The sequence below is a fragment of the Tasmannia lanceolata genome, unplaced genomic scaffold (genome assembly GCF_043159265.1).
Source record: "Tasmannia lanceolata isolate RefF3 unplaced genomic scaffold, GAP_Taslan_0.1 ptg000012l, whole genome shotgun sequence".
NCBI lineage: Eukaryota > Viridiplantae > Streptophyta > Magnoliopsida > Canellales > Winteraceae > Tasmannia > Tasmannia lanceolata.
The window spans coordinates 54,452,307-54,513,258 of NW_027518689.1; the positions used below are offsets into that span (position 1 = coordinate 54,452,307).

The following is a 60,952-nucleotide window of genomic DNA, read 5'->3' on the forward strand; positions in this document are numbered from 1 at the left end:
CTTTTTAAAGCGTAGCAAAATGAGGGTGTCTACAAGGTTTCGCATAGTGGAAAACCTTAAGGACGATCTTAAGATGAGTGGAGTAGGGCTTTGCCCGAACCACTATATATCGATGTGTTCTTTCTTTTTCTTGCACTTTCATTCTTGATTTTGGTTTGGTATTTCTATTTGTTTTTTATCTCATTTGAACTAACCAAAATCTAATCAAGAGAAGAAAATTCAAATTAGGTTTAATACTTAAATTTTCAAAAGGCATAATTTAGTGTTAAAATCAATTCACCCCCCCTCTTGTTTATTTCAGAACTTTTCTATCTTAAATTTGTTGGATTCATATTCTAAATTTGGGAACCAAGGTCATTGATTGGAGATATGAAGGTTGTTTCCAATCCATGCCCCTTGTAGAGCATATGTCTCTCACTTCCTTCATTCTCTTTAGCTTTCTATCAATGTCTTGCACCTGGTATCGATTATAGCACTTCTAGACAATCCTCTTATCTTCGAAATGATTTTATTAATTCTTTGTGCTCTTTTGGAGGGTAATGCATTTCCTGATATCTCATTTTCTTGGAATCCGTAAAAATACGGTATTTCATTCTATCTGAGTCCATTTAAAAATGGCCTCTTGTTCCTCTTTGGAATCCATATAAATATGATGTATTATTTCCTTGGAATCTGTATAAATACGGCATTTCATTCTCTGTGAGTCCATTCAAAAATGATTTATCTCTCCTTTCCCTTTAGCCTGAATAATTACAGTGCCTCATTTTTGTTGAGCCTGCTTGAAAGCGGTATCTATTCGAAAATGATCTCTCATTTTCTTATTGCCCGTTTAAAAACAGCGCTGCCTCATAATTATCTTTCATTCTGAGTTGCGTAATTTTTGCAAATCAGATTTGATCCATTTCTCCATTATTCTGAACCACCAAGTCACGGTATTTAAAGTAATCTTCATTGTGTTCTCGGACTTCATCTAGGGTCTTGCATTAAGTTAGGTTGCATTGTCTAGTGAATCCTTTGTTGATTAACGCTACGCAAAATGGTTCTGTCACTTTTGCTTTGATATTCGATGACTACGTCATCTTTACCAAAGAGGGGCATCTGTAGACACCCCATTTTGCTACGCCTTAAGAAGCAAAAGATTTAGTTGGTATGTCGAGTCTTGAGTCGATATTCTGCAATAGATTAGGCATCTATGCATTCTAGGGTAGATTTCATCTCATTTTAGGTATTTTCGCAATCTTAAAGGTTTCTAGGGTGTTCCAATAGTATCTGGAAGATGAAAGTTCAAGTTTCCAAACAAGTGAAAAAACCTGCTACTTATAGAATTTTCAGGGTTTACCTCATTTTTGCCCATTTTTGCACTATAGGGGTATTTTAGTCATTCCCGATGTGTCCTGTTTGACCCCTGAGTTGTGTCTGAGAAATCTTGAGTGATTCCATGAATTTTGAAAAAAGCTGCTATTTTTAGAATCTCTTAAAGATTTTTCCCATTTTGTGTAACTTGGGGTTGTATTGGTCATTTCTAGTGTGCCTGAGACTATCTCTAAGGTATGACTGAAGAATCCTCGAAAATCTCAAGTGTTTTAAGGAACCTGCTATTTTTAGAAACTCATGGGGCTTCCACATTTTCATCATCTTATGGATATTTCAATCATTTCTCATATATCCAAAATCATCTTGAGGGTATGGCTGATAATTAGGAGTAATTTCGTAAGATTTGGGAAACCTACTAAATTTAGATCTCTCAAGGTTTTCTCTTAATCTTACACTTCGGGGGTAGTTTAGTCATTTCCAATTTGTCATATTTGATCCCTAAGTTATATCTAAGAAATCTTGAGTCTGTTCATAAATTTTCGTAAACCTATTATTTTTGAAATTTCTCTGGATTTTCCCTAGTCTCACCAAATTCTTGCACCTAAGGGTAATTTGGTCTTTTCCTGTGTTGTTTTTTTATCCCCGAAATCTGTCTGAGAGATTGTGAATGATTTCTTGAATTTTAGAAAACCTACTAAATTTAGAATTTCTAAGGGGTTTCGCTTAATTTGGAAATTCTGAGTGTTGATGGCATTTTGGGCATTTTCAAGGAATACCGAATGGTCTTGTTTGATGTCGTCCACCGAATGAAGTGATCTTCAAAATTTTCTATTTTTAAATGTTTCCTTAAGATTTTCTATGTTTAACTTTTCTTTTTCGAAGGCAATCCAATTTGAGGGTATTTTAGTCGCATTTGGATGTGTAATGGTCGAATAAGGGTATTTTGGTTCGAAAAATTATTTTTTCTAAAGGGGATGGTTCGACCATATGTCGATGGTGCATCATAAATGTCGTATGCGTTGGGTTCATCAATAAAAATTTTAAATTTAAAAGATTTTTATTGAATTTTTATTAAAAAAAACCCAAAATACATGTCATAAGGCCTATTGGGCTAAAGCCCACAAGCTGGGGGTCCATGTGGGTCGGCCACATAAGTGGGCACCCCACATGAGGAGGCCACATGCAAAAATGTCCAATAGGGGATGAGGTGGTTGGTGACATCATATTTGTTTTGAAAAAATAATAAAGAAATGAAGAGCTATAATTAGAAAGGGCTTGTATGATCAGGTTATTAAAACGGCCATAACATTTTACCTTCTCGTTCAACAAATTTGTAACTATATTTGTTTCAAACGTCTCGAAAAGATCTAAACTTTTCTAGTTTATGACTTTTCATGAATCAGCCTATAAATTAGTCAAAAATGAGCTCAAACTTCGAGCCGCCCTTTTTGGACAAAAATCATTCATAAAAGCTAGTTTCCTATGTGAGAATGCTTCTAGATTGATCTTGAAGGATCTCCATTGTGTAATTTAGCATTGCTTGGCTTGCAAGAAATCAATATTAGAAGTAAATCCAATTTAGAAGGTAAGAGAAAAGCAAGCCATAAGTGAGAATTGGAAACTAACTATAGGTAGGAGTCCTCACATTGGAAACTTCCAAATCCAATCTAACCGTAACTTTTTCTATAAAAACAAAGCAAGCACAACCTTTGGCTTTTCACTAGAAAATTCATCCCTCTCTCTCTCTCTTCCTCCGTGGAATTCATTCCTCTCTTTTGTTGCTTTCGTGTTCATCTCTGCCACTTGGTTCTTCACAAAGTACTTTCACATATTCAATACATTCAACATATTGGAAGCTAGTTCATGATTCTTTGAGGTTTCTTTTGCAATTAAAAGGGTAAGTCAAAGCGTATATCCAAGGATTACTTACCCTAAGACAAGGAGAGCTAGCAAGGTTGGTCTTCCAAAACCCTCTTTCATGTAGTTTAAACTAGAATCATGCTACGATTGAATTTGTGATTTTCTTTGAAAATCTATGAAGATGAAATTGTTTGCATGTGAAATTTTGAGGAGATGAAATCAGGTTTAGGTTATTTCATAATCTAAAATTTTTCTTGAAAAATCTTTTTTTTAATATTAAAATCCAATTTTTGAAATTAAGAGGGTTTAAATCCACTTTACAAAGCAACTTTAATAAACCTTTAACATTTCTTGAATTTTTCAATCTCTGAGTCTTTTGTTTATTAAAGAGCATAGAAATCTGGAATTTTCAGAAATTTTGACTTCATTTTGACCATGATTTGACCTTTTAAACTTTACCCTTCAAGGCGTAAAATTCCAAAGATCGAATTTAAAAAGATGTCAAAACAGATCCCAAATCAATGAAAATTTAACCATAACAGACCCTTAAGGTTTTGAAACAATAAGAATTTTTTGAAGAATTTTGGATTTAATTTAAGGGGCTTAAAATTTTATTTAATCTTAGGGGTATTTTTAGAAAAAAAACTAATTGTCGAAAAATATATAGAGTTTCCATAGATGAAATTTCGATGAGAAGTAACTAAGACTTAATCTAATCTCCTGTGAATTTTTTAAGATTTTTGGTTGCTGTTAGATACTTGTTTATGATTTTTTATGTCAAATCAAGCATGTCATATTAAATCGAAAAAAATAGTAAATAGCAACGAAAAATTCTGAAAATATTTTATGAGGAGTTACTACTGGAATTACATGTTTTCATGAAGTTTAGATTGATTTTGATCAGATTTACTATGTGTTGTTCTGTAAATTCAAAATCTGGACAGATACTTTTAAAATCCAAAATTGATAGTAAATCATCTTTAAAATTCATAAAACTTTTATAGTAATCCTCTCTAGTCCAAAAAAATCTACTGTAAACATTTCATCTTATTTTGATTAGATTTTCTATGAGTTTATGTGGAAATTTATAATCTGGACAAAAATCTTCAACATGGGAAAATTGATAGTAAATCACATTTACAATTCATGGAAATTGTACAAAAACCTTCTATGGTCAAGATCCAGTTACTGTAACTTATTTATATTAGATTTGCTATGAGTTACTGTGTAAATCTATAATCTGGACAGAACTCTTCAACATAGAAAAACTGATAGCAAAACATATTTATAATTCATGACAATTTTACAGTAATCTTCTCTCGTCAAGAGAAAGCTACTGTAAAAATATTCAGCTTAATCCGAATAGATTTGATATAAGTTTGTGTAAATCTCTAATCTGAACTGAATTTCTTTAAAATACTTCAGAAAATCAAAATAAATTCGAATTGTTATAAAAAATTCCCAAAAAAATTCTAATGCTCTATCATGTATTCAATTTTTAAACTATTGAAATAGAAACTTTAGGAGTCATTGATTTCCTTTGCTGATTTGCAATGCTATAAGATTGCGTTCATAATCGTATCTTAATTGCGATCAATCCTTAATAATTTGAGCATTTAAATTATAGTATGTTGTTGGCTCCGATTTCCGCTGTCCACAGAAATCCTGAGAAATATGCCAGGCAGTAACATACTATAACTTACGTGTCAAATTATGCAAGGGTGGAAAGCACGATTCCCTTTCATGAATGCAACTCAAGGCTGAAATTCGTCAAGCCCTAGAGCCTTTGGTATTCCTTAGATGTTAGGAATCGAAAATCTTTGAAAAATTAAAAATCATTAACTTAATAAATTAAGATCATTTGATCCATGCTTTTGGAACCGTTGGATAACAGTATCTCTTCGTAAGGACCTTTAGAACCAATTTGGAACACTTATGTCGCGTTGTGTTCTAGGTTTTAGGGTGTTTCTAGAGTTAGGGAGTTCAGCCTCATCACGACCGGTTGCTATTATTAGCAATTGAGTCACAGATCTAGTTACACTAGTTATCCCTTTTTTCCCATAGGACAAGCCTAGTTACCTAGGATATAGGTTCACATGCATTAGTCTAGGGGATGTCTTGCACTTAGATATGATCATATAGCATCTTAGATTGAGTCCTAGGATAGTAAAATCTACTCAATTTGAACTAAATAATCTCTCTTAAACTGTTGAAACAGTCCTTCCAGTCTAGATTGGTGTCTAGGCATATAACTTAGTTTAGGCATATAACTTAGTTTATGCACCAAACTACGATCGACTTTGATTCCAATGAGGCTTGGATAAGTAGGTAGCTTTGGATGCTTTGAATGGCATACCGAGCACGAGTTGGCCCACCACAAATGGTGGGGTTTTGAATATTAGTTTTTTTTCTCTAAATTCTTAACTAAATTAATTAAAATATATATGATTTCCCTCAAATTAGAATTTTAGGAGAACATTCACTTAGATTGAATCCAACCAAATCAAGATACACATTAGAGAATACATTAAAATTAAATTTTATGATGCATGTCACATAACCCGTACTTTAATATAGAGTTAAATGAGTCATTTAAAAGAAATTCAAGAGAGTTAACTTTCGAAATCGAAGACCGGATTACCGGGCAAGAATAGTGCATGTGGTGGTAATTCCCCATACCTTCCATTCTCGTAATCAGGTAATGAGTCTAGATTTCTGGTCATTTATGGGTCCTAGATCTCTCATCTAGGTGGCGACTCTGTCATTATTTTTTGTGTGAAATTCGGATTGCTTTAGTGATCCCAAGTTCACGAAAATGATGAATTAAATCAATAATAAAAAGCAAACGCCAACCATGTGGGTACGAGAGACCAAGAGAGAGGGGGCGGCTCGCGGGCCATTCCCCTCTCTCGGGATCGGGTCCCACAGAAATGGGTGAAGAGTTATCTGAGTTCTCTGCCATTAGTGGGGATGGGAAAGAAGGGGATGGGAAGAGTTATCTGAGTTCTCTGCCATCACAGAGGATGGTGGAGAAACAGAACTCCTCTCCAGCCATGAAGAAATTCGAACCCAAGAAGTGGGTTTATTTATGGTGTCAACTTCCTGAAATAGAAACAATGAACACGAGGTGTAAGCTTGACATTCAAGGAGTGATTTCTATTCATTGACTGAAAGATGATTATGGGCTAAACAAGCAATTGGGATGATAGAATGAAACCCTAATGATCGAGACAGAATAATGATGGCACAACCGCGCAGGGGAATGCTCCTAGTTTAAGGATCATGAGAATGAACTCTAAGGGGCTTAGCAAAGTAATCTTGAAAAAGGTTACCCCTAAAGTAAGAAGAGACCAAGAATTCAAGTATGATCAGATCATTAGGATCAAGTATGATCAGATCATCAGGATTACATAATCAAAGGATTGAGACTCTGTTCTTACCAATTAAGAGAAGGAAGGAAGACATGATTGAATCACAAAAGGAGAAAACGATAGACACATGATCAAAAGATTAGGCGGAATCGCATAAGATTGCTTTTGAATGATAGATCAAAAAGAGACTAACCTATGGGATCTTGGGAATGATGGGATTTATATCCTAATCCCAAAAGGAAAGCTTTTAATCTTCTTACATCTTTTCTAGTGTTACCTGAAGGCATCAAACCCTAGTCCTAATCTAGCGGAGTGGAGAGAGGATCTCGACTCATGACTTTATTTGTGTACCTAGAACCGATCGTAGCCATTGGAAGATGGACTACAGCCTAATCTAGACACAAATAGGTAAGATATCCTAATATAGGCTCACACACGTGACGCACACGTGTTCGTACTATATGCAAGTGAGGGGGTAATCTAGGGGTAAGGCCAAAAGTTCTCTTAGTGCGAATCTGTGTTCGATATACTGTACCAGTGTCCAGCGTATCAGTACGTGAACAAGCAGATCCGTTTACGCACCATAAAGGTATTAGGCTATGAGTGGAATGCTTCTCTAACACAGAGGCACCAGGTGATGAAATCCTAGTCAACCATGCTAGATAACACTCCGGGTTCCTAAATAGGATGTGTGTGTATGTGAGATGCATGGTTTGGATGTGGGTGATGTAAGTGTGTGCAATAAGTTTGTGCAATCTAAGCTGCCTTCAGGTTCTGTTAGATTAAGTTTGCAGTATAATGTGATGAGAAAATAAAGCAAAACAGACAAACAAATCTATCAAGCATATAAGATATAAGATAGAGTTTTCAAGAGCCAATTAAAATAAATTCAAATGAGTTATCCTTTGGAATTTTAATGAAGTTAGGTGGTCCTCAGCAGAGTCGTCAGTCTTTGGGACCCGATCCCGCGAGGGGGCGCGAGCTGCCTCCCCCTCTTGGTCTCTTGTACCCACGTGAATGGCGTGTGCTTTTTATTAATGATATAAATCATTGCCAACTGCGTGGGTACAAGAGACCAAGAGGGGGAGGCGGGTCACGCCCCCTCTCGTGAGATCGGGTCCCACAGACTGGCGACTAAAAATATTTTCAAATTGGATTACCCCTAAAGAGGAAAGTTAAAAATAGAAACTTTTCAAGAAAAACCTTAAAAATAGTTACTTTTAAAGATTGCTCCTTTGATGGGTGATATCAAACATGATTACTTGGGATTCCCTAAAAATGCTCAAATGCCCTCGTTTCACAAAATTTCCAATTCAAGTAAGTTTCTAAATTTAGCAACTTTTTTCAAAGTTCATGGATTCACTCAAGATTTCTCAGACACAACTTGAGCGTCAAATGGGACACATTAGAAATGACCAAAATACCCCTGAGGTGCAAAAATAGGCAAAAATGAGGGAAACCTTGAGAAACCCAAAAATAACATTTTTCTACTTGATTATAAACTTGATTTTTCATCTTCTAGAGTCCAATGGAACCCCCTAGAGACTTTACGGATTGCGAATCAACTTTAAAACTCCTTAAAATGCAAGAATACCTAATCTAATGCGGAAGACCGACTCAAGACTCGATGAAACTTTCGAATCTCTTGCTTTTCAAAGCGTAGCAAAATGGGGTGTCTACAACTGAAAATTGCAGAAAGTAAAAGAAAGGCAGAGGGGTTTATATCATAATTTGCTCAGTCGAGCCACTAAGATTTTATGACGTCACCACCTCGTACTTTATTTGTAAAGGAAATTACAGAAAGCTGTAAGTTGCAGAAAGTAAAAGAAAGGCGGAGGGGTTTATATCATAATTTGCTCAGCCGAGCGACCAAGATTTTATGACGTCACCACCTCGTACAATACTTGTAAAGTAAATTACATTAAGCTTGTATAGAATGTAATTTTACCGGTGGAGAATTGGGCGGCGTAACTACGCTGTATTTGGAGAGGAGACTTCGAGTTTGGCGAGATTTCGGCAGAACAACGGTGCTATTTCAGTAATAGGGCGTTGGGTTCTCTGAAATTCGGCAGCAAAATGGCACTGTGTTGATGAAGGAGGCTCCGGAGTTGCGAAGAAATTGATGGCGTAACGGCGTTGTATAGCCGAAAAAGCCTCCAAGTTCGTCGATATTTCGACAGAACGGCATTGCTATTGAAAAGCAGCTCGTAGTCCTGCGAAATTCGGCAGAACAACGGCGTAAAATAGAAAAAGACGCTCCGAACCTTCGGAATTTCGGCGGAATGCCGACACTCGATTGAAGCTACATAGGGTTTCTCTACTTTCTCTCTTCTAAAGCAAGTTAACTAGGGTTTTTTTTAATTTCTGCAGGCTAGAAACACACAGAAGGAGGGTGTATGCACCAAAAAAAGGGGAGAGAGAGGGAGAGAAGATGTTAAAAACTTTACCCCCCACCTATTTATAGGTGGGGAGGGTAAAACATATCTAGTTCGAACCAGAATTTGCCCCAGGCAAATTTGGGATGACGTCATCTGGTCTTATCCATATGACGTCGTCCCCGGTTAACGCAATTTTTCGTCTTTTCTCCGGTTCTTGAAAATTGCAATTTTCCATCTTTTATCGGTTTTGTTCCAAACGTTCGTATCTTTTCCGATTGAACTCCGATTCGAACGCGATCAAATTCGTTGGATTCCTTGTTCCAAGGGCTTTCCAATGAATCTAATATCGAATGCTTTAGGGAAACAAAGTGTCCTTTGGGTGCAAACAGAAGTTTTTGACCCAAACTTAACTTATCGATTGGAATGCCGTGTGCAAATGGGCTTACCGGTTTGTGCCGTAAAAGCCAGGTGCTGTGTAAAACAGGGTTTTGGTTTGCCAAAAAAGCCGGGTGATGTGTTAAAACAGGCTTTTCGGTTGTTAAAATGGCTTTCGAAATGGTTTTGTTACCCTAAAAAGAGATTGAGAGAAACACTACTGGTGCTCTGGGACTCGTCATAAGGTTCTTCCTCGCGACACCTATCATTAGTACTACCTTGATAAAATTGGGTGTCTACAGTCCTACACCTGAATCTCCAAGATATCCCCAGCTAAAGAAATTCCCAAATCGCTATAAATTTGGGACACCCTTTGTTCTGTCAAGCTAAAGAGCATAAGGGATTCAGCTGGATCAAACCCACTTCTGGATAGACGAAACTCAACTCTAATCCACTGCTCATTCTTCGGACATCCATCCACGCCGCCACTATGGTCAGGCTCAGCTCCCTCAACACTGAGAATAAAACTCTAAGGGTGAATGCTGAGCATGCGCGTAAAAAGATGGTCGTGGATGATACGATGTTGATCGAGAAGAGTGAGGAGATAGTCCGATTGTAGGAGAAGCTGGACAAGAGGGGAGAGGACTTCGGCAGAGGTGAAGGCAACATTTGACATGTGGGTGGTCATCAGGAGTGACTTTGGAGGGAGTCCTTGCTGAAGCAGAATACATGGCTGCTTGCATGGAGGTCGTGGAGTACAGGGGCTCTACCCAATTTGTGGATGGTGCGACAGACTATAGCGTGGGGCCATGCTGGACTGTTTTTACAGTGTCTAGATCGAATCCTCCAGCACCCCCTCCTTTGACGTCGCCATTGGTTCCATAGTCCCCGTAAAACGAGGAAGAAGCTCGGGACAGTCTGCCCAGTGACCGAGTAGATGGGGGAGGTGTAGGACGATCCCCGACGACGCTTTACAATTGGATAGGCACCTGTGTTTTGTACAAACTTTAGAACTGCTCTCTAACCATGCACATTGGGTGATGTTTTCTTGAGCTGCCCTTGCCATCGTCTCTCCTCATCTGATACTGGTTTGAATAGAGAATTGACCATTTTCGATCTTCGTTTGATCTGGCTTCCTTTTTCCCGAGCTCACATAAAAGTCTAACAATAGCTCCTGGATTATGCCTTTATCCTCCTCATCATTGAATGCTCATCCAGCTCCCGGATTAGCCCCAATTATGCATTTGGCCGGCTCACTGGCTGTGAGGGTTATGGTCTCGACCGAGCTATTCATTTTTCTATGCTCTTCCTTCTACGCTTCCTTGTGCGTTGGCCTGTCTACGTCAGATGGATATAGTTGGAGGCGATTGGCCCCCTTCTGGCCAAGGTGTCTGGTTGAGGTCGGAAGGTTTTGAGGTGATGGTTACCGATTGATCAAATCTGGCTTCAGCACCTCCTTCCGAGCCCAGGTAGATGGGACTTGTGCGGATTCTAATATTCATTATAATCAAGGTCCTACCTGGTCAGCTTTAGAGGTTATAATACTGTGCAGTACATTTTAAACCTCCACAATCTAAGGGTTAAGAACATCTTATGGATAAGATTTTCTGGGCACACCCTATCTATATGCGCCCAACAAAAAAATGGTTTAGACAACCAAAAAAATGTGGCCCACTGTTTTTTGGGCTGCACGTGTATGCACGGCCGTCCACCGATTAATTTCTCATTTTTTTCCTTTTATGCTCCAAATTTTCTTTTAGGGAAAATTAATAAAAAATGCAAAGTTTTGTCTAAATTGTGGGTAGTGATTTGAAATTTATTAAAAAGGTGTTGTTAGGCGAGAGAAGATGGCTTTTAGGACAAATATGCCATTCCTACCTCTTTTTCCCCTCCACCTTTTTACACCTATCCCTATGCACTTATTACCTTCTCACCTACCACCTTCTTCCTCAAGGCTTTTCTAATGTGGAAAACTCCATGGAAGGGTTTTGAAGGTTGCCATTTACAACAGGGTTTCGTATTCACGAGGGTTTATTCATGATAAACTTATCGAAGCAGTGTTACAAAATGCAAAGAAAATGGATTTTGAGCTTAAAACTGAATTTTGTTGTTTTTTCCATTTTCAAGATAAATCCATTTTCTTTGCATTTTTGGATTCTAAAACATCAAAACCAAGCTTCAATTTATGGTTGCCTGCATGACACTAAGATCACAACGTATATCCTTATTATCATTGGAATTATTACTCAATTTGAAGATAAAAATCCTTAGAATTATCCCTATTCTGCTGGCTTCCGTCGGAAGTCCGAACAAAACTTTGAATTTCCGAATGGAAGCCAGTATACATAACCAAATTACTGGTTCCATTCGGAAGTCTGAAGGCTTGTTCGGACTTCCGACGGAAGGCAGTAGATTTGGTTCCCTAGTGGTTTCGAGGTATAAGATGCGGTTCCTTAGTGGTTCGGGGGTATAAAATGTGGTTCCCCTAGTGGTTCTGGGTTATAAAATGTGGTTCCCCTAGAGGTTCCGGGGTATAAGATGTGGTTCCCTAGTGGTTCCAGGGTATAACATGTGGTTCCCTATTGGTTCCGAGGTATAACATGTGGTTCCTTAGTGGTTCCGGGTATAAAATGTGGTTTCCTAGTGGTTCCGAGGTATAAAATGTGGTTCCCGAGTGGTTCCGGGGTAGAAAATGTGGTTCCCCAATGGTTCCGGGGTAGAAAATGTGGTTCCTAAGTTGTTCCGGGGTATAAAATGTGGTTCCCTAGTGGTTGTGGGGTATAAAATGTGGTTCCCTAGTGGTTCCGGCGTATAAAATGTGGTTCCCTAGTAGTTCCGGGGTATAAATGTGGTTCCCTAGTGGTTCCGCGGTATAAAATGTGGTTTCCTAGTGGTTCCGGAGTATAAAATGTGGTTTCCTAGTGGTTCCGGGGTTGAAAATGTGGTTCCCTGGTGGTTCTGAGGTATAAAATGTGGTTCCCTAGTGGTTCCGGGGTAGAAAATGTGGTTCCCTAGTGGTTCCGAACGTAAAAAATGTGGTTTTCTAGTGGTTCCGGGGTAGAAAATGTGGTTCCCTAGTGGTTCCGGGGTAGAAAATGTGGTTCCCTAGTGGTTCCATGGTAGAAAATGAGGCTCCCAGTGGTTCCGGGGTATAAAATGTGGTTCCCTGGTGGTTCTGGGGTATAAAATGTGGTTCCCCAGTGGTTCCAAGGTATAAAATGTGGTTCCCCAGTGGTTCCAAGGTATAAAATGTGGTTCCCTAGTGGTTCCAGGGTAGAAAATGTGGTTCCCTAATGGTTCCGGGGTAGAAAATGTGGTTCCCTAGTGGTTTGGGGGTATAAAATGTGATTCCCTAGTGATTCCGGGGTATAAAATGTGGTTCCTTAGTGGTTCCGAGGTATAAAATGTGGTTATCTAGTGGTTCAAGGGTAGAAAATGTGGTTCCCTAGTGGTTCCGGGGTAGAAAATGTGGTTCCCTAGTGATTCCGGGGTAGAAAATGTGGTTCTCTAGTGGTTCCGGGGTAGAAAATGTGGTTAGACTGAATGGATCCCATAGGATGATCTTAACCATTATGATGATATGAACCATTAGGATTATAGAAGGTTAGAATGAATGGATCCCATAAAAACAGCCTTAACAAATCAGAGGGTTATGATCATCCCGTAGAGAAGATTTTGTGGCACTACATGAAAGGGCCCAGCAAGTAAATGGGTTAGATCACTCAAATAAGCAGGCCCCACTATATTTTTTTCCCTCAGATCCTCCACCGTCTGTCTAACTATAATATGGGATTTGGTAGGGACTTTCGCATGAACTGACTCATACAATTGAAGAAGCTATTCTCAAAAAGCATCATCGCCATTGCTAGGTCATCATCATTTCGAATGTCGTACAACAAGATTTGATATGGATTCTTGGAACCACTATTTAACCTCCTCGGAACCACTAAATTGTGGTTCCGAGGCCTACGTAATGGTTCCAATAGGTTTAAAACACCAATGATACATCCATGATGACTTTTAAAACCACTAAAATACTATTATAATGTACCAAACACAAGTTGGACTCTTGGAACCACAATTTAGAGTGTTGGAACCACTATGTAACCTCTCGGAACCACTAAATTGTGGTTCCGAGGCCTACGTAATGATTCCAATATGTTCCAAACACCAATGATACAGTTATTATCCCTTTGAAGATCAATAAAGTAGTATTACAATGTACCAACCACTTGGGAACCATAATTTATAGTCTTGAAACCACTATTTAACCACTAAATAGTGGTTCCGATGCCAACTTAATGGTTCCAATAGGTTTAAACACCAATGATAAAGCCATGATGACTTTTAAAACCACTAAAATACTATTATAATTTACCAAACACAAGTTGGACTCTTGGAACCACAATTTAGAGTGTTGGAACCACTATGTAACCTCTCGGAACCACAAAATTGTGGTTCCAAGGCCTACGTAATGGTTCCAATATGTTCCAAACACCAATGATACAATCATTATCCCTTCGAAAACCAATAAAGTAGTATTATAATGTACCAACCACTTGGGAACCATAATTTACAGTCTTGGAACCACTATTTAACCACTAAATAGTGGTTCCGATGCATACTTAATGGTTCCAATAGGTTTAAACACCAATGATAGAGCCATGATGACTTTTAAAATCACTAAAATACTATCTTGAACCTATTGGAAACATAATATAGCGGCTCTGAGTTGTTATACTCCTGAACCACATTGATGGGTACCACACCCTATACCCCAAAACCACTAAGGAACCACATCTTATACCCCGAAACCATTAGGGAACCACATCTTATACCCCAGAACCACTAGGGAACCACATCTTATACCCCGAAACCCACTAGGGAACCACATCTTACACCCCGGAACCACTAGGGAACCACATTTTATACCTCGGAACCACTAGGAAACTACATCTTATACCCTGAAACCACTAGGGAACCACATCTTATGCCCTGGAACCACTAGGAAACCACATTTTATACCTTGGAACAACTAGGGAACCACATCTTATACCCCAGAACCACTAGGGAACCACATTTTATACCCTGGAACCACTAGGAGACCACATCTTATACCCCGGAACCACTAAGGAACCACAACTCATACCCCGGAACCACTAGGGAACCACAGCTTATACCTCAGAACCACTAGGGAACCACATTTTATACCTCGGAACCACCAGGGAACCACAGCTTATACCCCGGAACCACTAGGGAACCACATTTTATACCTCAGAATCACTAGGGAACCACATTTTATACCTCGGAACCACTAGGGAACCACATTTTATACCTCGGAACCACTAGGGAACCACATCTTATACCTTAGAACCACTAGGGAACCACAACTTATACCTCGGAACCACTAGGGAATCACAGCTTATACCCCGGAACCACTAGGGAACCACAGTTTATACCCCGGAACCACTAGGGAACCACAACTTATACGTCGGAACCACTAGGGATCCACATTTTATACCTCGGAACCACTAGGGAACCACATCTTATACCCCGAAACCACTAGGGAACCACAACTTATACTCCGGAACCACTAGGGAACCACATCTTATACCCCGGGCCCACTAGGGAACCACAGCTTATACCTCGGAACCACTAGGGAACTACATTTTATACCTCGAACCACTAGAGAACCACAACTTATACCCCGAAATCACTAGGGAACCACATTTTATACCTCAGAACCATTTGGAAACCACATTTTATACCTCAGAACCACTAGGGAACCACATTTTATACCCCGGAACTACTAGGGAACCACATCTTATACCCCATAACCACTAGGGAACCACATTTTATACCCCATAACCATTAGGGAACCACACCTTATACCCCGAAACCACTATGCTCTGTTTGGTTACCTTTTTTTTGAGAAAAATACCAGGGAATGTTATTCTACTGATTTGCTTAAACCTGTTTGGTTTTGAATTTAGCAAAAATGGGGAGTTTGACCACTGGGGTGTTCGGGCCCTTGTCTGCTGACATGGAACCCTCTAAACTCTATCAACATATTTCTCCAAAATGAAGAAAAGATTGGAGAAATTCTTGGGCAAATCTTATCTTTTGAGTTTTATTTAGACCTGGCAATTACGGGTCACTGAGCCTGGACCCGCGAGTCATTCAGATTTTTGCCGTATTTTTTAAGATTTTTTTTGTATAGGAATTTGCTAGCCACCTTCGCTGAGGCCACTTGTCGGCTTGTGGCCCATCATTTGATGCAAAGATTGGGAGAAGTAACATGTGTGCAAAGGTGGCTAGCAAAAACATAATAGCAAAAAATAGTAATCATTACGGATTTGTGGCAGAAGTTCTAAGTTTTAAATGAAAAATTATGAAAAAATGGAAGCAAAGTAGTAAAATTACAAAAAAATACCGAAAGGATGTACTAACATATGACAATTACCGAAAAAACTACAAAGTCTGACTGCCTTCCGTCGGAAGTCCGAACGTTTGTTCAGAAGTCCGACTCGGAAGTCCGAAGGTTTTCGGACTTCCGAATGGAACAAGTAATTTGGTTATTTATACTGGGTTCCATTCGGAAGTCCGAAGTGTTTTGTTCGGACTTCCGACCGAAGCCAGTAGAATAGGGATAATTTCAATGATTTTTATCTTCAAATTGAGTAATAATTCCAAGGATAATAGGGATATACGTTGTGATCTTAGTGTCATGCAGGCAACCATAAATTGAAGCTTGGTTTTGATGTTTTAGAATCCAAAAATGTAAAGAAAATGGATTTATCTTGAAAATGGAAAAAAACAACAAAATTCAGTTTTAAGCTCAAAATCCATTTTCTTTGCATTTTGTAACACTGCTTCGATAAGTTTATCATGAATAAACCCTCGTGAATACGAAACCCTGTTGTAAATGTTGTAAATGACAACATTCAAAACACTTCCATGGAGTTTTCCACGTTAGAAAAGACTTGAGGAAGAAGAAGGTGGTAGGTGAGAAGGTAATAAGTGCGTAGGGATAGGTGCAAAAAGGTGGAGAGAAAAAAGAGGTAGGAGGGGTATATTTGTCCTAAAAGCCATCTTGTCTCACATGACAACACATTTTTTATAAATTTTAAATCACTACTCTTTATTCGGACAAAACTTTGCTTTTTTTTTAATAATTTTCCCTTTCTTCTAACTCCGGAAAAAAAATAAAAAATAAAAAAATGCAAACTAGCCTACAGGCCTTCGTCTCTATCCCTTTATCTTAATTTTATTCCCTTCGTTAGAACTTTATCACAAACGGAAACGAGATTTCATTATCCTCCAGGGTCTAATTACGAATCTAGAATCCGATTCAGGCCCACGTTGATTCTCTAAAAAATCTATCGATGGAGCCCCATCCCAAAAGGTCCCGTTCCGAAAACGGCGGGTTCGGGCTAAACCCTAGGGTTTCCGAGCAGCAAGAATGGGGTTTCTTCCAGCAGAGTAATGGAGGCGGGGATCTCGAGTGCAGGCGTTTTAATACTTCTGAAGGCTGCCCCTATGGCCCCAACTGCCGATTCCGACATGTTTCAACTGGTAAATCTCTTTCACTTCAAATTCTCTGAGGCCCTGTTTGTATTGCAGGAATTTTCTGGACAAGTTTGGAAAGGGAAATCTTTCTAAAATTTGTTACTTCTTTTACATATGAAAATAGATAACTTGAATCGATTTTATTCAATTTTTACTTAGAGAAAACATGAGGGTAGCTCCCTATCAGTAATATTTTTCAATCTATGATCCGGGCGTTCATTTATCTTCTCATTTCGTTCCCCTCCAGAACTAGGACCCCAAATTGACGGGCAAGTTATCAACTTTTTGAGTCAATCGAAACTATTATCATGTGGGATTATTTGAGCAACTCTAATCCTCTTCTATCTTGGTTTCCTTTTGCCAGTGTTTTGTTTCATATGTCAAAAGTAAAATTGAAGAAACGCTTATTACCTGGATACGAGTCATGGACTTTGGCTTAAGATGATGCTGAAATACTAGTCATTTAGATATTCGTTCCATATTCTTCCTTGCAATTCTCCTCATAGCAACCCATGGATCTCACCCTGAACGAACTCATCCTTTTGGTCCCAAAGATTTTGTTGAGAGAATCTTCAATGTCAATTTTTTACTACAAGTGGTAGGAAGTGATAGTTTTTTTGAATGGCAGATCTTTTATTAATTAGTAAAGATAATTAATAACCCGACCGAGGGGGTCGGGGATGCAAAGTAAGGAGTTCAGCGACTGCGGAGATAGCGATCAAGGGAGAAGGTGGTGGAATAGCTACAAGGTAGCCTTATTGACCCGGCTTGAGCTACCGGACTCACTATTGGCTGAACTCCTTATGTGCCAGACTTTAAATAAGGCACCTGCTAGTCGATCCTGGATCTCATCAAAGTATGCCGCGAACTTCCATGGGTGTGTGTGTGTGTGTGCCGTCCATCCATATGATAACATTAAGGTACTCCCCCTCAACCATAAGATGTCCTATGTTAGACCTATCTACAATCCTGATAGCTTGCAATAGCTCTCTTACATCTGCCTCTTTGGAATCCTTGAAACCAATGTGGCCTGAGAAAGCCCTTCTGATTCCACCTGCCTCATCTCTAAGGAGCCTTCCAATTCTAGCTGAACTGGGATGCCCAAGCTAGAGCCTTCAAAGTTATTCTTTAACCACGCTGGATCAAGAGGAATCCAGCTTGGAGTGACTTGCTCCTTCTTTTCCTTGATTGCACATATTTATTTCCAGCATCGTCTTATTTCTGAGCTCGAGTACAAGCTGAAACACAAGATGCATCTCACCCATGATACTGTAAGGGAGACAATCTTCCAGTAGACCACTATTGGGGTTTTGGACACACTCTTGAATAGCTGGCCATTTCTTTCCTTCCATATTGCCTATATGGTTGCTAACATCGCAACACTCCATAGTATTCTCCCTTTCTTGGGCCACAGTACAGCGAACCACATCTTTAGGTGGTTGGATAGGCAGTAGGGGATCACCCATGTCATGTCAATTGTGGCAAGAATTGTGCTCTAAATTTCTCTAGCGAACATGCAATGTATAAACAAATGGTCTTCTGATTCTCCTACTTCGAAACACAGGGCACAACTCAACTCAACTCAACTAAGCCTTTATTCCAAACTAGTTGGGGTCGGCTAATGAATCCTTTAGAAAATTTTCATGAAGAAAACACAGGGCACAATGATCAATAATAAAAAATAGGAAACTTCTTTGGATCTTCTCTATGCGCTTAATCACCCCCATGGGGCACGAAAACATGTGGTAGATTGGGATATTAGCAAGAACAACCTTTATCAATATTATTCTGCCTTCAGAGATATTAAGTTCGTCTTCCATGTTCCGCTTCCATGTGGATAATCTTCGCTCCACCCTTTCCACTATTGGATCCTAGGCTTTCTTCAGAGGCCTCCCAACTCCTAAAGGTAGTCCTAGGTATGAGGATGGTAGCGGTTCAACAGTGCATCCAAGAAGACTTGCCAGTCTTCCTTTTTTCAAGTCTTCTATATGAATGCCCATCAACTTTGACTTCCTGATATTGGTCCTCTAGCCTGTCACTACATTGTAGCATTTAACAATCGCTTTAAGATTTAGCACCTTTTGCTGTTCTGCTTCACTAAACATGAGTGAGTCATCCATAAACTGGAGGTGTGATACTTCCGCCCTCTACTCCCCAACATTGAATCCTTCAATAAGCCCACACTTTCTCCTCCGTTTTCAACATCTACTGAGCATCTTGGCCACTATGATGAATAGGAAAGGAGAGAGGGGGTCAACCTGTCTTTGGCCCCGAGTAGATTTCCAAATCAGCTACAACAGTGAAAAATAAAATAAAATCTGATTTTCAAATATGTTGTGCAGAACAGTATTTGGAAATCCATATATGAGACAATTTTCTTCACTCTTTTTGCTCCTTGACCCCTCCCCTCCGTTAGCAAGTGCGTCTCTCTCTCTCTCTCTCTCTCGTACAACAGCAGCACGAGGATGATCGATTTATTTTGTATCCAGAACTCAAATCCAAATACAAATACAAAAAATTAGGTATCTAAATGGGCCCTTAAGTCCAAGAAAACCTCAGCAAGAAGCTTCTCCTTGCAAGAGAAAATTTCCCTCCAAAATACCTTGCTAGACCTAAGATATACCTTTCAATTTCAAAATCAAATTCAAAGCTAGCTACATAATAGATAGGGAAGGGCTTTTTATAGGCATCCATTACGAGTGAAATGACCTGACTACCTTTACTAATGAATATGACACTTAAGGGCATGCAACAATCATAAAATGACTAAACTATCACAAGGGCTAAATCTAATGAAACAAAAAAAAAATGCTACACTAAAGAGCTTCTAGGTTGATGTAGACATTGCTAAGGGGATGCTCCTACATCAATCTACTAAGAGTAAGGTATTGGTGGGAAGGCCTAGAAGCTACAATTGCAGTGTGTGCGTGCGTGTGTTCGTCCGTGCTGGCGGGCTCGTGGGTGTGTGTTAGGGGGGTGTCCTTTTTCTAGCTCTGTATGAATTCTTGTTTGTAATATTTGTGGATTCAGCTTTCTAACTAAAAATTCCCATCTGAAAGATGTCTTACTGAAAAATAAACCCGCCATTTTCTCCTTGTAGGAGATGAAAATTGAAGGGATTTCAATGTCGGATCTTAGTTGTTGTGGGTGTTCCCCTAACTTCTGCGTTTTGTCTCTTGACTTGGTTGGAGTGCCGGGAAGTATCCTTGTTGTCTAGCCGGGAAGTATCCTTGTTGTCTAGGATGGGGCAAAGCTAGCCTTAGAGGAAGCATCCATTGTTTCTTACACTTTTCCTGTAAATTGAGAAGGATTGAGGCTAGCCTTAGAGGAAGCATCCATTGTTTCTTACACTGTTCCTGTAAGATTGAGAAGGATTGAGGATAACTCACACTGGGCCTTCTCTGCTGTGTATTGGCCTACCACTGGATCCCTCTGGGATTCTCTGTGGGTTCCTGTAAGATTGAGAGGGATCTAGGATAACTCACACTGGGCCTTCTCTTCTGTGTATTGGCCTACCATTGGATCCCTCTAGGATTCTCTGTGGGATGATGGGATTTCCATGTCAGATCTTAGGTGTCTTGGGTATTCCCATAGCTTCTTTTAGTCTCTCGACTAAGTTGGAGTGGTGGGAGTTATCTTGGTAGCTGGGGATGTGTGACAACTAGCATTAGAGGAAGAAACCATCGATTCTTACACTGTGCTTTTGAGATTGAGAAGGATCAAGGATATCTCACAATGGGCCTTCTATGTTGTGTATGGGCGTACCATCTGATCCCTCCATAATTCTTTGTGGGATGAACCCAACTCCATGCCGATTCCGCTGTGCATTTTGGGCGTGGGGCGGGGCGGGGGGGGGGGGGGGGGGGGGTGATTCTTTGAGAGTTTAACTCAACTTGATTTGGGATAGATGGTCGATTGTGTGGTGCATTGGGGGTGGGGCTTAGGTACTTCAATGTCACTTGCTTTTTGGGGGAAAGACCTGGGAGCACTAGAATTTCCCTTGTATGTTAGCATTTCCTTTTTTCCTATTCACTTTCCGTTAATCAGCGTATGGTTTACTTTGGTTAGGAAGCAAAGTAAACGTAGGTTTGATCAATTTCTTGTCTGTTCTCAGCAGAGTACCACTTTTGCGGATGTTGTTCATATTTCTCTTCCCAAACCAGGCTCGGATTATCACACTCATTGACCCCTTCTCGATCATAGGCTGGGCTCGTGGGGTCCCTTCCCCTTCCGTTTTGAGCTAGCCTGGTTGGAGGCCCTTCCCCTTTCCGTTTTGAGCTAGCCTGGTTGGAGGACCTCTCTTTGAAAGACGGGTCAAGAGATTGGTGGGTAGAAGCTGGGAGGATTGGGATGACTGATGGGAGACTGAGTTTTAAGCTTCGATTGTTAAAGCTAAATTCGAAGTTTGGGGTAGGGAAGTGATGGGAGAAGTGGAATGAGGAAAGACAACTAAGTACTAAAGAGACCCCGAAAAGGATCCAACTTTAGGAAGATTATAATTTGATTATTATTCAAGATGATTTGAAATGGAATTAGAGATCCAGATCATAGTGGTTGATAGAGGGAGAGAAAAGGACTTATCTCCGTAATATAGCTAGTGCCAGGAAAAGAGGAAACAAAATTCATTCCCTTGTCATTGATAGGGTCCGGGTCACGTATTAGTCTACTATTTCCTTGGAAATAGGTTTTTTCTTTGAAAAGTTGTACACCTCCGAGAAGTGGATCCTTCCTAAGTCTAATGATATTTTGTTTGAGCATCTGGATAAGGATTCTAGGGAGGGGCTTGAAAGATCTTTCTCAGAGGAAGAAGTTAAAATAGCCTTCATTTCTATGAATAGAGATAAAGAGATAAAGCCATTGGGATTGACGGCTTCTGTATGGCCTTCTTACAGGAACATTGGAATTGGATCAAAGGGGATATCTTGGACTTGTTTGTTAAATTTCATGCAGGTTGTAACTTGTGTAGAGGCATGAGAGCCGCCTTCATCTTTCTTATTCCTACAAAAGATAGAGCGAAAAGTCTGAGATTGACTTTTGTCCTATGAGTCTAGTGGGAAGCGTCTATAAGATTTTGGCCAAAGTGCTGGCTTATAGGCTTCGCCGGGTGCTTGGAGGTATTATATTCAAAGCTTAGACTGCTTCATTCAGGGCCAACAAATTCCTGATGGAGTTCTTGGTAACAAGTCTATTGAATTCTATCACCAAAATGATAAGCATGATGTCCTCTGCAAAATTGATATGGAAAAAGCTTATGATAGAGTGGAGCGGAGCTGCCTTATATACCTTTTGGAGTGAATGAGATTTGAAATTAAGTGGAGACCTCGATATCGAGTTTTGTCATTGACGTGGTATCCGATTCTGGTTAATGGATTGCCTGGAGCTTTTTTCCATGACGACCAAAGTTTTACATCAGGGAAATGCATTGTCTTCTTTTCTGTTTATTATCTTGGCGGATGCTTTCAACAGAATGATGGATAAAGCCAGATCTAGAGGGCTGATTGAAGGATTTATTGTGGGTTAATCCGGGGTGAAAATTTCTCATCTTCAATATATACATTGCTCTTCAACAACCTTGATACTTGAAAGATTGTTGATGCACTAGCACCCCTTGGATAGACATTGGCCCACACATAGCTCCCTAAGATATATATATATATTTTTTCATTAGTGCTACTTTTCTATGTGTAGGCTAGTTTGGGTATTTTGAAGCTATTGATGTACTTTTTTGTCATTTTGCTCCACTTAGGGGTGGCTAGGTAATTTTTCATATAAGAGGTCTATAAAAGGGTTTTACCCCATTTGTAATCAGCTTGGTTTGAATCTGAAATGAAATCTCAGATCTTGATCTGAAAATTGGGGTTTTGGTGGTAAAATTTCATCTCGGATTGGAATTTCTACTAGAATTCCTCATGTTTCTTCTTGGAGACTAAGGAGTTGTAGGCCTGGAATTGTCGAATTGATCCTTTCTCCTCTACTTCTCATCTACTTTCCTTGTGATTTGCAAGGTTTTGAAGATCTTGTATCTCTTGCAATATTCCAGCATTTTGCTTGAAGAAAATCCAAAGAAGCTACAAGGATCAAGAAGCAATAGATCCATTATTGCTGCCATAATCCAATGAAATTTCCGCTGCATCAAATGATATCAGAGCCTGGGAAGCAAGGATTTCTCAATTCATGCACTTCTTGGAACCAAAAGAACATGATCAGATCGAGATTTAGGTGTAATTTGGTGAACATCAAGAATCTTTAAGTAGCATCAAGTCTGTTATGAAACTGTGCATTTCTGCTGCAATATTTCGATTCCATGAAGAATTCAATATGATCTCCTCATGAAATACTTTCTGTTGTAAGTGCCTTTCAAATCCTACACCACTGTCTCAAATTTGTAGAAGGATTATCTAGAAACCATCAAGAGTAGCATCACACAGTTCCGATCTGTAGCTTGTCATTGTTGCAAAGTTGCTGGAATGATAGGGATCTCATGAAGTTTTGTGACGAAATTCTTTGAGAATTTTGACCCCTGTATGTAGAGCCTGCTCTCCTCAATTCACCTCTGATATGTGGCCAAGTTCTAAGGACATGTATTAAAATTTAACATCAATCTAAAGATCTCAATATGTCTCATCAAGCTCAGGAACCTACGGGAATTGTAGCCCTTTATCCCTGTTCTGAGTTATTTCCACTGGTTGTTAAAGCTACTGAACTGAATTATACCTATCCAATCCCAGACCTAACAAGAAATACAAAGTTGAGCACTGAAATCCATTTCGTGGCTGTTTCCATTGGACTAAGTTACAAATCTGGAGCTCTTCGCATCCAATTTTATGGATGGACATAAAATCAACAGATCAGTTGCCATTCTGATCTGAAACCAGTCTGGTCTGTAGCATCACAAATGAATGCAAGTTCGAAGTTCAAATATTAGAAAAAATCTGGGAAACCTATTGTTTTTGCTAGACTGGTCTTGAGTTTCATGTGAATTGGTTATTTCTCATTGGAGCTGGAGTTTGATGAACATGAATTAAGAACTGAAGCAGATTTGGTCGTTTGTAAATGCCTGAAGAAATGTAATGATGACAAGCTGCTACCAAAATTACTTTGTTGGTCTGGAACTAATCTCTTAGGCTTCATTACAGCCTCCATTAAACCGACTATCAGACTTGAGGACTAGCAAAGAAGAACTTAGTTTGGATTCAATATCACTAAGCAAAAGGAAAACTCGGTCTTTTTTGAATCATCAGGCTTGCAGGTTGCTGGATCCGAGTCTGCATGTGAATCATTACGTGGATCTGTAAATTCCTCAACTTATCTGAAAATCAGTCATTTGACTTGAGATTCCATTGTTCTACTTCTGATTTGATGAACATCAGCATGCTTCTTTGAATTTTTTGGGATAAATCCCAACTGGGAAGTAAAAAAAAAAAAAACCCAACTGGAAAGTCAAACCTTCGTGAAATTCCTCACTGTTTTGCACAGGTTTCAACCCATTGCTCTTACTGTTTTGAACCTGCAGGTCACCTTACATTGTGCTCCTCGGTGCTATCTCAACTCACATACGGAGGTTGGAACAGCAGATCCCTTTAAAGTTTTCGATTTCTATATGGAGAATTCAAACCAGTGAACACATGTAGCAGAAATCTGCCATGTATTGCATGAAAAAAAATTGAAGGTTGATTATTTTTCTGGCGTGAAATTTGGAAAAGAGAGTTCGGTTATCAGTTATCTTTGGCTCCCTAAGCTCTGATCTTCCCTCATATCCCTTTTCAGTACAGATCATCGGCGCAGGAAGGATTCGATTTTCTCGCTTGCCACTACTTTGAGTTTCGATGAAGAGGAACTTACGGTGGTGAAGGAGTTATCAGCCCAAGACCAAAGGAATACTGAAGTGGAGATGATCATAGAAGGAGATTGCTCAATTAGAAGGATGAATCTTCAACCGAGCATAAATTGGGGGGAGATGTTCAACTTCGCGGATCCTCAAGCGAATATGTTACCTTCGATAGGAAAGGCGCTCCTCGCTGATCATGTGGTCAAGGCTATCCAAGGTACCATGTCTAATAATTCTCTTGGTTCTATGCTATATATGTTGCCACTTTTTGATGCTTTGCAGGAGTCGGGGCAAGATCCACTGGTCACTGCTAGTCCCCATCTAACTGTATTCCCAGACCCACCCATCTATTAGTCTCAGTGATCCTCTTAATGATGAGCTTTTGAAAGACATGAAGCATTGAGTTTGTTAAGTCTTGGGGAAGAAGGTGAAGTGGAGGGAAGATTGATGTTATCTATCAGAGAGATAGATGAGGCGGCTCCAATTGATTGGCAGAGCCAGGAAAGTGATATGATAAATTCTTTTGTTAGCCATGATATGGAAACTTGTATGGTTTTGGTGCTGTCTTATTCCAGATTAACGGCAAGGCTGAGGAAGCGATTCGGTGAAGATGAGGAAAGGGAGATGAAACTAAGACTTTAAGCGGATGCCAATATGATGGAGTTCTCAAGGAAAATGATGAGGGAACTGGCGAGGTTAAAATCTGATATTAATTACGAGGGGGCTGCTCAGGTTTGTCCGGGTGGTAAGCAGAGGGACAGGAGTAGAAGGAGTAGTCCTAAGGGGAAGGCGGAATGTATAAAATGATATTGATGAAGATCCTTTTGTGGAATGGGTTGGGCTCCCTAAATAAGTTTGTCCAAGTAAAGGAGGCGGTTCAAAAATATGTCCAAGATATTCTGTGTATTCAAGAAATTAAATGGCCATCGTCTAATAGGGCAGTGGTGAAGGGTCTGGGTATGCGAAGTAATTGGGACTTTGTCTCTTTGGATTCGATTGGGGCTTCAGGAGGAATTCTGGTAGTTTGGGATGTGTCTAAATGGGAGCTTGTTGATTCTTGGTGTGGATCTTTTTTCCTATCTATAGCAGTAAAGAAACTGTATAACAACTCTCAATGGACTTTCACCGGAGTCTATGGACCAGTATTAAGGGAGTAAAGAAGTTTATTTTTGGCGGAATTGGAGAACGTCAGTGACGGATGATCTTTTCCATGGTGCATCGAGGGGACTTTAATGAGATCAGACTTGTGGAAGAAAAGGTGGGCTGTAACCATTATAGTCAAAATATGGAAGCTTTTGGAGACTTCATTGCCGCTAAGGAACTCATAGACATCCCTCTAATGGGGGCTCAATTCACATGGGCTAGGAATGAAAGTATAAGTAGACTCGATATATTCTTATTTTGTCCTAGATGGTTGGAGGGTTTTCCGGAAGTGTGTCAAATGGCCCTAGCTCATTCTGTCTCTGATCATTGCCCTATCCTTTTGGATCCTAGAATGGAGTCGTGGGGCCCTATTCCATTCAGATTCAACCTGGTTCAACCTAGCCTGGTTGGGGTATCCAAAGATGGACGAAAAACTGGGGGCGTGATGGGGAGAGCATACGACAGCTGGTACATCGGATATGATCATTGGTAGCAAGTTCCGGTATGTCAAAAATAAATTAAGAAAGTGGAAGTTGGAAGGGGAAAATGAAGCGGCTTCCAGAAAAGAATAGTTGTTAGCACGAATTAAAGAAATACGGGAAAAGGAGAAGTCAGTGAAGCTATCTCAGAAGAGCTAGAGGAAGTTGGTAAACTGAAGGAAGAGCATGATCGGTTTGTGCTTCAGGAGGAGATATCATGGAGACAGAATTCCAGAGTTAAATGGTTGAAAGAGGGGGACAAAAAACTGCATATTTCCATGCGATGACGAATGTTAGAAGAGGCAACCGAATCGAAGCCTTGCAGATCGATGGGGAAATAGTGGAAAGCAAGGAGAGAATCATAAAAGAAGTCATTGACTTCTTCAAGGACTGTACTCTTCATAAAAGGAATGACTGGTTGATTCCTGACTGAGTATCCTTCGGAAGTCTTTCTGAAGAGGATTGCATCTCTCTAGAAAGGCCATCCATTGAGGAGGAAGTTGAAAGATGGGTCTTTGTGCTGGGCAGAGATAAGGCCCCATGCCCAGGTGGTTTCCGTAAAGTTTTTTTTCCAGGAATGCTGGGGATATGTGAAAGAAGATATCAGGAAGTTTTTCCAGGATTTCCATCAAGGAATGGAGCTAGAACAGGGGACAGGTGCTACATTCATTGCTTTAGTGCCAAAAGTTAAAGGGGCAGGACTGCAGACCAATTAACCTTGTGGGAGGTTTATATAAGGTGTTAGCTAAGGTCTTAAGAGAGAGAATAAGGGAAGTACTCCTGAATATCATCTCTCCTAGTCAGTGTGCCTTTATCCATAAGAGGCAGATTGTGGACTGTTCTCTTATAGCAAATGACACAATTGATTACCACTCAAAAATGGGAAATGAAGGGATTGTTTATAAGTTAGACATGGAGAAAGCGTACGATAGGGTGGAATGGGGCTGCCTGGATTATTGACGAGGCGAATGGGGTTCGGTTACAAGTGGAGGTCACGAATAAGGATTTGCATATATCCTCGGCTTGGTTCTCAATATTAATAAATGGTTCTCCTAAAGGATTCTTTAAGTCCTCCAGGGGGTTGAGAAAAGGAGATCCTCTCTCTCCATTCCTATTCATTTTGGTTGCAGAAACACTAAGCAGATTGATAGACAAAGGAAAAGAAGGTCTGATACAGGGTTTTGAGCTGAGTGAAAGACAACTCGAGGTTTCCTATCTCCAATTTGCAGATGACATGCTCTTATTCAGTTCGCCAGATCTCCTTAAAGTGGTGAATCTAAAAGCTATAATTAGATGCTATGATATGATCACGGGTCAAAGAACCAATTTTCACAAATCACGGGTGTTTGGCATTAATCTTCAACTAGAAAGAGTAAGAGAATTGGCAGGGGTGATGGGATGTTCGATAGGCTCTTTGCCTTCCTTCTATTTGGGTTACCTCTTGGAATTGGCAAACCAAAAAAGAAAACTTGGGAACCTATCATAGAGAGACTGGAGAGGAGACTTGAGATTTGGAAAAGGAATTTGGTCGCAAAAGGGGGGAGGCTTACTCTGATAAAGGCTGTTCTGGCTAACATCCCTATCTACCAATTATCAGTTTTCAAATGCCTTATGAGTATCATCCAAAGGATAGAGAAGATTCAGAGACGATTCCTTTGGGAAGGAGCTAATGATGAGAAAGGTATTCCCCTTTTTCAGCTGGGTGGATGTCTGCAAACCCCTCAAAGCTGGCGGATTGGGTATCAGAAGAGCAAAATAAGACCAATCAAGCACTTCTAGGAAACTGGCTATGGCGATTCGAGGAAGAGGGCTCTCAGCTATGGGCGAAAGTGATTGAAACGGAATACGGTTCTTGCCAGGGTCATTAGGAGACAGAGGATAAGTTCAGGAAGCCAGGTAGGACGCTATGGAGGGATGTGATGTGCCTTAAGGTGAAGTCCATGGAAGGCGTGTGATTCAGAGTGTATGCAGGGGATAAAGTTAGATTTTGGTGGGATAAGTGGTGCTTTGACACTCCTCTGAAGGAAGCCTTTCCACAGTTGCTTGCTATAACTTTGGCTAAGGACGTTATGGTAAAAGAGTGCTTCTCTCGTATAGAAAATGGGGTTGTGTGGTCTCCGCCTTTTCACAGAAATTTCCTTGACAGGGAAATGGAATTGGTGGGAAGATTGTTGCTGGTGGGGACTTCTCAGTTAAATCATTCTATCATCATCTTCTACTTTGCCCCATCTCCTCCAAAGTGGCCAAAGTGTGGGACATTAAAGCTCCACCAAGGGTCTGCTTATTCGGATGGACTGCCTTGCTTGAAAGGATCCAAACCATTGATTTCCTCAGAGACAGGAACATCTTGATTATCGATCATTGCGTCATACGTATCGAGGCAGGTGAAACAACGGATCATCTTCTTATTCATTGCAAAATGGCTAGGGAAGTATAGGGTAAACTATTAAGTAGATTTGGCATCTCATGGGTATTTCTAGCTAACATTCTGGATGCCTTGGAGAGTTGGGTGTTGGCTCCATGGAAAGGAAAAGGGAAAACACTGTGGCGACTCTCTTTCTTAGCTACGATGTGGGTGCTTTGGAAAGAAAGAAATGCTATGATTTTCAAGGGATTTTCCAAGGGAGCTCATTTCATCTTCAATAAAGTGATTCCCTTAACTATCTCATGGGTGAAATCTCTGCCAGAGTTTAGATTTATGTCAGCTTATGATTTATGGCACGCGTGGAGAGTAATATGTGAAGGAGTCAGCATCGGTACCAAAGTAGTACAAGCATGGTCGCCTCCCTCCCAAGGGGTACTAAAAGTGAATTTTGATGGCTCAAGTTTAGGGAATCCAGAGCCCTCCGGTATTGGAGGCCTTTAGAGAAATGAAGGGAGGAGGGGGTGTGGCGGTGTTGATTTGGGCATTTAGGGGACCCATCGGGGTGGCAGATGCAAATGTGGTAGAAGTGAGAGCTGAGCTGTGTACCATGGAATGAAGCTTCTGAGAAATGTGGACCTTGATAAAGTGGCATTGGAAGGAGATTCTCTCAATGTCATTAGATGTTTAAGAGGTTCAAAAGGGGTACCTTGGAGGTTTGCATCCATATTTGATGAAATCCACGATAGAATAGGTGGGGCATCCATATCGTTTTTTCTTATAAGACGATCAACAAATGGTGAGGCAGATAGGTTAGCTAGAGAAGGGGTTTTGAAAGAGTCGAGAGCTCATTTCATCCCTCCCTTGTTAGTTGCTTGTTATATTCTAGCTGATGTTTTCTTGTCTTTGCTTTGCGTTGTAATGTCAGGGACCCCCTCGGTCTCTGTTTCTCTTTCAATAAAATTCGTTTGCCATTAAAAAAAAAAAAACGCAAGCTCTGATAGCAATTTGGTGCAAACCCGGTGGTTCGCGGGTAATTATGGAGAACCCTAGGAGCTTAATGTATTATCCTCCAATTTAAAGTAGCATGAACTGTTTCCCAAATTCAGATTTGAGTGTTCGAAAGGTTAATCAAATCAAATTTGGGTGTTCACTTTTGAGTTAACCTTTAAGAAAATTCTTCAACAAACGTAAATAAGCACAGGCATGCTTTGCAATAATAATTCACGCCAAAAGATATTGGAAGCAACCAGTATACGTCTGTCTGATTACAGTAAGAAAGTGGAGAAAATGAAAGCTCGAGGGCACACTAACAACCATCAATATAAGGAAAAGTCTCAGGGATAAAGCTAAGAGTACGGGTGCCTGGCCAAGGGTGTTATGAAAAAATCCGGTCTAATAATGGCTAAAATAGTAGAGGTAAGATCTCACCCGATAAAGTACGTGCATCGCCCTCGGATCTCTAGCGTTGGATGCCAATACGGTAGTGGAGAAGCCGTAAAGTTCGATTTGCCCAAAATAACCGCAATCAGACCAATCAGTTGAGGCCTAGGGATGATATGATGGGAATTAGACCATTCAAAAAAAAAAATATTGCGTGGACCCCCCCGAAGAGCGAGGTCACAAACATGGTTTTAAATTTTGGCTGAAACGTTTCGTTTCGGTAAAATTTCAGAAATTTCAGAAATTTCAGTGAAACGGTTCGGAAATTTCCGAAATTTCGGTGGTGAAATTTTTACAAGATTTCGTCCGAAATTTTGTACCGAAACCGAAACGTTTCAGTTTCGCTGATGACCGAAACCGAAACCGAAACCGAGATTTAAAACCTTGGTCACAAAAAAGGAATAGCAAGACTGGCAAGGCAAAGAAAGGATTCCCATGATGAAGGGGAAAATCAGCGAGGTGTAGACCAACAAGAAGCGAATAAAAAAAAGCGGAGGGGACTGTTCGATGTAAACAACCCCTTCTAAAATGTCAGACACTTAAGGACTGTGCAATCGGCGAAGGGGTAGAAATAAGAAGGAAAGAATGGGAAAATAGAAAAGGGAAAAGAGATGAAGTGAAGGTAGGGTTCCGAGGGCTGTTGCGATAATGGAAGAAAGGGTTCCCACAGTGAAGGGGAAAATCAGCGAGGAGTAGACCAACAAGAAGTGAATAAAAAAAGTGAGTGGGACTGTTCGATGTAAACAACCCCTACATAAATATAAGACAGTCCTAAGGACTGTGCAATCGGCGAAGAAGGGGTAGAAACAAGAAGGAAAGGATGGGAGAATTAAAAAGGGGAAAGAGACCGAGTGAAGGTAGGACTCCGGGGGCTCTTGCGATAATGGACAACAACATGCACAAGGAGAAGAAAAGAAAGCCGTGACAAGGGAAAGAAATAAGGCTAGGAGACAAGAAGATGAAGAAATAGAGAAGAAGTTGAGGAGAGAGGAAGCTTAAAAGATGCCTATCTAGATATCCTTGGAGCGGGTTACTCTGTACTCGAAGCCCTCCAATTGCGGGAAATCCATCGCGATTGCTGTAGAAAAAGCCTAATCCTTCTTGGTAACTGCAAAAGTTTAAGTAATTCTCCTAGGTCCTTGCCAAGAAGTTTCCGAGGGTATGATTACGGATTGGGAAATGAAGAAAATTTCAGGCAGGAACCTCAATGGAGTTGACAACCCCAGTACAAAAAATACCCTGGGAGAGGCCTTGATTACGGATCGGGAAATCAAGAGAATTTCAGGCAGGAACCTCATTGGAGTCCACAACCACATAACAAAAGAATTCTTGGAAGAGTCTCTGGACTGCAGTTCTATCCCTAAGCTGTGGATTGGAAATGCATAGCTTGCGGATACCATAATTTTGGCAGACGAAATAAATGTAGAAAATGCCAACAGAATAGAGAAGAAATTGGAGGACCAGAGACTAATCGAGAATCTAGGAGGGATGAAAATAACTCAAAAAGTACATGTGAAAGGAACTAAACGGAAATCACTATTATCGGAACAGAGGTCGAAGAGCGTATCGACTACACTGTCTGGTGGGGATCATGAAGGATAATTCATGGCACCTTGTGAAGCTATGGTATTGGGCTAGAAGAGCTTGGAATCTCCCTCAGCTCCCAAAACCTCATGTAATCAGTTCAACAAAAGTTCTATTTACATTCCAATCAGAGAAACAAGCGGTAGAGGTACTTAGACAAGGAGGCGATGCATTAGGAGGGAATATTGAATCCGTCCAAACATGGAACCCAGCCATGCACAATGGAGCTAAGACTATATATTTAAGATTTCACTACATTCCATTACATGCATGGACCCTATCTACGGTGGAAGCGCTGGGTAAATTATTCGGGCAGGTTCTGCAAGTCCAATTATTAGGTAGCCATGAACACTGCATGGCCTCTGCCTCTGCCAAGGTTCTCTCAGCTCAATGGAAGTCTTTATTGCCTTTTATTAAAATGAGAGTGAAAAACAAAATCTTCTTAATTCGTATGACAGTTGTATCCACTGAGGAAAACATTACTGGAGGAAACCTTAATGATCAATTGCAGTTGGGGCAAACAGCTAATGCCCAAGAAGTGGAAAACTTTAATTGGAGGCTGCCGGAGGAAGAATTGGCCGCGGATATGGATAGAAAAGGAAGAAAAAAGGACTTCTCAACCGGAGGGGATTGAACCGTTGGATACCGATTTCAAATTTGTAAACAAAGAAGATGGACCTTTGGATATCGATTTCAAGTTTGAAAATAGAAGAGATGATGTAGAAACATCGTTGGCAGGCATGTTGCGCCCAAGGCAGGCGATGACCAATGAACGTCGAGTACCTGTAGCGACGTCTAATGGAGAATTAAATTCAGGGAAAATGGCAATAAGACGTATTTCGCTGGAAGGATGAGAAGAAAAAGATCATAAAAAAAAGATAATTATCATAGTCCCGAGGAATGATATCGTCACCCAGCACAAGACCCAACAAAATCATCATAAAGATTTTTTGGGTAGCTGGGAAAGACCTTTTTTTAATCGCGTAACACCTGGTGGACGTAGCAGGCCCACAATGAGGTATATGAAAAGCTTTCGTATAAAAAATGCTTTGAACAGGCGGGCATGCAAAAGGGCGTGATAAATACTCAAAGAGAGAGGAATACCTTTATATAAACAAAGAAGGGAGAGACGTGGAGGTAGAGAAGAGAGACTCACCTCTGCAATTCTTAATCTCTTACGGAGCTATAAGATGGCAGAGGATTCCTCATCTTCGGACAAGGAATTTAGGGAAAGAGATTTTAAAAGAAAAAATAAGATGGATATGGAAGAAGAGTCGAGGGTTGTGAGTGGAAAAAAGGCCAAGCACAATGGGAGGAAAAAGAAGATGAAAAAGGAAAGGTCACCATCAAAAGGAGAAATAGCAGAGGCTTACCTACACCTTCAGGGGAAATATTTTTTGGAGGCAAGGGTAAAGAGGACGAACTAGAAGCCCTGACAGGTAAAAGAAACATAACAGAAATATGCGTTCCGATGCACCATCTTCCATTCTTCAAAAAGCAACTAGAGGAGGAAAATAAAGTTTTGGAGGAGGAATCTGAGTCGACATAGGGGGACGAGGAGGGCATGGTTGAACCCAGCGAGGGTCCTTCACGAGAATCGGTTTTTTCTCGTTACTCCATGGTTGTTGAACTCAACGGAAATATTAAAGGGTTCGTGGAAAGGGCTGCTGGCAAAGAACCTATCGTGGGGGAGGAAGAGGCTTCTGTGGAGGATTATAGGGTTTTTTCGGAGGAATTTGAAAGGATGTCAAAGCTAGGGACTGCTTTCGGGATTGGTTTTGAGGAAAATGTGGAAAAGACAAAGGAAATACTGATGAAAATTGAGAGGCAGGATAGGGCGGGGAAGGTGAAAACTCCAGGCAGGGGTCTTAGAGAGCTCAAAGCTCTACAAAAATGATGAGGGGTTCCTCATTCTGGAAAAAGTTTTTGGTAAAAAGTTCTTTTGGGTATGGGATCGGGTGTAGGTTTTTTGGAATTCCTCGACACATGAGTTGTCGTAGGAAAATGATGAGGGTTTTTGCTTTGACCCTGTGTAATGGAGATAGATGTTGAGAATCTGGATGGGAAGGTGCTTCTTCAAGATCTTCGAGGAAGATCGCAAAAGGCTGTTGGAAGTTATTTAAGCTTTGAAGGTGTTTTCTTCAAGATCTTCGAGGAAGATCGCAAAAGTTCTTTTGGGACTTCTCTTATGGGTCTTCTAATCAAGATCTTTGAGGAAGATTGCAAAAGTTTGTTAGAAAGTTTTATGTTTTTTTTTTTTTTTTTTTTGGATGGGGAATGTAAATGGGGGTAGTTTTTGGATAGCTTTTATCTTTTAGGGCTTTGGAGTTCTCTCCTTGGCCGTCATACGATGTATTCATGGGGGACTCCTGGTCCCTTCTTCATGTACCTTTCGTATGAATTATCAATATATATTTGTCAACTTTCAAAAAAAAAGATGGAGATTTGGCGTTCTCGTGAAGGTGGTTTATGGAAAAAAACCAGAAAAAGAAAAAAGAAGAAGAATAAACATGAAAGAGATAGATAGGAAGGTTGGACTCTCACCGATCAAAACCTAAGGCATCGCACCAAGGGGTTCCTAAGCATCACACCTTAGGGAAAGTAGACTTCACATCTATGATTTGCAAGAAGGAATGAGAAAACTGGTTTCATACATTTATCCATAGCGTAACATAGAGTAAGAGAAAAGTGCCATAGGAATTACAATAAAAAAGGTGGCCAGGTGCACGAGGCTCCCGCCATTGCGGGGTCTGGGGAGGGCTAGATGTACGTAGCCTTACCCCTGCTTTGCAGAGAGGCTGTTTCCATAATATAATATATAAGAAAAAAAAGAGAACTAGAAAGTTCTAAAACCCTAAAAAACCTAACACTTTTGGACCAAAATATCCTCTACTGACTTAAAGACTTGCTTCCTTCTTCAAATTCTCGTAATACATGTGTGGGGCTTATTTGAAACACATATAACACATATAACACAAATTCTCTAAGACCCTCCTAAGACTTAAATAGCACTCTAAAAACTATATAAAACCCTTTTAACATTAATAATGCTCCACGTCTTCTTAATTCCTTGATTCTTCACTGGCATCTTGGATGGTCCCCCATCAGTTTGGGTTGGAAAAACGAACCCAACGTAACATCGGGCTGGGTTCGTATTGGATATCGTCTCTCCCACTATTCTCTCTAACCCTAAATCCATGAAAAAGAAATGAATAAGAATACCTTTATTCTGTCTCTCCCGAGTCTCCCCAACTCTAAACTTAGGAAGAAGAAATGAAGAAGAACACTATTTCGTTTCTCCCGATTCTCTCCCTAACCCTAAGCCCAGAAAGAAGAAAAGAAGACGACCTTGGTTTGAAGTTCAATTTCCTCTTCCCTGGGAGGTTGATCTTCTATGTTCTATCTTGTCGGAGTAGTGGTGGTGGTCGAAGGAGATCGGAGGAGTGGGGATCATCGAAGAAACAAGCAACAATCGGAGGTCAAGGTTTTGGAAGATTTTCTTTCTCTTTCAGTATCGTTCTCTCCTTTACATTTAGGATTTGCTAGGGTTCTGTGGTGGGCTTTGCTACAAATTTGATGGTTTCTTCTGTATTGGATTCTCTCTTCTATTTGGAATATGTTTTTGCTAGTTCTGTCTTGAATTTGATGCTTGAATTTTCTGTTGGATTCTCTCTTCGATTAGGGTCCTGTTTTTAATTTTATGTTGGCTGCATCATGTGCATTTAGGAAATAAGGTTGGGTTCAGGTTGGGATAATCATATGCGGGTTGGGTCGGGTTGACAATGCTTGGACCGAGTGTCTGGTCTGATCGGGTTAGGGTTGGGCAATTGCTCCTTCAGGTTGGGTTTGAGTTGGCCTCAACCCAACCCAACCCGATCCGAGTTGCACTGCTAATAGTAGTGGGATTTATATGGACCTTGGCGAGCAGAAAAATCAACACTTGTGATCGTCTCAAAAAGAGAAAGAAAGAAAGAAAGAACGATTCTTCTTGCAAGATGGTGTGTTTTCTACTTGGAGTTTGTTAGAGTATAAAAGATAAATAACGCCTTTCTCCAACAGCTTAAGCTTTTGGAGAAGTTGGTAAGTTAACATGGTATCAGAGCCACACGGTCTCGAGTTCAAATCTCCCGGATAGCAAAAATCCACATGCGATGGTCAGGCCCAAAGTGGGACCACATGTGCCACGTGTTTGCCAAGTGGGCCACACGTGCGGGGGAGTGTTAAAGTGTAAAAGATAAATAACGCCTTTCTCCTAAATCTTAAGCTTTTGGAGAAGTTGGTAAGTTAACATGGTATCAGAGCCAAAGGTCTTGAGTTCAAACCTCCCGGATAGCAAAAATCCACATGCGATGGTCGGCCCAAAGTGGGACCACATGTGCCACGTGTTTGCCAAGTGGGCCACACGTGCGGGGGAGTGTTAAAGTATAAAAGATAAATAAGACTTTCTCCAACAGCTCAAGCTTTTGGAGAAGTTGGTAAGTTAACAGAGTTGTTGGACCACTCGATGGTGCGATGTCCTGTACTCTTATCGTCTCTGGCAGATGATCATCAAAAGCTTTGGCCTTGTGTGAGTCTTCCAAAGATCATTCAGGGGTGCACTACGAAGCTGGAGTGGCGGTCTGTTTGGGGAATTGGGGCATGCTATATGGCTTTTAGTTCCATATGCTGTAGCATGACACATCTGGAGAGAGGAATAATCACATCTTTAAAGAAAAAAGAAGAGCTAGGGCAAAATTATGACATCAAAATTGATCAAATATTATTGTGTAGAAATGACAAGGATGGTACTTGCTAGAGTGTAGAAGATGTTCTCAGAGAGTGACACACGGTTGTGAATGAAAAGAAAATGAAGCACGAATTAAAACATGGATGCCTCCACCTGATGGTTGTCTGAAATTCAATTTCGATGGTAGATCTAAAGGAAACCCTGGTGGGGCAGGGATTGGAGGCATTACTTATGGAGTAAACAGATGGGCGAGTCTCAGGAGCATAAAATAGTGATTTGTTTCATCTAAAAGTCTATGTTTCTGCTGCAGCAGCTTCATCCGAGCTAGATATTCTCGAAGTCTTTACCGGAGGTGGGGAATATCACGGGCAAAGGTCATGAGCTTCAAGGCATATCTTGTGGGCTGATTGTTCAATTGTAATATCCTAATTAGTTTTGGGTTGTCGTGGATTGCATGAGTGGGATGCCTCGTCCCCGTGTTTGTAAACCACATTTTCACTTATTTATAAGCTCTGCTACCTTTCAGAAAAAAGTGTGGGTTTTCAACACACCCAACTGGCAACTACTAAATCCAATGAGCTTGCCCAAATGGGTGTCACGCAGGATTAGCTACTTATGAATGACACATCTCCACCTTGAGCGCTTGGGTTCAAGATCTTTTTTTTTGAATGACAGTGTTCAAGATCTTCTCATATCATGTTATTATTTTGGATTTCTGTCTTTGTTTTCCTATTCACGGCCTGATGCAGATTATAACAAAAATAGGAACCACAAATTGATGGAATTTACTGATTACAGCTAACAATAATATTCCTTTAATCTGTAATGAACTAGTTAGTACAGAAAAAAGTCACCACAACTGACCTTTTGATTGAAAACAGATCCAAAAAATGAAAAACTGTGGCAAAACTTGATCTAATGCATGCTAGCTGAATTTTCCTTTTCTTTGGTGTGTCTTGTGACATCACAGTTGTAGTTTAGCCTCACTAGGGACAATAGATCGTGTTGGATCCATGTTGAATGACCAGGTCTTTGTCCATGTAAACACCTGTGGGCAGCCCCACAAGCCATAACCAAAAATGGAAAAAAAGATGCTTGAGGTTATTCATATTTGGGAAGTCTAGTTTGTCAGATGACGAAACTCTATTTCTTACTGTATTAGACTATTAGGCAAGTTCAATAATTTTTGACAGATTAGGAAGTTGTTATCCCTTTTTATATTAATAAATCATTTGATTAGAATGTGGAACACAACAATTCTTTTAGGGGCTGTTTGGATACCTGGATTTAGAATCCAGGTTTTAGCTCGAAACTCAACTCGACTCAACTAAGCCTTTGTCCCTAACTAGTTGGATACCTGGATTTTAGAATCTTGGTTTTAGTTTGAAAGCGGTTTAAAATTCTGGCTTTTACAATCCATTATCCTGGATTTTAAGTAAGAAATCCAGATTTTAGAAATCTCTACCCCATCCAGAGATTTCTAAAACCTGGAAACACGGGACGATCTCTCGCTTGAGTGAGAAATCAGAGAACAACGGATGGTCTCCTTCTCTCGTCGCCCATCCGGGAATTTTAGGAAATCCAAGATTCTAAATTCTGCGTATCCAAACTGCCCCCGAGTTTTAGCTAGCGCAGCACTTGAGGAGTTCTTCATCTGTGACTCGCGACCTGATAGTTTTTTAGGTTCATCTTTGTTCTTTCTATTTTTTCAACATGTTATCACAGCCTTCTGTCTCATATTTTTGACCGTTTCTGCTTGCCAAAAATATTTTCGGTTGTCTGCTCTGGTTTAAAGGTTTTTATTTTTTTAGCTTGGAGCAAGGCTTTGAATCATCTGCTTGGATAACAGGCTTTACCCATTTGGCTCTGCTTGGATAACATGTCTGATCGTGCTTTGTTTTGGTTGGGTCACAAGTTTGAGCTGGATTATTGCTGCTACTTCTCCCAACCATTGGTGAATCTGCTTGTCACATCCTGCCAGCATTCTCTGTAACCATTCACTACTGTCTAATAGTGTGACTTAATCACTGTTGTTGTTTGCCTGGTTCTTTAATTCCATTGCCACTTGTTTTTTTTTTTTTTTTTGAATGCTGCTGTTGCCACTTGTTTTTGCCGAACAATAGGCTTGTCGGTCGTCCTGCTTGCATTTGTCTTCATTGGGAAGATTCCTCCACTTGAAGAGCAGGGGGGGGGGGGGGTGTTCTGATGGCTCTATGTCCATTATCATTTGTTATCATTGATCAGAGAGTCTCATGCACTGATATCCTCCACTGGATTGACATGCCATCAACATCATGGGGTTTCTTGAAGCACAAGGACCTGCAGCACCATCACCAAATGACTGACTATACTTCCATTGGAGGTCCTTTTATTCACCTCTGGTTAGTTACTAGTCACGATTTCTCTGTCAATCAGTTGCACAAGAACCTTGAAACCTTCCCTTTGAAGGGTTTTCTTCACGTGGAACAACTCCCAGATTATTTTCACTGCCAGGCCTATCAATTCCTGCCGGGGACCTTTTCCCACCCTCCATTATGATTGGTTGATGGAATCCTTGTCAGCTTTTGTGTGGTCTTGAGCCTTGTTCAAAGACCCCCAAAAGACAAGAACTCCCCCCCCCCTCTCTCTCTCTCTCTTATGCGCATACAACTTTCTTCTCACCACCTCTAAAAGTCATCTCTCCCCTTCGGCTGCCATCCCATCTCGGCTGTCACAAATATCTCCGATATTTTCAAAATATAGTGTTCTTATCGCGAGATTTTGATAAAACGACAAAATCCCGAACTAATCCCGTGATTTTATAAATATAGCGATATTTTCGTTTTTATCATAAAATATCCTGTTAATATTGTGATATTATCCCGATATTTTTACAATATTTTTATTTTATATTTTTTTCTTAAATTTAATAATTTAATATATTTTTAAAATAATTTTAATTTTACCGTTTATTTCCCGATATAAACCTACAAAAATTAATATATCCTGAGATTTTCCCTTGCCGAGAAATTCCCGAGAACGACATTTGTGACACAGCATCTCGGTGACCAAATCTGTGTTGATTCTGATGGGATCTGGTGCTTCAATTTCTGTCCCTGAAAACCCTCAAACCCTGTCTCCTCTTCACATGACAATGAAATTGAATAGCATTCACATTTCATCATTGGTTATACAAGCCTTTTCGAGTGCCTTTGTGGGCAAACCATGCATATGATAGGTCCATCTTATTTGCCCTTGACAATAGGGATAATGTATGGGCCTATTCTTTCCAGCCAAATCTCATCGCTTGATCATTGACTGATGGGCACATCATCACAGTCCAAACTGCCCATCCATTTACAAAATTTGTGAGCCTACTCGTGGAGACTCTAAATTATGATACTGAACATCACCGATGCCACAAGCTTACACCCTCCTACCTAACAAAAACCTGATACATGAACTTATTTTATTGTACTAAGCAATTTTGAGGACACAAATTCAAAATGTTTTTTACTCTTTCCATATAATAGTGACCATATTACTCCAATCCCCACCCTCTCTGTTTCACTACAATCCCCTAGAACCATCCCCTACATGACATGATGTAAGCCCAATGGTTTCCACCTTGGCATTCTCATCTTATTTTGATGATTCCAATACACAAGTGATTTATGATCACTAATGTGTTTAATTGTCTAAGTTGTAGATCACATTGGTGCTAAGACGACATTGCTTGGATTGAGGCCAAGAAGATCTCATTGGACCACATCATGAAGGCCAAAGACATCGAAGTCCAAGACAAATGAAGACTTGAAGAATCCATTGAAGACCAAAGTCATATTTAGTTTGTAAAAGATCCAATCTTAGTTTTAGATTTTAGAGGCATAATTAAGTAAATAAACACACACCCTAAATATATAAGTGATTGTCTTTGTGGAGATCCAACACCTTGGAACCCTCATAGCAATCCCAACTTGTTGTTAAGTTGGAAGCCTAAAAACAAGAAATGAAAATCTGATTGAAATAGGCTTCTCGGAACTCCGAGAGAAATTCTCGGAACTCCGAGATTTTTTCTCGGAACTCCGAGAATTCTCGGAACTCCGAGAACACTACAACGGTCGGATTTTTAGCCGTTGCGATTTTTCCTGGAATTACAACAATGCCATTGAACGGTCATATTTGGTTTTTCTTATATATATGGTCATTCCAAACATTACAACCATCAATCCTAACACTCTTAAACTCCATTTGAACATCCAAAGAGTGAATCAAACTTGATTATGCCTCTCATCCTCTAAAGATTAGGATTTGGATCATAGGCAAAATTTGTACATCTTCTGCAAACTTTGTAAACCCTTGTGAGGGATTTTTTGTTCTTTCTTTCTTATCAAGAACGTTGTATCGGGCGAGTGTTCGGAGAAGCGTAGCCCACTCTCCGTGGTGAAGATTGCCACCAAGGTTAAAGGTAATCAGAATTTGTAATCGGCACCGATCTTCGCCGAAGTTAAGAAGATCACATAGTGAAGCCATCAACGGATTTGGTTGGTGTAGTGGAGTAGGTCTCACGTTTTGAGGACCGAACCACTTTAAATCTCGGGTGCAATCTCTCTTACTCTTGCTCTTTATTTGCATTTGCACTTTAGATTTAACTAGTGTAATTGAATTTTATTGTTGATCTCTTAATTTCCAAAATTGGGTTTGAGTTTTCAAAAGAATTAAAACTTGTTAGTAACCTAATTTCTCTCTCCTCATAAGTTGCCGTACTCGGGACCACCCTTGGAATTTAACTTGGTATCAGAGCAAAGGCTCTTAAAAGATTTTCTTTTCTATAAATCTTTGGAAAATTTTTCTTTAAAAATTTCAACAAGGGAAAGATCATAAGATCTTTGGCAACTTTCTAATTGTGAAATGGCGGATAGAAATGGAACCGGACTTCCGGAGGGCCATTCCACAACTAGACCTCCCTTCTTTAATAGGTCCAACTATGGACATTAGAAGACAAGGATGCGCATCTATCTTCTTTCGATAGATGTGGAACTTTGGCACATTGTTGAAAATGGATACATGTTGCCTTCCAAACCATTTGAAGAATGGAATGTCGTAGAAAAAAGGCATGCAAATTTAAATTACAAAGCCATAAATTCTTTGTTTTGCGTCCTATCTACGGAGGAGTTTAATCGAGTTGCTCTTTTTGATTCCGCCAAGGTTATTTGGGATACACTTGCCGTTACCCATGAGGGAACATCTCAAGTTAAGGATTCCAAAATAAACTTGTTAAAGAGCAAATATGAAATGTTTAGAATGGATCAAAACGAAAGCATTTCCGAAATGTATACACGTTTTTCTAAAATTTCTAATGAACTAGCTAATCTTGGTAAATCTTATCCTACTAATGAGCTTGTGAGTAAATTGCTTAGGTCTCTTCCTCCATATTGGGATCCAAAGGTAACCGCCATACAAGAATCAAAGAATCTCAAGACACTAACCATGGAGGAGCTTGTAGGATCTCTCATCACCCATGAGATGCTCTTCACTAGCCGACAAGAGGAGAAGAAGCCGAAAGAGAAAGAAAAAGAGAATCGATCTCTAGCTCTAAAAGCCTCCAAAGCGAACTCATCATCCTCTAGCGAGGCGGATAGCGATGAAGAAGAAGCATTGAGGAAATTTAAAAGCTTATGGAGAAAGAAGCATAAAAAGGATAAAAAGAAGAAGAAAGAAGAAAGTGATGTTGAGGGAGCCTTAAGATGCTTCAATTGCAAGAAGATTGGACACAAAAGACCGGATTGTCCACTTCTCAAGTCATCTTCCTCAAAATACAAGGGAAAGAAGGAATGGAAGAAGCACAAGGCACTTGCCGCCAGTTGGGATGCTTTGAGCACCTCGGGAAAGAGTTCAATCGAAGGGGAAGAAAAGAAAGATGATCTTTGCTTCATGGCACTCACCCATGAAGATGAGGTAAACTCTAACCCCTCGTGTTATTCATCTAGTAGTGATAGTGAAAAAATATCATATGATGAATTGTGCTCAACCTTGCACTCTCAAATTTCTAAAAATAAAGTTCAAAAGAAATCCATTTCAAAATTAGAAAATGAACTTAATTTTTTGAAAAATGAATCTTCTTCCAAATCTCAAGCACAACTTGAAAATTTTAAACTTGAGATTGAAACCCTTAAGGGTTGTTTGGATGAGAAAACTTGCCAAATTGCAAGACTCAAAGATGTGGCAAGCTCTTCCAAATCTTATGAAGATGAATTTAATAATTTTCTAAATCAAATAACCCATCGTCATAATGAAAATGAAAGGTTAAGATTATGTCTCCATGGATTCTTAAATGGTGACAAAATTATTGACATAATCTTAAAGAAGACTAGTCAAAGATCTAAACATGCATATGATAGGACTAGCATATCTAACCCTCATGTTAGATGCCATTATTGTGGAATAAATAGTCATTACCAATTCCAATGTGCATCTAAGATTAGGGATAGTGTTGGAACCAAGAAATCTTGGGTTCCCAAAGCCCCCATATGATTTTCATCATATGTGCTTAGATTAGGGGCTTGGTCTAAATTTGAACATCTTTCTATGGATAATTAAAATATCCCCTCTTATGTTGAATAAAAATTCTAAATAGGGGGAGTTCTAGGTTTGTCTTTTTCCTTGAAAAAGGGGAGCTTTAAATTGAATATTTCATCCATTTGTTTCTCTTTTACCCCAATCTTTTTGATTGATGCCAAAGGGGGAGAGAATTCTAGTTTAAGGAAAATATGAATGCTTTTATTGGAAAATCTCTTGTGCGCGTCATCATAAAAAAGGGGGAGATTGTAAGCCCAATAGTTTCCACCTTGGCATTCCCATCTTATTTTGATGATTCCAATACACAAGTGATTTATGATCACTAATGTGTTTAATTGTCTAAGTTGTAGATCACATTGGTGCTAAGACAACGTTGCTTGGATTGAGGCCAAGAAGATCTCATTGGACCACATCATGAAGGCCAAAGACATCGAAGTCCAAGACAAATGAAGACTTGAAGAATCCATTGAAGACCAAAGTCATATTTAGTTTGTAAAAGATCCAATCTTAGTTTTAGATTTTAGAGGCATAATTAAGTAAATAAACACACACCCTAAATATATAAGTGATTGTCTTTGTGGAGTTCCAACACCTTGGAACCCTCATAGCAATCCCAACTTGGTGTTAAGTTGGAAGCCTAAAAACAAGAAATGAAAATCTGCATGAAATAGGCTTCTCGGAACTCCGAGAATTCTTGGAACTCCGAGAAATGGTCCAGTAGACTCTTTTCCAACTTCTGTTTGTATTCCTGGAACTCCAAGATTTTTTCTCGGAACTCCGAGAAATATTCTCGGAACTCCGAGAACACTACAACGGTCGGATTTTTAGCTGTTGCGATTTTTTCTGGAATTACAACAATGCCATTGAACGGTCATATTTGGTTTTTCTTATATATATGGTCATTCCAAACATTACAACCATCAATCCTAACACTCTTAAACTCCATTTGAACATCCAAAGAGTGAATCAAACTTGATTATGCATTAGGATTTGGATCATAGGCAAAATTTGTACATCTTCTGCAAACTTTGTAAACCCTTGTGAGGGATTTTTTGTTCTTTCTTTCTTATCAAGAACGTTGTATCGGGCGAGTGTTCGGAGAAGCGTAGCCCACTCTCTGTGGTGAAGATTGCCACCAAGGTTAAAGGTAATCAGAATTTGTAATCGGCACCGATCTTCGCCGAAGTTAAGAAGATCACATAGTGAAGCCATCAACGGGTTTGGTTGGTGGAGTGGAGTAGGTCTCGCGTTTTGAGGACCGAACCATTTTAAATCTCGGGTGCAATCTCTCTTACTCTTGCTCTTTATTTGCATTTGCACTTTAGATTTAACTTGTGTAATTGAATTTTATTGTTGATCTCTTAATTTCCAAAATTGGGTTTGAGTTTTCAAAAGAATTAAAACTTGTTAGTAACCTAATTTCTCTCTCCTCATAAGTTGCCGTACTCGGGACCACCCTTGGAATTTCACATGACTAACCCATAGAGGCTTGAGCACGCAACACAAACCAAGTATTCTACATATAGTTATTTCCCTTAGTAAAACCCTTGTCCCTGGAAATGCCTTGACCTATACTTGCATGAAACAACTGCTTCCTTGCAAGCAATGGGAAAAGCCATATTGCTATGTGGTTTGGATACATCTTTATAAGCATGGTTTTAAATTTCAACCGAATCCGAAATTTCGGATTTCGGTGGAGACCGACATCGAAATCACGAAAACCCGAAACGGTATTTTATTTTGGCCGAAATTTCGATTTTTCCTAAATTTCACCCAAAAAACCTGTTTTTTTAATTAATTTAATATTTCACCAAAATTTCGGCTGAAATTTAATATTGAATAAAATATTATTTTCTTTGTTTCGCCAGATTTCGGCCAAAATTTTGACATGTCAGGGGTCCGAAAGGACCGAAACCGGTACCGAAGCCGAAATTTTAAACCATGTTTAGAACTTGCTAACTTCCAAAAATTCTGTTAGGGGCACTATGTTTGAAATGCATGACACCATCATTCCTTATTGTGTTCCTTTGTATGTTAGTATGGCCACTTGAACTTGCAATGAGAGCATTTCTTTGAGAGCTAATAAAAAGGTAAGAGGTACAAAAAAAGGAGGGCGAGATAAATCAAGTCCTTTCAAATTCAAATCAAATGTTGATTTTTCAGCTATTTCACTCATTGAGGCCAAGGGGCCAACTGTCAGGCCCAGCTATCGAGGGTGGGCAAATTTCAAATTTCAAATTTTAATCCCGTGATCATAACAGGAAAGAAGATGGGAGAAGCAACGGGTGCTAGTGGGTCATCTCAATCAAGGGAGTTCGAGGATCATAAGCAATCCCGAGGTCAAGGTAGAGCCTTGGGTAAGCAGATGCGGACTCTTAGTGACACAGAGGCTGTCTGGGCCCCTTGGAGCGCGTAATCTGCTTAGCTCGCTCATCGCCCGAGGTGATAAAGCAGAGCAAACTTTCTAAACAACTATTACGGAAGCATGGTTCAAGTGGGTCCCACATCTGGAGACTCAAGGGTATGGCCGTACGGGACTTAAAGCTAAATTCGGTAATTTTCTGGGATTCTTTAAAGATGGACCACCTAAAGGCGGGTGTGGACTCAAAATTAGGGCCCATTCCCTTGGAAGGTCCATAAAATTTAAGTCTAGAATAAACCATATGAGAAATGTGGAAAGGGACCCTAGTGAAGAAAAGTTCCAGCCAGTCAAGGTGACTTCAGAGTCAGGTGTAGAATTCTCGAATCAATATGGGCAAATCCAAGGAAAGTCTGTTAAAAAGCGAGAACAAAAGAGATTGGGATCCGTGGTGTTGGGATCCCATGGGGGGGAACTTCTTGGGCCAGCAGTGAGGAAGGTTGGTGTTGGAGGGGAGAGCAAAAATAATTCTTACAATGAAGTTGGGATTCTGGAATATAAGAGGATTGTGAGAGGAAAAGGAGCAGGCGATCAAAGACTTAGTTCACTTCCGAAAGTTGGACTTAGTGGCGATAATGGAATAAAAAATAATGGGAGTAACAGATAACCTTATCAACAAACTATGGGGTCGTAATCACAGGGAATGGGTTTCAAAAGAAGCGGTGGGAACAACAGGGGGAATAATTGTAATCTGGACGGAAGGATTATTTGTAAGAGAAGACTTATTTATCGACAGATTCACAATCTCCATCCTATTTGGCACAGCTACTTGGGGGGAAAAATGGGTGCTAACGGTGGTCTATGGCCCTGTTTGAGCGAGGGAAAGAAAAGATCTATGGGGGAGCTAAAATTAATTCGCAACCAGTGGCAAGGAGCTTGGATAGTTGGGGGAGATGTCAACATAGTTCGTTTCCCTGGAGAAAAGAACCGACAGGGAAGAATCACGAAAAGCATGAGGAACTAATCCAATTTCATCCTTGATAGTGAGCTGATTGACCTACCTCTATAAGGAGCGAAGTTCACTTGCTCTAATAAGAAAACCCGTCTGATCATGAGTCGCCTGGATAGAATATTGATCACTCAAGAATGGGAGGAGTATTTCCCAAGGATATGCCAGCGAGCCTTCCCCAAACCTTTATCTGATCATAATCCCATTCTTTTAGAAATGTCACACTATTCAGGAGGGCCCCACCCTTTCAAATTTGCGATGGATCTATGCCAGACTCCTGAATTCGAGGAGAAATTAAAGCTATGGTGGGAAGAAATTCAAGTTGAAGGTTGGAAAGGATTTGTGCTATGCAAAAAACTAAAAGGAGTGAAATCAAAGATCAAAGAGTGACAAAAATCTCATGATGAAGAAATCAAGAAAAAGAAGGAAGAAGTTTTGACCAATCTGAAGGCAATCGAAGCAAAGGAGGAGATCAATGATCTCACTATCGAAGGAAAACTTGTTCGTATAAGATTAATGACAGAACATGAGGAAATCCTCCGAAGAGAAGAAATAAGGTTTAGACAGAAATCACTGGCAGTTTGGCTAAAAGGTGATAACAATTCAAAGTTCTTCCATTGCATGGCGAATATCAGAAGGAGGACCAATTCAATCAATTGTATACAAGATGGGGATCGTCTGGTGGAAAATGCGGAGGAAATCAAAGAGAAAATATTAGAATACTATACCACTCTGTACTCAAAGAAGGTAAGTTGGCGCCCAAAGATAAATAGCCTCCAATTCCGGAGTATCAATTTGATCCAGCAATCTGCGTTGGACAGAGATTTTTCGGAGGAGGTGGAGAATGCAATTTTCCCGATGCAAAAAGATAAAGCCCCAGGCCCTGATGGGTTCCCTATGGCATTCTTCCAGAAGTATTGGGACATAATGAAAGATGATATTATGGAATCCATTGTGGAATTCCAAGATAGAGGTATAATCAACGAAGCAACTAAATCAACTTTCATAGCCCTCATCCCAAAGAAAGAAGGTATCATTGGAATTAAAGACTTCCACCCGATTAGTCTTATTCAATGCTTGGCGAAAATAGTGTCGAAAATATTGACAAGAAGACTAAAAATGATTATGGGTGAAGTCATATCTCAATTCTAAGGGGCCTTCGTTGATTCAAGACAAATCCTAGACGGAGTGTTGGTAGCCAACAAAGTGATTGACTTTGTCAAGTGCGAAAAAAGGAGGGTCTTATTCTCAAAGTTGACATAGAGAAAGCTTACGATCATGTGGATTGGGATGTCTTAAATGAAATTTAAGGCCACATGGGCTTTGGGGTGCGATGGAGAAAATGATCTAGGGCAGTGGTATCAGCGAACAACTTCTCTATCCTAATTAATGGTTATGTGGAAGGTTATTTCAGGAGCTCAAGGGGCCTTTGTCAAGGCCGCCTCTTATTTATTTATAATGGTGGTAGAAACCCTGAGCTTGATGATCTCTAAGGCAAGGGACTTGGGTCTCATCCGAGGTTTGCGAGTGGGGTCTAATGGCAAAGAAATCACCCACCTTCATTTTGAAGCTGACGTTTTTCCTGTTACATACCTCGGACTGTCCCTTGGTTTTGGGATCCCCTCTGTAGCTCAATGGGATCTGGTGATAGTAAGAATAGAGCGGAAACTTGCATCATGGAAGAGAAAATACATTTCGATGGGCGGTCGGATAACGTTGATAAAAGTAGCCCTCGCCAATATGCCAATATACTTTGTCTCTTTTCAAAATTCCAGTAAAAGTGGTTCAAAGAATTGAAAAGTTATAGCGTGACTTCCTCTGGGAAGGGGATGGTCAAAGTAAGAAGCTAAAACACTTACTGAACTGGAAGAGTGTATCCAAGCTAAAAAAGAATGGAGGGCTGGGAATTGGGAAGATAAAAGGTCGCAATCAGTCACTTTTAGGCAAATGGTTATGGAGGTTTGGAAACGAAAAATCAGCTTTGTGGCAAAAAGTGGTGGTGGAAAAATATGGGATGGACTGGGGGGAATGGCGAGCTAAAGCACCACGGGCAGGCAAGGGTTCATGGGCCTGGAAATCAATTTGCTCGGTAAGAGAGATCTTTGGGCCTCTGGTTTGTTACAAAGTTAGTAAAGGGGATAAGGTTAGATTTTGGCTGGACTAATGGATTGGGGAAAAACCACTCAGAGAAATCTACCCAAGATTATTTTGTGTGGCCTCGAATCCAGAAGCAACAGTGGCAGAGTATCTAGAAAGATTAAACTCTTTTGGTCGAGGGTTTTGGGAACTCAGACTGAGAAGGGAAATAAAAGACGTGGAATTAGTAGACCTGCAGGAGCTCTTGAGTAGCCTACAGTAAGCATACTCCTCAATTTTTAAAAAAAAAATGAAAAAGTATGGACGCAGGAACCGGACGGAAGTTTTTCGGCGAAGTCTTTCTTTGCTGAAATTAAGAAAGGTAGAAAGTCCTCGGTCGGTAGAATCTGGAGCTCTTTGGCATCACTGAGGGTAGTGGCCTTTTCCTTGACAGTAGCCCATAGGCGAATCAATACCTGCGACCGGCTGCAACAATGGAGGAGTCAGATGGCCAGTATGTGTCATGTGTTTGGGAGCTGAAGAATCGCTAGACCATTTAATGTTACACTGCCCCTTCTCCTCGCAACTGTGGGGTAAGGCAATGCAAGCCTTTGGAATGTCTTGGGTTTTCCCTCGCTCTATTAAGTAGGTGCTTCTTCATTAGAAGAATCACCTTTTTGGAGAGATAGGCAGACTGTTGTGGAAAGCAATGTACAATATAATCTGGAACATTTGGAGAGAAAGGAATAGGCATATCTTCGAAGAGGAAAGTAGGAACCTCAATCGGGTGGTATCTGACATCAAAATAGAAATCATCTCTTGGGCGAAGTCAAAAAGGAAAATTCCATTCACTACAAGTGACATCTTGCAAAACTGACGGTCAATCCTATGGGTTAGGGCAGTCACAGCAGAGGTTTTAAATTTCGACCGAAATCCAAAATTTTTGACCGAAATTTCGGGTTTCGGTCGAGAACGAAACTGAAAAGAAATTTTCGACTTGAAATTTCATTTCCCCGAAATTTCGGCCGAACTTTTAGGGATTTAACGTAAAAGGAAGATTTTTTTTGATTAAATAATAATTTCTTGAAATTTCAGCCGAAATTATCGAAATTTCGTGGGATTTCGTCCGAAATTTTCTCACAATTAAAAAGTTGTTTTGTTTCATTTCGTAAATTTCACCCGAAATTTCGGGATTTCGGCCGAAAATTTCGGTTTGGGTGAGGACCGAAATCACTCCTTTAACCGAAATTTAAAACCTTGGTCACAGCTAAGGTCACAGCTAAACCTCAACCTAAATAGAAACCACCACCGCTGGGTTTTTTTTTTTGAAAGGTAATCAGAGAAAAAATATATTAAAACGGGAAGACCAAGGAGGTCACCCAGGATAAAACAACAAGAAAAAGAAAAATACAAGAGCCTCAAGGAGGCAAGAAATCAAAAAATTCCACCGCTGGGTTTGTTCAAGCTAAATTTTGATGGGAGTTCGATCGGCAACCCCGGTAGGGCTGGGATTAGAGGACTTATAAGGGATGACAAAGGATCAACAATTATGACTTATTCTGGCCTGCTAGGAGATGTGATGCGAATGAAGCTGAAGTAAGGGCGCTCCTCTTTGGTCTTCGGTGGGCCCATGAGCATGCATTGGGTCTTTTAATAGTAGAAGGAGATTCAACCAACGTAAATTAGCTGGGCATCGAGTAAGTCGAAAGGGCCATTGCGATTTCAGGAAATAATTGCGGAAATTTTGAACCTGGTATCAGTGCTAAAGCTGCGAAGAGAGCATAGAAGGAGATCGGCAAACGAAGTAGCAGACTCTTTAGCAAAGGAAGGGGTGTTGAGAGAATCAATGTCTGTAATTTCATCTTTATCCTAAGATTAATGTACTTGATGTAATATCAGTGGGGGACAACTTGTTCTTATCTGATTCCTTTACAATTTATACAAAGTCAATTTTCAAAAAAACAAGGGGCCAAATGTCTGGCGATAATAATTATCCATTAAATTCATCAATTTTTATCTTCGGAAGTAATCATAAAGATAAGGAAAGATATCATGGATCCTATGTGTATAAGCCCAAGAAAGGAAACCATGAAAAACTGGCTGAAACAACAATTTACGAACTTAGAGGGAGCTCACTGCCTATACAGAACCCAATCCCGTCAATGCCTCTCCTAGCACTTTGCGAGATATGCTTAATTATAATGGGGGCATTTCTTTTATCATGGTGTAATCAAATCACTTGAAAATTTTAACTCGGAATTGTATCCCCATGCAAAGAATGTTAAAAAACCCAAGTAAAAGCTTTTATCTTTTACAAGAGATCTATAAAATGATTGCACGTTCCATGATTTAGATCTATACTAACTAGCATTGAAAATAAACAGTTTGCATTCGAGGGCTTCTTTTAGAGGAAAATAGTATTCTGATTGAAGGTCCTTCTAGTTGTTTTGGTCAGTTAATTTTTTTTATTGATATATATGGCACTGTGTAAATTTCAGATGGCAGGGACGTCGGATGTCAGGGCTTATCTTCTGGTGGCAAGCCAAAACCCTGCATGAAATTCTTCAGGTTTGCTCTTTCATCTTCATTAGTCTCTTTCCTCTAGGAAACATACTAGCCAAGTGATCCAATTGGACATCCTCCTCATACATAATGGGCTGAAGGAAATGATTGCCGAGCTTGAAAGTTCTTGAACCAGTCAAGTATTTTGTCTTTCAGGTATAGCATTCGTATCAAGGCAGCAGTTTCACTCTAAGATCAACTTTCGATGAACTGAAATGAAAAATTGCTGTTACTGTTGAGTCCTCAGGTATACCTTAAAGTGGAAAGCAAACCCCAACAAACATTTTAAGACACTGGAATATACTTCTAAATTGTTGAAAGGGCTAATTGGTGTTTAGTTTTGTCTCTACCTCTTAGTTAAAACCTGAAGTCAAATAACGACCTTTTAATTATCAAAAGTCTGAAGATAGCAGCATGTACCAGTGTGTTTTTTCCCCTTTTGTGCTGTTTTATTATACTATATTTTATGCTGATGTTCTGCCTGTTTACTCTTTCGGTCTTTTGGGCAGTACATCGGGTTGCCCCTTCGGAGAATCTTGCCATTTCTCGCATTATATACCTGGGGGCCTCAGTTCTTTGGGTCTAGCCCCTATTGTTTCACTCTCTGCAGCTTCCGCTGCTGCCGCTCAGAGGAAGGCACCTGCACCAGTCGGGGATCCAAGTGTTACAGTTAATGGCTATAAAACAAAGCTTTGCAACCGGTTCAACACTGCCGAGGGCTGCCGATTTGGTGATAAGTGTCATTTTGCTCATGGAGAAAGTGATCTGCGGGCACCTAATAATATGTCTCGAGGCAGCAACATGAGAACTATGTCCGAAGGACCAAGTGGTACAGGTTCGCCAGGGTTCAGCAATGTGGACTCTCAGTTCTCAGACTCATCATATGGAAACGTCTCCAATTTTAATTCCCAAAGTTGCAGTGAGCCGAACCCACCAGGTGTTGCAGGTAGTGATGCCCCTGCTAGTTATTCATCTGGCCCTACTGCAGATAATGTCCAGGTGTATTAACAAAATGGCGGAAGTCCAGTGTTCTCTGCAGTGGTTTGCCTGCATTATGGACCGACACTAAATCAAACAGGATGCATTTCTGAAGAATCCATGGATGGCCCTGTTATGGTAAAATTATGTTCTTAAGAGTCGATGGTTATTGTTTTTTTTTTTTGGTTTCTTTAGGATCTGATCTGTTTTTATATTCTAGTGGATCCTACAAATATAAGGCTCCAAGAGTTAAAAAGAATTTAATTCCTGATCAGTTCAGATTGAAAATGAGCGTAGTGAAAGCAGCACGCACAATTGGACAAAGTTTAGGGCTCAAACAGTTTATACAAGACAATTGTTCCTTTAGAGTGGATTTGAAGTACTGGAGTCATTTCAAAAGATTGGCAATTATTCCTTGCTTGGTAATAAAATATATAATGTAATGTGACTGGCATTAGGGAGTCACCGGACATGTTTCTTTCACGCTGTCATTGTGTTATGTGATCCTTCTTTGATTCAAATTTTGATGTTCCTTACCATCAGAAGTTCCTTTGACGATGTTTAGCAGATAATTCTATTATCAAAATTCGAGTTTGAGTCTACTATTCATACTTGCTATCTAACATTGATATATTCTAAGAGCACATTGTCCTTACTGAACTTGTGGGGTTTCAACTTTCAAGGCTTATATCCGATTCTTATGGCCATTATTTATGAGGAAGCCTTTCCCACCATCTTCTTGAGAAAGTAGTGGTGAGACCTCATTTCCCAAGCGCTTTACCATTGAAGCTAAAGATCCACATCTTGCCGGCATATTAATCAAATGTAATCCAATATGATAGCAAGTAAATATGGATATAATCATGGTTTTAAATTTCGACCGAAATCCGAAATTTTGGATTTCAGTGGGGACTGAAACCGAAATTTTCTGAAATTTGATATTTCGTGAAATACCAAATTTCGGCTAAAATTTCTGAATTTCAGTCCGAAATTTCAGAAATTTCAGTAATTTCAGTCCGAAATTTAGAGAAAATGGCATTTTTTTTAGAAAAAATAAATGTTAACAAAATTTCAGCCGAAATTTCGGAATTTCGGTCCGAAATTTCTTTCCGAAATTTCGAAGCTTAATACCAAATTTTGGACTGAAATTTTGGATTTCGGTGGGGTCCGAAATAGGTACCGAACCGAAATTTAAAACCTTGGATATAATACATCATAGAGTAAGCATATCACCCCACAAAAATCACATTCAAGAGGCAAATAAAAAAGATTCTTTGCCATCCATCTCGAAAAGGTCTAATGGATGAACTAAACAACAAATTTTAATAGTTTAAAAGTTCTCTAAAGTGTGACCACAACAAATTAAGCATTACCAATCAATACTCAAGACCAATCTAAGGATGAGGGTTAAGTTTTATTTCATGATTTGAAAACCCGAGTTCTAAATGCAAGATATAAATTGTCCCTAAATATTCAACTGTAGCCCAAGACTCCAACCACCAACCGCCAACCAGTTGGAAGGATATAAATCCTCCGGCAAAAATGCTACGCGTAGAACAAGAATTTTAATCTGTTTTTGCCTTTACAACTAGGAATTTTAGGATCTAGATTACAATTCGGTTATGAAAGTAAATAAACAAGAGATCATGTACCTTTGTTTATAAAGCCGCGAAGAAGATCGTCTGCTTGATCTACTCCTTAAATCGTCACGGACGAACTCTTCCTCGCGAACGTCGCAAGTTGATCCGATGGGATCCTTTGATTTTGCACAAGGGATAGAACAAACTTTTGTTCTACTCTACGATCAGATCTAAATCAGATCTTAATAGGATTTCAAGATTGATCTAAGATAGAGCTTTGTTGATTCTAAAAGCTCTTTTTTATGAATTTTGGCACTAGGGGAGATAGAAAAATTCAAGTTTGGGAGCTGATCCAAAATCACCTACTCGATTGACAGGCATAGCTTTTGTAGCTGCTCTGCTCTGAACCGTTCATAAAGTCAAAGCTACACTCTTCTTTTTGTTTTTCTTGGATTTCTTTGGTGAAGGGTTTATTATGGGTGACAGATCAGAAACTCTTGTCTACAGGGCATACTTCCTTCTTCAGTTGATTAGTGAAAACGAATATGAATTGGATGGTTTAGCCCTCCCTGGGCCTTGACGAATGACCGGCCACCTTTGACGTTACAAGAGCAAAAGGCCCCGGGCGAGGTGCAAGATACCAGGCCGATAAACCCGGGCAACCACTCCCCTATGTGCCGATCGCTAGCGCATCCAGGGCCCGACGCCTGTTCTATCGGCCTCTCCCTTCCAGGAATTCAACTGTTTTCAATTCCAAAAGCCCTTTAGCCCAGTCGCCAAAATGACAACCATTAGAACCATCCTTGCAGTAGTAGAATTTCCAAGTTCCAAAAAGAGAGAGAAAAGAGATAGGTTGGACGTTATTTCAAGAGGAGAGAGAGAGAGAGAGAGAGAGAATTTTTGCACACAACAATTACTCGCACACACCCAAAACGTCCACCCTCTTTCCTATATATAAAAAAGTTTTTTCCAACTTTTGAAATCCTACAATATCTCAAAGTTGTTGTTATCCAAAATTGTGTGCAACAATTCTAATTTGAAAAAGCAAGATCCCAACTCTTGTTGGACGTTTTGCATGCCCAAGTTGGGCGTGCGTGCTGCCCAACACAAGCTTGTGTATATAAAATTCCTATAAAGTCTCCTACAAAGTCTCCAACAATCTTTTTCAAATAAAACTCTTGTAATTCAAATATTCTGAATTAAAATGGGACACCCCCCTATGCATGTTTTTTTAAGAGAGTGGGCCCATGAAAAAAGCCGTCCCATAGGGTTGGTCGAAATTTCATTGTTTAGGGCACTAACTCAAACAATCTCCCACTTGCCCACAACATGTAATTTTGTCTAATAGGTTTAAATTCAAATACTTATTTAATTCTTGTACTTAAATAAATAATTCCCATCCAATGGGAAGAAAGCTCCATCCAATCAATATATATTACCTATAATACTCCTTTGGTTAACACTTAAACCAATTTTGTATTCCAATGTGTCTCATAGTGTACATACACTATGATATTTGTTCCCTTTCATGAATGCGATGAAACAAGTTTGTTTGTGCAATCAAATAAATGTGGGACCATATCTAATAGATACATAATTGTCATTCGAGTTATGAGTGGGATCATTGCAGGGATCCAACGGTAGATCCTGTAGAGCCCAATGGTGGCCCCCACTGTGATCTTGCTCCATAATTCAACCGCAATCGAGTCAGTGGCCTCCATCGAGACGTAACCCTGAAGATAACCGTTGAATCTTCCTTCCCCTAACCACATTTGACATGTACAAATTCCTTCTCGAATCTTCATCTACTGAGTGGTCCTACGGAGGGTGGACTTCGTTTACCTCCTGGGCCACTCATGGTAAACCTTTTAGTCAAACAGTTTAGGCCCGCAAATACATTTGCAAAACCATTTTAAACAATTATTTTGAAAAAACCTTTTGATAAACCTTTTATCAAAACCACTTGGCTAGGTATTTTAATAGGCCTACTGATCTGACCAAATCTCCCAGCTGACTGCGTAGGAAATACCTTGTCGAGTATCCCTATTGATCTCGAAGGTTTGTCCAATGCTCTAATACTACCCATTAATGATACCTAATGGCACCATTGTCGGATAGATCAAGAAAGATGGACGCCTCCACAAACCAATATGATCCCTCAGGTCAAAGGACATGTAAAGAGTTTTGTTTGGTAGAATAGCCTTTAAATTTTCTTGTCCACAGGCTAGTCTAAAATGTGATCCTGTTCAGTACTCGATCCCATCGTTGCACCCACTCTTCTCACTTAGGGTCCACTACCCGAGTGCTCAAGATAAATCACCCCATGACACGTGCATGTACGTGAGATTGGTGCTTGTTGTGTACAGGAAGAGATGTCCAATCTTAACGCCAACTAGGAACCTTTAATGCTTGCAAAGAACCGGATACCCATATCTCCTTGCTCCCTAGGATCTGTGAATCCCAGCATGATTTCCTATTTTGCTACAAAAGGACCAATATGTGCAATATCAAACACATGTCACATATTGAAGAATAAAATACCCAATAAATGTCATGACAATAAGCTTTATTAATGAATAACGAAAAATACACTGATTTATAGGGCACTATTTCTATCAATCTCCTAATTGCCCTCAAAGCCAGTCATGCATATATCTGAGACCCATTCTCTCAACATGCTTGTCAAACACCTTCAGACTAAGGGACTTAGTGAAAGGATCCACCACATTATCCTCTGAAGCTACATTTGCTATGGCAACATCTCCTCTGTCAATAATCTTCTGTATCACATGATACTTTCGAAGGATGTGCTTGGACTTTTGATGAGACCATGGTTCCTTTGCTTGAGCAATCGCACCGCTGTTATCACAATACAGAGTAATAGGTCTCTCAACAAAGGGAATGACCCCAAGGTCATCGATAAATTTCTGTAGCCATACCGCCTCTTTAGCCGCATCACTAGCAGCGATGTAATCTGCCTCAGTGGTAGAATCTGCTGTAGTTTCCTGCTTACAACTCCTCCAAGACACTGCTCCACTAGCCAAAGTAAACACAAAGCCCGATGACGACTTCATGTCATCAACGCCATACTGGAAGTCTGCTTCAATAAAACCAGAAATGACTAACTCGCCTGCTCCATAAACCAAACAATAATGCTTAGTTCTCATTAGATACTTAAAAATATGTTTAACTGCTGTCCAATGTTCAGGACCAGGGTCTGACTGATATCTGCTAACCATACTTATAGAATGACAGATATTGGGCTTCGTACATAACATGCCATACATAAGACTTCCCACTGCCGAAGCATAGGGAGCATTGTTCAACATTTGCTTCTCCTCAGATGTAGTTTCCCACTGCCGAAGCATAGGAATCATTTCCTTCTTGGAATCCGCCATTGTAGACTTTGCTAATATCTTATCAATGTAAGCTTCTTGTGATAGCCCAAGCTTCCTATTTTTCCGGTCCATAAAAGAAGCTTCACCTAAGTCCTTCATTACAAATATACTGGAAAGCCATAACTTTGTGTTAGATAACAGTCCTACATCATTCCCAATGAGTAGAATGTTATCCACGTATAAAACCAAAAATGTTATAGTCCTCCCACTAACCTTCTTGTAAACACAAGCTTCATCAATGTTTTGAGAGAAGCCAAACTCTTTGACCGCTTGATCAAAATGAATATTTCAACTGCGAGAAGCTTGCTTCAATCCATAAATGGAGCTCTGCAACTTGCACACTTTCTTACCACTCACTCCAGCAGCCTCAAAATCTTCTAGTTGAACCATATACATGTCTTTTTCAATGTTTCCACTTAAGAAGGCAGTTTTGACATCCATCTATCAGATCTCGTATTCGTAGTGTGCAGCGACGACCAATAAAATCCTGATGGACTTTAACATAGCTACAGGCAAAAAAGTTTTCTCGTAGTCAATTCTAAGCTTTTGAGTATAACCCTTTGCCACAAGCCATGCTTTGTAGGTCTCCCGATAGGAGTAGTTGACAATTGAATCCAAATTTTCCATTATTTTACTATCCGTACTTACGATAAGGGCCTTTCTTCATCTTAAAGATCCATTTACATCCAATGAGCTTAATACCCTCTAATAGATCAACTAGAGTCCAGACCTTGTTGACATACATAGAGTCCATTTTGGATTGCACAACATCCATCCATTTGCTCGCATCGATGTCTAACATCGCATCCTTATAGTTAAGAGGATCATTTTTTTCTAAACCAGGATTATTTTCCTCACCCAGATAGAGATATCTATAGGGTCTTCTTATCTCCCTAATATTATGTCGGAGTGTTGGAGTAGGTTTAGTTGGTTGTGGGACCCGATCCCGCGAGGGGGCACGACCCACCTCCCTCTTGGTCTCTCGTACCCACGCGAATGACGTGTGCTTTTTATTATTAATATAAATAATCTTTTCCGTGAACTTGTGATCACAAAAGAAATATGAATTTCACGCAAAAGAGAATGACTAGAGTCACCACCTAGGTAAGAGACCTATAATCTATAAGTGACACTGCAAGGATCTGCGATCCCAGAAGTCTAGATTCGTTACCTGATTACAAGAATGGAAGGTATGGTGGATTGCCACCATATGCACCATTCTTGCCCGATAATCCGGTTTTCAATTCCAAAGATTAACTCATTTAAATTTCTTTTTAAAACTCATTTAAACTCTATTGATGTGCGAACTAAGGGACATGCATCCTAAATAATCTAATTTCAATGTGATTCCTAGATGTATCTTTCGATTATCCAAATTCGGTTTGGTTCAATTTATGTGAGAGTTCTCCTAAAATCTAATTTGGGAAAAATCCTAAGTGATTTAATCAATTTAATTTAAGGTTTGAAAATGATTAAGAAATAAATAAAATAAAATCCTAAAACCCTACTGAAGTGTGTGTAGGGTCGACTCGTGCTTGGAATGCCTTCCAAACATCCAAGTTGCCTACGTACCCAAGCCTCACTAGGATCAGAGTCGACGTAGTTCGATGGCTTAAACTAAGCTACATGCCTAATTCATCTAGGACACCGATCTAGACTAGACAGACTGTTTTAACAGTTTTAGACAGATTATTTAATTCAAGTTAATTATGATTTATTATCCTAGGACTTCATCTAAGATGATATATGGTCCTATCTAAATGCAAAATGTTCTCTAGACTAATGCAGGTGGGCCCTACATCCTAGGTTAACTAGGCTTGTCCTATAAGGAAAAATAATTAATTAGTGAACCTAATCTATGACTCAGTTGCTAATAATAGCAACCATCCGTGATGAGGCTGAACTCGTAACTCTAGGACACCCTAAGACCTAGAACGTGACATAAGTGTTCTTAAAGGGGCTCTAAGGGCTCCTATGATGTGGGACCGTGATCCAATAGTTCCAGAAATGTCTTGAACATGGGTTAGACTAACCCAAATTATTAAGTTAATGATTTTTTGTCTTTTAAGGGTTCATAACACCTAAAATTCAGGAAAAATCTAAGGCTCTAAGGGTTGATTATTACCATCCTTGGGTTGGATTCATGGAAGGGAATCGTGCTTTCTACCCTTACACGATTTGACACATAAGTTATGATATATTGTTGCTTGGTATTTTCTCAGGATTTCCGTGGACAATGACCTCAGAGCCAACAATATATTATCATTTAGATGCTAAAATGTCCACGGTTGATCACAATGAGTAAACGATTATGAATACAATCCTTACATCTAAAATGACCTAGAATAGCAAGTTATAAAGGAAATTAATAATTTTTAAGGTTTTTGTTCAATTGACTTAAGGATTACATGCATTCTGAAAAGTTATGATATTCTAGAATTCTTCACGATTTTTAGAACTAAAATAGATTTTTAATGAATTTAACAAAATCAGGCCAAGTTGATGGTGTTAGAAAGCTATATATAGCAAAAATGCTCCAATTCGACTCAAAATTTTATAGCAACACAATCACATCAGTAGAAAGTTACTGTAAAAATTTCAACAATTTTTACTGCAATTTGCTACCTATTTTAAACCTAACAAAATCTGGCTGATTTGGAAGCAAAATCCTAAACAAATATCTACTGCTATCCTAAAATCATGAAAAATAGATCAAATATGAACCATATTATTTTATCTCCAAATTTCAGCACTTGAAAATCAGTAGATGTTCGAAAACTCAATTTTCATTGAAAAATCAGCGGTTTCCTTGAAATTTTAAGCCAAATCATCATAAAAATTCGAAATACATATCAAAACTTTATGAAAATTAATAAAAAAAATTTTAAATCATTCAAGTAACGTAAGTGACTGGTTTGAAACAAAAATTTTGGAAAAATCTCAGTTTTAACATGAAAAACCATTGTCGCGCGCAAAACGATGCTTTGAGTACAAAATAATGAAGGAAACTGATTTTTCAAATTTTGTACCACAAAAACCTTTAAATATATAATATAATAATTTGGAAAGTTTCGTAGCTTTTCGAATTCGTTTGATATTTATTATGATTAAATCAGATGTTAAAATAATTAAAAATAGCATTAAAAAATCCAAAAATTCAAGAAATTTCTTACATGATCTAATAATCTGGAAAAACTACTGGACACAAATTTTCATCCGCTTTTAACTTATTTTGATATATATATTTGGATTTATTCTTCGAAAAAGATCCATTTTCTCGGCTATCTTCGAAGAATGAAACCAACATCAAAATAAATCAAACAAGGCTGGAAATTTTGTTTTCCAATAGTTTTTTAATATGAATGGTGTAGACTACTTGCTTTGAAAAACTTAAAGGTTTGAAAAACTTGCTTTGAAAAACTTCGAAAAAACTTAAAGGTTTAGACTACTTGCTTTAAAAACTTGATTTTAGCCCAAATCTTAAGAAAATTAATTTTTAATTAAATAAAACTAATTTTAAAGCAAAAATTTAGATTATAAACTAATTTGGTTCATACCATATCATATCAAAATTTCATGCAAAAACACATCCATATGCATCATATATTCAAAGAAAACTCAAAATCTAACCTACGCATGCTTTTCTAGTTCCTAGATTACATGGAAGATGAATACTAACCGTTGATCGTTTTCCTTGTCTCTAAGGTGTGTAAATCCAAGATATACACTTTGTCACACCTTGTATACGCAAAAGAAAATCCAAAGATCGCCCAATATAATATAATTCTTCATATGTTGAAGAAGAGGTGAAGAAATCCAATGGTACTTTAATGAAGAACAAATATGAAAGATAAACCAAAGCACACAAAGAGAGGGAGACGGAATTTTTTTTTGCAGAGCCAGCAAGGGTTGGGCATTTTTTCCAAGAGTAAGCCAAAGGTTGATTTGCTTTGTTTTATAAAAAAGCTTAGGGCAAAGCAAAGAGTAGAAACTTCATATC

The 60,952-nt window shown here is 39.6% G+C and overlaps 1 protein-coding gene across 3 annotated transcripts; it reads left to right on the top strand.

Moving 5' to 3' along the window:
• Positions 1-16,520: 16,520 nt before the first annotated feature.
• On the top strand, positions 16,521-52,576 carry LOC143888461 (zinc finger CCCH domain-containing protein 31-like). 3 transcript variants are annotated; one of them, XM_077392912.1, is made up of 5 exons: positions 16,521-16,873; positions 24,381-24,536; positions 24,635-24,912; positions 50,933-51,002; positions 51,506-52,576. In XM_077392912.1, exons 3-5 carry the CDS (start codon positions 24,759-24,761, stop codon positions 52,002-52,004), a joined length of 723 nt encoding a protein of 240 aa, XP_077249027.1. In that variant the 5' UTR covers positions 16,521-16,873; positions 24,381-24,536; positions 24,635-24,758; the 3' UTR covers positions 52,005-52,576. The 3 variants fall into 3 exon arrangements, with proteins under 3 accessions (XP_077249027.1, XP_077249028.1, XP_077249026.1); XM_077392913.1 differs by having other exon boundaries at positions 24,640-24,912; XM_077392911.1 differs by lacking the exons at positions 24,381-24,536; positions 24,635-24,912 and having other exon boundaries at positions 16,530-16,873.
• Positions 52,577-60,952: the final 8,376 nt, after the last annotated feature.

Coding starts and splice junctions, on each gene's coding strand:
- LOC143888461 (XM_077392911.1), top strand. CDS start 16,684: ATGGAGCCCCATCCCAAAAGGTCCCGTTCCGAAAACGGCGGGTTCGGG. Junction 16,874..50,932: donor ATTCCGACATGTTTCAACTG/GTAAATCTCTTT, acceptor TGTAAATTTCAG/ATGGCAGGGACGTCGGATGT. Junction 51,003..51,505: donor CCCTGCATGAAATTCTTCAG/GTTTGCTCTTTC, acceptor TCTTTTGGGCAG/TACATCGGGTTGCCCCTTCG.